Consider the following 72089-nt stretch of genomic DNA (forward strand, 5'->3'; position numbering starts at 1 on the left):
AACTCAATCAAATCATATCGACAAGTTTCATTACAACCTTGTCAACTCATCAGCTCTATCACAATCAAATCTCCCTCAATCATACTATCCAATCAATCTCAATCATATCTTTCAAAAGTAATTTAAATGCACATTATAGATACATATAGACATAAATCATTTCCTCCATCCATTTGATTAGTCTTTGAGACTCATCACAACTTCAAGGCTTTAAATCGACACTTCAAAATAAGCAACATTTTAAAGAAAATAACATCCTTTATCATAATCTACATAGTTAAGAAGATCAATAAAGTATATTTAACAACTCATCTTTATCAACTCATACTCACACAAAGGCTCTTTTAGGAACTTCTTAGCTCAACAACATCAACACATATAGAATCAAATAAATAGGGGACAAAACTCATTCAAACATAAACCATACCAAGAAACTCCATATTCATGGACATCTAACCTCGAAGCAAGAGTAGGGCACATGGGTGGACTCAACCCATATTTTGAGTAGCCTTACATACCTCAGTGAAGACTTGAAGAAAACCTTATGGTTGGGTCTTCAATGGAGAACTCGAATCTTGAAGCTCTTGGAACAATTCTTGTTGGAAATAGAGAAGAAGAAGAAGAAGAAGAAGAAGAAGAAGAAGAGAGAGAGAAAGATTTCTAGGGATTTTCTAGAGAGAGAGAGTGGGGCTGCAAATTGTGATCCCAAAATGCCCAAGGATGATACATATATAATTTGGGTGAATTCCCAAATTGCCCCTTCTCAAAAGTTCTGAAAATAGGCTAAAACGCTCCTAGCGCGATAGTGGCACATCGCGCCATTTCAACGCCAGGTTGATTTTGCCTAAAAACCTACACATCGGTTAGTGGCGCACAGCGCCAAGGACAAAAATACTGAGGCACATTCTTGGCGCGATAGTGGCGCGTCGCGCCCTTACAGCGCCAAGGCCAAATCTTTCTGGGTTCTGGAAATTGGCTTGAAAACCCTGCACACCAGGGGCCAAACTACTGAGGCTTGTTCCTGGCGTGATAGTGGTGTATCGTGCCACTGCGGCGCCAAGCCCAGATTTCCAGTAGTTGAACCCCAGGACTGAAATTCCTGCTGTGCTAGTTCATCTTAGGATTGTCATATCTTTTGACTTCGAACTCCAAAAATTACATTTTTGGTGGCATTGGAAAGAAGACTCGAGGACGTTTGATTTGATGGGTCGTGGGCCACCTAGATTGTCATGACCCACTTTTCATCAGGTCATGATGGCACCTACTATAACCCTCTAGTAGGTAAGCCAACCCGTCAACCCAGAACTTCAAGTAATGTGTTTGAAGGCAAAAACTCTATAAGAGCATTGAATTATAAAAGTAAACAGAATGAATAAGCGGAAGTAAACCAAAACATGTTTTAAATAACTAAAGATCCCTCCCAGAACCTGGAAGTCACAAGTACAGAGATGCTACAAAATAAAATATGAGTACAAGTCCCAAAAGTGGACCAAAAAGATATAAAACAACTGGCTAGTCTCAGAAGGCAAAAGACGGGCCATCTATTCTGAAGGAGACAGAAGTGATCCAAAAACGCCAAGTTATCACCCTAGTCTCCGAATCTGACTACAACAAGATCGATCTATTCGTGACAGTAGCTGGTGCTCGGTCCTGCATCACAAAAGTAGATGTAGAGTGTAGTATGAGTACCAAGACAACAGGTACCCAGTAGGCATCATAGGCCGACTGAGCAGAAAAGGTGAAAACAATATGAAAAAGAGGAATAAGCCTAAATAGGAATCAACATAAGCATCTAAAGTGAAAAGAGTACTATCTACGAGAGCTACAGCTAACTATACCCAACTGGGCCCCCATAAGCCCAGCCGGGACACTCGTACGCAAGTTAAATAAAAACCCGAACGAACCCCCATAAGTTCGCCGAGTACACAGAATAGCTATAACTACCAAGGCTAGGAACCAAGAATATGCGATGTTAGGAACCGAAGTACTCTATCATTTCCAAAACCCAGAATCTCCAAGAGTCAATCGATCTAGGGGGGTGACTTAGGGGTCGAGGACGGGACTGGGACCCAGATGCTCGCCCAAATATTCAAAGTGGACAAGGCCGGGACTGGGTACCCGGATGCTTGCCATAATACATAAGTGCGGGACTGGATACCCGGATGCTCGTCGTAATACATCGGTGCGGTCGAGGCCGGGACTGTATACCCGGATGCTCACCATAATACATCGGTATGATCGAGGCCAGGACTGGATACCCGGATGCTCGTCATACTAGCAAGTCGGCGGAGGCCGGGACTGAGTACCCGGATGCTCCCCGATAATTCAGAACGGAGGCCGGGACTGGGTACCCGGATGCTCATAGATAATTTATCCCATGGTTTCGAATATATCCTTTCCAACTAATCAACAACAGTACCGAGAATTTCCTCCACAATGTGTCAACTGATATGCCGCCAAAACTTGAACCGGAGCCGAAGCCAAACGATCATGAATTCTAGTATTGCCAACGCATCTCAAAAGTTATGACTATACCGAGTTATGGGTGGGAGTGTTATTAAGAGCAAGGGTATCGCCTAGCTAAGGCCAACTACTAGGCACTAGCCCGCTACACCATTCTACAGGGATCTAAGTCCACCGGAGCGACGCCGGGCATATAAAGCAAGTTTACATCCTATACTAAGGCCAACATACTCCACAGTATCAACAACATGCTCATTCAACTCTCCTTATAATACTAACAAATAACGATAAGATACACATGCTTCTAAATACCTGAAAAACCTAATAACAAGCCTAAAGCATGATTTCTAACACCTATACTAAGGCCAACATACTCCACAGTATCAACAACATGCTCATTCAACTCTCCTTATAATACTAACAAATAACGATAAGATACACATGCTTCTAAATACCTGAAAAACCTGATAACAAGCCTAAAGCATGATTTCTAACACCTATACTAAGGCCAACATACTCCACAGTATCAACAACATGCTCATTCAACTCTCCTTATAATACTAACAAATAACGATAAGATACACATGCTTCTAAATACCTGAAAAACCTGATAACAAGGCTAAAGCATGATTTCTAACACCTATACTAAGGCCAACATACTCCACAGTATCAACAACATGCTCATTCAACTCTCCTTATAATACTAACAAATAACGACAAGATACACATGCTTCTAAATACCCGAAAAACCCGATAACAAGCCTAAAACATGATTTCTAACACCTGAGATATACAATTAAACTACCCAACCAAAATCCCAACTATTTCAACATGCTTTCACACATTCCAACTCAATCTAAAGAAACGTAAACCGTAGCCTACCTGTAGGCCAAACACGCGGGCTCCAAATCACTGTGCTGGAGCTTTTCCCTTTCGAACGGCCTCGGAACGCTACCAAGCTGTCAAAAATAGAACCACAACATCGATACGGTCGTTTCGACACTAATTTCATAATTTTTGTAAATGGACCAATTTTTGGGTCGAAAATGGGAATTGTGGGACACACATACGAAATTCCGGATTTGACCCCCAAAACAGGTTCTAAACGTCACCCCAAGCACACAAATCAGATTTATAACATAATTCGGGGTGGAAAATTACGTAAGATGATCAAAAATCAATTCCCACATTTTTAAACTAAGAAAACGATATAAGGCAGCCTCTTTACACGTTGATTTATCAAAAACGAAAATCTGTCAATCAAAACAAATTATACCATGACGTTCCTTGCGAAAAACCCCACAATCTAGCCTCAAGAATCACTCAAAACAGAGTTATATTGACCAAGATACACTCTTTCAAAATTTAATAAAATTTCATTCCGAAAATCATTAAATCTGCAGCTAAAAATTAATTTATTACCTCGAACGACGTGCCAAAAATAGATTCTGAAACTTCCACGATGTTCTCCTTAAATTTCCACTCAAGATAGCCTCTGGAATCACCCAAATCGGATTTATATTGGTCAAGAAATAACTTGTCAAAGTTCTTCAAAAATCCATTTTGGAAATGGACACTGCTGCAAATAATATCACGATTCTTACCTGAATCGAATGCTCCAAATCAGTTTCCAAGCTCCCCAATGCGTTCTCCACGAAAAATCTCACAATTTTGCCTTTTGAATCACCCAATTTGGAGCTATATAACTCAAGATAAAGGATTTTAAAGTTGAGTGAAAACCCAAAAATGTTTATTTTGTTTCTGCATCAGCTTTTTGCTGCAATAGGTGATTTTGGAAAATTTCAAAATCTCCGACGGGGTGCTCGGGATTCGTTTGGAATCCGATAAAAATAAACCAAATATGCTACCCCACTAAATTTGACATTCCGGACTCAATGGCGCATTCAGAATTTCCATACGAGATCATTTTAATAAAAAGTGGGTCCCACACCTAAGAGTCATTTTAAGTCATATTCTACAACGGGCCTCGATATTAGTCCGGAAGCCTCAAAAAAGCGAACGAAGGGTCGTTCTAGACTAAAATCAACATTTCGGAACTAACCGCGCTGTCAGAATTTTTATTCGAGCGCATTTTCCAAGAATGTTGACCAAAGGTAACTATAGGCTAAGTTTCAAAGTCAAAAGCGCCAAATAGCCCCAAACTCGTATCGATTAACTCGATAGTCATTCCAACAGTGCTACTAGCATAATTTGGTCATTCTGGAGCTGATGGAACCATCAGAATTTGAATTCGAGATTTCGTTGGCCCAAAACTCAAAAAGTCGCAACTAAACTAACTTAGGCCTTTAAAATACCAAAATGGACTCGGGACCTCTAAAAATTCAACCAATACTTCTTCTAGACCAAAAACCATCTCTTGAATCCAACGGAGTTGTCGGAATTCCATTCCGAGCATCGGAACTCCAAAAGTTGACCAAAGTCAAACCTTGGCTTAAAGTTCCTCAAATTATCAACTCAAGGCCTCAAATCTTCGTTACAGCTCCAAAATTGATTCCGTAAAGTCTCCTAAGCCTATTTCAACATTTCGGAACTGCTGGAATCGACAGAATTCCATTCTAAGACTCGTAGCTTCAATTGACCCCAAATACCACTTTTTAACACTTAAAGCTTATGAAACTCATAATTTCCAAACACTTAACTTTTCATAGGATTTTCTAAAAATCAACACCCGGTAACAATTAGAAATGACTCGGGGCATCTAAAGGGAGGGGTAAAATGGTCATTTTACAAAAATTCCAAAAATGACCTTGAGGGTCATTACATAGATTTTCGTCTTTCAAAAGATAGAGTCATTAGAAGTCGATCCTTTATACGAACTCATCCTAAAACTTAGCCACGATGAATCCTTTTGGACTTAGCTTGGTCCTAGGGGTCCTCTATGACCCCACATCACCTCCAACACTCTTCAATTAATTAGAGACTCACCTTAACTCATGCATACGCTCCTCAATACTCGAGTTCGACCCTAACCATATACAAGAAGGGTACAAATCTTAGGGAAAATTTTGAGGGGTGTTACAATACTATTCTACAAGGTTTAGCATGCAAAATTCAAAAAAAGGATTTCTTCCTTTTAAACATGGAATTACTTTATCGAAGGATCAATCACCTAAAATGACCAATGAGATAGAGAGGATGAAGACAGTCCCTTATGCTTCTATAGTAGGGAGTCTTATGTATGTTATGTTGTGCACTAGACTAGATAACTTCTTTTCTATTGGCATGGTTAGTAGATTTCAATCTAATCCTGGATAAGAACTTTAGATGGCAGTTAAGCCGTAATACCCCCCAAAATTCTTCACTAGGATTCGAACCCTTCTTCGTAGATGTGTAGGATCGAACACGACTATTGTGAAGTATATGCATGAGTTAGGATGAGTTCCCAAGTAATTGAAGAGCGTTAGAGGTGATGTGGGGTCATAAAGGATCCCTAGAATCAAGCTAAGCCCAAAGAATTCGTCTTGGCTAAGTTTTAGAATAAGTTCGTATAAGGGGTCCACTTCTAATGACCATATCTTATGATATATGATGATCTGGGTGGCCCATAACCTATTAAATTAAAGGTCTTCGGGTCTTCTTTCCAACGCTGCCAATATTGTAATTTTTGGAGTTCGGAGTTAAAAGTTATAACTATCCTAAGACGGACTAGTACTATAGGAATTTCAAGCCTGGGTGACAACTACTAGAAACCTAGGCTTGGCGCCTCAGCAGCGCGACGTGCCACTATCATGCCAGGAACAAGCCTTAGTAGTTTGGTCCCTGGCGCAGTGCGCTATTAGGAGATGTGCAAGGTTTTTAAGCCTATTTTCCAGAACCTAGAAAATATGGGCTTGGCGCTGTAATGTCGCGACGCGCCACTATAGTGCCACAAAATAGCCTCAGTAGTTTGGCCCTTGGCGCGAGTGCCACTATCAGATGTGCAAGCTTTAAGCCTAAATTCGACTTGGCACCATAGTGGCGCGATGCGCCACTATCGCGCCAAGAGTGTTTTAGCCATTTTTCTAGATTTTTGAAGAAAGGGCAATTTGGGTATTTTCCAAATTATATATACACAAGCCTTGAACATTTTTGGATCATTATTTTTAGTCCCTCTCTCTCTCTAAAAGCCCTAGAAATTTCCCTCTCTTCTTTTTCTTCTCTATTTCCAAAAAGGATTGCTTCAAGAACTTCAAGATTCAAACTTTCCATTAAAGACCCAACATCAAGGTTCTCTTCAAGTCTTCACTAAGGTATGTAAGGCTATTCAAAACATGGGTTGAGTCCACCCATGTGCCCTACATCTTCGTTGAAATTGATTGTTCATAAGAATGAAGTTTATTGATAGAGTTAGATCTAAATAGGTTCTTTTCATCTATTACTCTAATTGCTATTATGTTGATGTTGTGGAGTCAAGAAAGTGATGTGCTATATATTGGTATGAGTTGATTGAGATGAGAGGTTGAACATATATTGTTAATTTCTTAACTATGTTGATTATGATAAAGACATATCAATTTTCTTACATATGTTGCTTATTCTTGAATTGTTGATTTAAAGCCTTGGGGTTATGTTGAGTCCCAAAAGATTTGTTAAATGAATAGAGGAACGATTGGATAGGTTTGTATGTTGTTATATATGCATATTTAATATACTCTTGAAAGATATGATTGGGATTTATCGGATAGTATGATTGGAAGAGGTTTGATTGTGATGGAGTTGATGAGTTGACAAGGTTGTAAATGAGACTTGTTGATATGATTTGATTAAGTTGATTGGATGGAGTTTTATGAGCATTGAGTCTTGGGAGGAGTATCGAGCACCGAATTGGGTGAGAGTAAGTAATAACTCGAATGCAATAACTACATAGCCAAACATAGGAGGGGATTGAACCGTTAAAGTCGGATGTTTCCCCAAATTTATTGTCTAGACATTATAGGACTTAGTTGGATTGGATCTATGATTAGTTGATTCATTCATACCCTAGCAAAGTATGAACGGACGCGGCAATAATGTCGGTTTATTATACTGTCACTGGCTTATAAGTGATGGTTGTCGGATAAGAAAAACTTCCATATAGGTCTTGATAGTACTCTGAGTTAGATTGAGCTGAATGGTATGTGATTGGTCCTGTCTAAACCATATTCTTGTTTAGACTTAGGACACTTGATTGAGTTGTTCTCCTTTCTGAGTTGAGTTTCCGAATTGGTTTGATTCTTTCTGATATTGTTTCATTCGACCATTTTACATACTCGTACATTCCATATATTGATGCCATTTGGCCTACATCGTTTCACGATGCAGAGACAGGTACTAGAGATCATCAACCGATGCACCATTAAAGATCTCCCCACCTCCCGCTGGTTGGTGAGTCCTCCTAGTCTCCGGAGGATGCCGAGATTATCTTCATATCATTATTTTGTCTTTTTTATATGGATTCTTGGTAGCCATGGGCTTGTCATTGGCACATTCTAGATTGTTGATAGAGGCTTCATAGACAAGAGTGTGGGAATAATGAGTAGTTTGTTTGACTAGTTTTATTCTAGCTGATTATTGGTTTGATAATTGTTTGGACTTTAGCCCTATATTATGGATAGTATCCCTATAATTGAGTCTTACGTCGATAGAATATAAATGAATGAAAGTGTGACTAGACCAGGTGGTTCGCTTGAAGGCCAAAAATGGCTTTCGAATACTGGCCACGCCTAGGGTACCCTCCCAAGGTGTGATAAACATGGTATGAGAGCATAGAGTTTAAGAGTCCTAGGGAGTCTATGAAGTCGTGTCTAGTAGAGTATTTCTCATGGGTGTGTTGTGCACCATACTTATAATCAGGAGGCTATAAGGCATTAAAAATTATCTCACTTCTTTCATACTCTAAATTCATGCAATAGAGTTAAACTCTATAAAACTTTCTTTCTAATTCGTGCGTTTATATGTTACAGATAATGCCTCCTAAGCGTACTGCTAGCCAGAGGAATGCTGATAACATAGAGATACCACAATCAGAGGTACGCCCATCGAGGGCTAGGGGCCGATCTACGAGGTATGCGGAGGCACCTCAAATGCCTACTACTCCGCCTGCACCAACTTCGGAAGCAGACTTTAGAGGAGCAATTTTCATGCTCACTCAACTAGTGGCTGCCCAAAATGGTAACCAGAGTTCTAGTTCCCAAGAGTTGCCTGCTTCCACCAGAATTAGAGACTTTCTAAGAATGAATCCGCCGGCATTCACGAGGTCTAAGGTTGATGAAGACCCCCAAAATTTTATTGATGAGATATAGAATGAAAGCTATGCATGCTACGGAGGTCGAGGGGGTTGAGTTGGTGTCTTATCAACTCAAAGATATGGCAAACATTTGGTATAACCAATGGGAATAAGGTAGAGGTGAGGATGCTGAACCTGCTATGTAGGATGAATTTTAGAGAGCCTTTATTGACCATTTCTTTCCTAGAGAATTGAGGGAAGCAAATGTGGAAGAGTTTGTGAATCTGAAACAAGAAAGTATGAACGTTAAGGAGTATAATTTAAAGTTCATCCAGCTGTCCAGATATGCTCCAAAGATGATCCCAGATATGAGATAGAAGATGAGGAAATTTGTCTCCGATTTGGGAAGACATGTGAAGAAGGAGTGCAAAGCGGCATTGTTAACCTCTGACATAGATATTTCAAGATTAATAGTGTATGCTCAACAGGTGGAGGATGAGAAAAGGAAAGACAGAGAGGAGCATTTGAGCAAGAAGGCAAAATCAGCGAGGCATGAGAATGAACAGAGGCAAAATAAGGGCAATAGGTCCTTTTTCCAGAAGAGACCTTCTAACTATGCCTCATCTACTGCCAGTGTACCTATGCTAAAGAACAGGTATGATCGGCAGGGACAGAGTTGCCAGAATTTCAGACCCCAAGGTTTTCAATCCAAGGCTAGCGTGGGTCAAGGTTCGCAAGGGAAGCCACCATGTGGCAAGTGCGGTAAGCTCCACTTGGGGGAGTGCAGAGCGGGAAGGGTTGGTTGTTATAAATACGGGCAAATAGACTATTTTCAGAAGGAGTGTCCAATATAGGGAACAGAGCCCACTATTCTACCACCTCAACACCAGCTAGAGGTAATCAGAGGGGCACTACTTCAGGTATGAGCAGAGGTACAAACCTTCTATATGCCATAGGTAGTCACCAAGATCAGAAAGACTCCCCAAACGTCGTGACGGGTATGATTCGAGTCTTTTCTCTTGACTGTTATATTTTGATAGATCTGGGTACCATATTATCTTTTGTGACTCCTTATGTTGCAAGTAAATTTAATAGAATTATTGAATATCTTCGTGAGCCTTTCTACCTAGCTACTCCTATTGGTGATTTTGTCTTAGCTGAGAAAGTCTATAGACGTTGCACTGTGTCAATCCATCATAGGGATACCTTGGCTGACTTAGTAGAGTTGGACATGGTTGACTTTGATGTGATCCTTGGCATGGACTGACTTTATGTCTGTTATGCCTCTATTGATTGTAGGACTCAGACTGTCAAGTTCAAATTCCTGAATGAGGCTGTCATAGAGTGAAAGGGTAGTCATGTCGTGCCTAAGGGTAAGTTTATTTCCTACCTTAGGGCCAGGAAGCTAATCTCAAAAGGGTGTATTTATCACATTGTCTGAGTGAAAAATGATAGTGTTTGGTTTGGCTTGTTTAATTGATTGGTACGTAATCCTTGAGCTTCATACGTGGGATTTTTTTTGCAAAGGAAAGTGAAGAGAAAGGGTGGTAGCTATTCTAGCAAGTCTTATGTTCCCAGTTCAAGTTCGTACTAGTCCTGTACAGAATATAGCTATTGTTCTTAGGCTCACAGAGCTTATTCACCTGCATCCTTAGTGTGGGGGCGGGGTAGGGGCTTCCTCTACCATTACTATCCAAGTCTTCCAGCAAATCCTAGGGTGAGGTTCAATGTGCCTTCATTTCTGTCATTCATCCAGTCTCTTGCAAGTGCTATCAAATCCTCTGTGAGTGAGGATACTCTTTATCTTGGGAGTCCTACAGGAGCAGTATGAATTGTATGGCTGGCACAATTCTTACTACTATAACTACGAACCTAGTCTCTATCCCTCGAATCGATTTCGATTGTCAATGAGTTTTCCGAAGTTTTTCCTAACGACCTACTCGAAATCCCTCCTGATAGGAAGATCGACTTTAGGATTGATATTCTTCCTGATACCCAACCTATCTCAATCCCTACATATAGAATAGCTCCGGATGAGTTGAAAGAATTGAAATAATAGTTGAAGGACTTATTAGATAAGGGATTCATTAGGTCGAGTGTCTCACCATGGGGTGCTCCCATCCTATTCGTGCGAAAGAAAGATAGTTCCATTAGAATGTGTATTGATTACAGGTAGCTGAACAAGGTCACCATGAAGAACAAATACCCTCTCCCCAGGATAGATAATTTATTTGACCAACTTCAGGGTGCCACCTGTTTCTCAAAGATAGACCTAAGATCGGGCTACCATCAGTTGAAGGTGAAGGAGTGTGAAATCCTAAAGACAGTTTTTTGGACCCTTTATGTCTATTTTGAGTTCTTGGTGATATCCTTCGAGTTGACTAATGCTCCCACAGTTTTTATGGATCTCATAAACCGAGTATTTAAACCATATGTTGATATGTTTGTGATTGTATTCATAGATGATATTTTGGTTTACTCCAAGAATGAGGAGGAGCACGCCCATCATCTTAGAATCGTCTTACAAACTTTGAAAGACCAGGTATTGTATGCAAAGTTCTCTAAATGTGAATTTTGGCTTGCGTCAGTGGCTTTTCTAGGCCACATTGTATCTAGAGATGGTATTCGGGTTGATGCTCAGAAGATTGAGGCTGTGAAAAATTGGCCCCGACCCATATCCCGGACAGAGATCAGAAGCTTCTTAGGTTTGGTCGGCTATTATCGAAGGTTTATAGATGGATTCTCATCCATATCATTACCGTTGACCAAGCTGACCCAAAAGAAGGCTAATTTCCAATGGTCCGATGCTTGTGAGGAGAGTTTCCAGAGATTGAAGACCAACCTAACCACTGCCTCTGTTCTAACTTTGCCCGATGGAAAAGAGGGTTTTATGATCTATTGTGATGCATCTAGGATCGGTTTAGGCTGTGTGTTGATGCAGAGGGGGAAGGTGATAGCCTATGCTTCAAGATAGCTTAAGGTTTATGAGAGGAATTACCCAACTCATGACCTTGAGCTGGCCACTGTGGTATTTGCGCTTAAACTTTGGCGCCACTATTTGTATGGAGTGCATGTTGACATGTTCACCGATTATAAGAGTTTATAATATGTCTTCAGCTAAAAGGAACTCAATCTGAGGCAAAGGAGATAGCTCAAGCTACTCAAAGAATATGATATGAGCATACTCTACCATCCAGGTAAAGCTAATGTTGTTGCTGATGCTCTTAGCAGGTTATCTATGGGTAGCACTTCCCATATAGAGGAGGGAAGGAAAGAATTGGCAAAGGAGGTACATAGGTTAGCTCGATTGGGAGTTCGTCTCAAATAGAACAATGAAGGTGGAGTTAATGTTCAGGATGGGTCTGCATCCTCACTTGTGACAAAGGTGAAAGAGAAGCAAGACCAAGATCCCATCCTTCTCCAGTTGAAGGAAGTAGTTCACAAGCAATAGGTGATGGTTTTTATCAAAGGGGAGATGGTGTGTTGAGGTACCAAAATAGATTGTGTGTACCAGATGTCGATGATGTTCGAGAGAGGATTATGGATGAAGCGCATAGTTCCAGATACTCTATTCATCCTGGATCTACAAAGATGTACCATGACTTGAGGGAAGTTTATTGGTGGAGTGGAATGAAGAGAGATATCACGACATTTCTTTCCAAGTGACCGAATTATCAACAGGTTAAAGTTGAGCATCAGAGGCCATGTGGGTTAGCTCAAAATATAGAGATTCCGGAATAAAAGTGGGAAATGATCAACATGGACTTTATTACGGGTTTGCCGAGGTCCCGAAAGCAACATGAATTGATTTGGGTGATTGTGGATAGGATGATAAAATCAGCTCATTTCTTGGCAATTAAGACTACTAACACCGCAGAAGATTATGCAAAATTATACATTTAGGAGATTGTTAGATTGCACGGGGTTCCCTTGTCTATCATCTCAGACCGAGGAGCTAAATTCACTTCCCAATTTTGGAAATCCTTCTAGAAGGGACTGGGTTCAAAGGTGAATCTTAGTACGACCTTTCATCCCCAGACAGATGGCCAAGTAGAGCGTACCATCCAGACGTTAGAGGATATGTTGAGGTCATGCATACTTAACTTCAAAGTAAATTAGGACGATCACTTACCTCTCATAGAGTTTGCATATAATAATAGCTATCATACAAGCATTCAAATGGCTTCTTATGAAGCTTTGTATGGGAGGAGGTGTAGATCACCAATTGGTGGTTTGAAGTTGGTGAAGCTGAGTTGATTGGGCCTGATTTTTTTCACCACGCTATGGAAAAGGTAAGAGTTATTCAAGATAGGCTAAAGATAGCCCAAAGCCGACAAAAATCTTACACTGATGTGAGGAGGAGAGACTTAGAGTTTGAGGTGGATGATTGGGTATACTTGAAAGTGTCACCCATGAAGGGCGTCATGAAGTTTGGAAGGAAGGGAAAGCTTAGTACTCGATACATTGGTCCTTACCAGGTTGTGCGGAGGATAGGGAGTGTCGCTTATAAATTGGAGTTACCCTCGGAGCTAGCCGTCATTCATCCAGATTTTCACATTTCGATGTTGAAAAAATGCTTGGGCGATCCCACATTGGTAGTCCCCATTGATAGTCTTAGAGTTAAGGATAACTTGTCCTATGAAGAGGTTCCGGTCCAAATTCTTGATTGCTAAATTTGCAAATTGAGGAACAAAGAGATTGCTTCAGTCAAAGTCTTGTAGAGGAATCAATTTATTGAGAAAGCCATATGGGAGGCGGAGGAAGATATGAAGTCTAAATATCCATATCTATTCGTGCCTACCTATGAGAATATTGAAGGTAATGCCCATTTTCTTGACTTGAATTTGTTTGTGCATTTTAAGTTTGGATAGTGATTATTTTGAGAATTTGACTTGTTGCATGACTGAATTCTGATTGTGATTTGTACCCCAGTCCATCTTTGGTTTACTCGTCATTCGAGGACATATGATCCCAAGGGGGAGATAATGTAACACTCCCAAAATTCTTCACTAGGATTCGAATCCTTCTTCGTATATGTGTAGGATCGAACCTGACTATTTTGAAGTGTATGCAAGAGTTATGATGAGTTCCCAAGTAATTGAAGAGCGTTAGAGGTGATGTGGGGTCATAAAGGATCCCTAGAACCAAGCTAAGCCCAAAGAATTCGTCTTGGCTAAGTTTTAGAATGAGTTTATATAAGGGGTCGACTTCTAACGACCATATCTTCTGATATATGATGATCTGGGTGTCCCATGACCTATTAAATTAAAGGTCTTCGAGTCTTCTTTCCAACTTTGCCAATATTGTAATTTTTGGAGTTCAGAGTCAAAAGTTATAACTATCCTAAGACGGACTAGTACTGCAGGAATTTCAGGCCTGGGTAACAACTGCTGGAAACCTGGGCTTGGTGCCGCAGTGGCGCAATGCGCCACTATCGCTCCAGGAACAAGCCTCAGTTTTTTGGTCCCTGGCGAGGTGCGCCACTAGGAGATGCGCAGGGTTTTTAAGCCTATTTTCCAAAACCCAGAAAATATGGGCTTGGTGATATAAGGGCGCGATGCGCCACTATAGCGCCATAAAATAGCCTCAGTAGTTTGGCACTTGGCGCGACGCGCCACTATCAGATGTGCAGGCTTTAAGCCTAAATTCAATTGTTGCTGTAGTGGCGTGATGTGCCACTATCACGCTAAGAGTGTTTTAGCCATTTTTCTAGATTTTTGAAGAAAGGGCAATTTGGGTATTTTCCAAATTATATATATACACAAGCCTTGAACACCCCCCAAAATTCTTCACTAGGATTCGAACCCTTCTTCGTATACGTGTAAGATCGAACACAACTATTGTGAAGTGTATGCATGAGTTAGGATGAGTTCTCAAGTAATTGAAGAGCGTTAGAGGTGATGTGGGGTCATAAAGGATCCCTAGAATCAAGCTAAGCCCAAAGAATTCGTCATGGTTAAGTTTTAGAATGGTTAAGGATCCCTATCTTTTGAAAAATGTCAATTTGGGTAGCCCACGACCTATCAAATTAAAGGTCGTCGAGTCTTCTTTCCAATGCCACCAAGAATGTAAATTTTGGAGTTCGGAGTCAAACGATATGACGATCCGAAGACGAAGTAGCACGACAGGGATTTCATTTTGGCCTGGGTTACAACTGCTGGGGAAATGGCCTTGGCGTTGTGAGGGAGCGATGCGCTACTATCGCGCCAGAAACATGCCTCAGTAGTTTGGTCCTTGGTGCAACGCGCCACTAAAAGTGTGCAGGGTTTTTCAGGCCAAATCCGCAGAATTCAGAGCAATGAGCTTGGCGCTGTAAGGGCGCGATGCGCCACTATCGCGCCAGAAATATGCCTCAGTAGTTTGGTCCTTGGTGCGATGCGCCACTAAAAGTTGTGCAGGTTTTGGGCGTAATTGGCCTTGGCGCTGTAAGGGCGCGACGCGCCACTATTGCGCCAAGAGCGTTTTTGCCTAATTTTCAGAATTTGGAGAAAGGGCAATTTGGGAAATTTCCCAAATTTACATATACACAAGCCTTGTGTATTTGGGGTCATTTCTCTTCAGCCCTCCCTCTCTATAAAAGCCCTAGCTTCTCTCTCTTCTCTTCTTCTCCACTTCTAACCAAAAAAAAAGAGTCCAAGAAGCTTCAAGATTAGGGTCCTCCATTGAAGACCCAACCTCAAGGTTTTCTCCAAGTCTTCACTAAGGTATGTAAGGCTATCCAAAACATGGGTTGAGTCTACCCATGTGCCCTATTCTTGTTTTGAGGTTAGATATTCATGAAAATGGAGTTTCTTTGTATGGTACATGTTTGAATGAGTTTTGTTTCCATTTTATTTAATTATTTATGTGCCAATGTTGTTGAGCTAAGAGGTTCCTAAAATGAGCCCTTATGAGAGTATGAGATGATGAAGAAATGAGTGGCTAAATATATTTTATTGATCTTCTTAATTATGTAGATTTGATAAAGTATAATATTTCTTAAAAATGTTGCCTATTATAAGAATGTCGATTTAAAGTTTTGAACATATGATTGAGATTGAGCAAATAATATGCTTGAAAGAGATTTGATTATGATAAAGTTGATGAGTTGACAAGGTTGTAATGAGACTTGTTGAGATGAGTTGATTGAGTTGATTTGATGGAGTTTTATGAGCATTGAGTCTTGGGAGGAGTATCGAGCACCAAATTGGGCAAGAGTATAGTCCATACTCGAACCTAATACCTGTGTTGCCAAACGTAAGGGGGATTGAACCATTAAAGTCGGATGCTTCCCCGAGAGCTTTTGTCCTGACATTATAGGACCTGGTTGGATTGGATCCATGATTGTTCATCGTTCATACCCTGGCAAGGTATGAACGGGCGTGGCAATGACGTCATTTCATTGTACCTTCACTGGCTCATAAGTGTTGGTTGTCGGTTAAGAGAAACTCTCAATTAAGTTTTGATAGCACTCTAAGTCAGATTGAGTTGAATTGTATATGATTGGTCTAGTCTAAATCATATCCTTGTTTAGACTTAGGGCATTTGATTGAGTTGTCATCCCTTTTGAGTTGAGTTCCCGAGTTGATTGATTCTTCATTGATGTTCATTGTATTCGTCCATTTTACATACTCGTACATTCCATGTACTGATGCCATTTGACCTGCATCATCTCATGATGCAGAGAATGGTACTAGAGATCATCAACCGGCGCTCCATTGAAGATCCACTTACACTCCCCGCCAGTCGGTGAGTCCTCCTAGTTCCCGAAGGATATTGGGCCTTCTTGTACAGTTTTTGATTGTCTTTTCCTTATTTAGATTGTCGGTGGCCATGGGCTTGTCATTATCACCTTTTAGACTTGACTAGAGGCTTCATAGACTGGAGTGTAGAAGGTCGAGCGGTCATTTTGAGGAGTTCTATTTTGATTATCTTCTTTGATTGTAAATGTTTGGCCTTCGGCCCTTATGTTATGAGAAGGATTTCTTTAATTGAGTTTCCGCTAAGAGAATATGCTTGAATGAATGAGTGACTGTATCAAGTGGTTCGCTCGGAGGTCAGAAATGGCCTTCGAGTGCTGGTTAGGTCTAGGTACCCTCTCGAGGCGTGACAAACATGGTATCAGAGCCCAGAGTTCAAGTATACTAGGGAGTCTATGAAGCCGTTTCTAGTAGAGTCTTGCTTATGGGTGTGTTGTGCACCACACTTATAAGTAGGAGGCTATAGGACATTAGGAATTGTTTCACTTCTTTCATACTCTGAATTCGTGCGATGGAGTTAAACTCCATGAAACTTTCTTTCTAATTCGTGCGTTTATATGTTACAAATAATGCCTTCTAAACGTACAGCTAGCCAGAGGAATGTTGACAATGCAAGGATGCCACAGTCAGAGGAACGCCCAGCAAGGTCTAGAGTCCGACCCGCGAGATATACGGAGGCACCTCAAGTGCCATCTACCCCACCTGCACCCACATCAGAGGCTGAATTTCGAGGGGCAATTGCAATGCTCACGCAACTAATGGCTGCCTGAAGTGGTAACCAGAGTTTGCCGACTCTCAGCTCTAGTTCCCAAGAGCCATCTGCTGCCACTAGAATTAGAGACTTTCTGAGGATGAATCCACCGGCATTCACGGGTTCTAAGGTCGATGAAGGTCCCTAAAACTTTATCGATGAGATGTGGAAGATTCTAAAAGCTATGCATGCTACAGAAATCGAGGGGGTCAAGATGGTATCTTATCAACTCAAAGATGTGGCAAATATTTGGTATAACCAATGGGAACAAGGTAGGGGCAGAAGTGTTGAACCTGCTAGGTGGGATGAATTTGAGGGAGCTTTTCTTAACCACTTCTTTCCTCGGGAATTGAGGGAAGCGAAGGTAGAGGAATTTGTCAATCTGAAACAAGAAGGTATGTCGGTTAAGGAGTATGGCCTAAAGTTCATCCAGCTGTCCAGGTATGCTCCAAAGATGATTCCTGATGTGAGGTCAAAGATGAGAAAATTCATCTTCGGATTAGGGAGACATGTGAAGAAAGAGTGCAAGGCAGCATTGTTGATCTCGGATATGGATCTTTCCAGATTAATGGTGTATGCTCAACAGGTAGAGAAGGAGAAAAGAAAAGACAAAGAAGAGCACCTGAGAAAAAAGGCAAGATCAGCTGGGCATGAGAATGAGCAGGGGCAACAGGTCCTTCTTCCAGAAGAGGCCTTCCACCTATGCCTCATATACCGCCAGCGCACCGATGCCGCAGGACAGGTATGATCGACAGGGACAAAGTCGCCAGAATTTTAGACCCCAGATTTCTCAATCCCCGGCCAGTGTAAGTCAAGGTTTGAAGGGAAAGCCACCATGCGGTAAGTGTGGTAGGCTTCACTTGGGAGAATGCAGAGCAGGAAGGGTTGGTTGCTATAAATGCGGCCAAATGGGCCATCTTCTGAGAGAGTGTCCAAGATGTGGGAACAGGGCCCAGTACTCTGCCACCACACCACCAGCTAGAGGTAATCAGAGGGGCACTACTCCAGGTACGAATGGAGGTACAAACCGCCTATATGCCATGGGTAATCGCCAAGATCAGGAGAACTCTCCAAACGTCGTGACAGGTATGATTCAAGACTCTTCTTTTGATTATTATGTATTGATGGATCCAGGTGCCACCTTATCTTTTGTGACTCCTTATGTGGATAGCAAATTCAATAAAATTCTTGAACGTCTTCTTGAGCCTTTTAGTGTGGCCACTCCTGTCGGTGATTCTGTCCTAGCTGAGAGAGTCTATAGAGATTGCACCGTGTCAATTCATCACAGGGACACCTTGGCTGACTTGGTTGAGTTAGACATGGTTGATTTCGACGTGATCCTTGGCATGGACTGGCTTTATATCTGTTATGCCTCTATTGATTGTAGAACTCAGATTGTCACGTTCAAATTCTCGAATGAGGCTGTCATAGAGTGGAAGGGTAGTCCTGTTGTGCCTAAGGGTAAGTTTATTTCATACCTTAGGGCCAGGAAGCTAATCTCAAAAGGGTGTATTTATCACCTTGTCCGAGTGAAAGATGACAGCATTGAGTCTCCATCCCTTGAGTCGGTCCCGATTGTCAACGAGTTTCCGGATGTCTTTCCTGAAGATCTGCCTAGAGTCCCTCCTGATAGGGAGATCGACTTCGGTATTGATGTTCTTCCTAATACCCAGCCTATCTCAATTCCTCCATATAGAATGGCTCCTGCGGAGTTGAAGGAGTTGAAGGAGCAACTGAAGGACTTATTAGATAAGGGATTCATTAGGCCGAGTGTCTCAGCATGGGGTGCTCCGGTCCTATTTGTGCGGAAGAAGGATGGGTCTCTCAGAATGTGTATCGACTACAGGCAGTTGAATAAGGTCACCATAAAGAACAAATACCCTCTCCCCAGAATAGATGACTTATTCGATCAACTTCAAGGTGCCAATTGTTTCTCAAAGATAGACTTGAGATCCGGCTACCACCAGTTGAAGGTGAGAGAATATGATGTTCCGAAGACTGCTTTCCGGACTCGTTATGGCTACTCGTTATGGCTACTTTGATAGCTTGGAGTGGTTCCTTCGGTGGAAGCACCAATCACACTTCATTGTGATAACAGTGGTGCAGTGTATAACTCAAAAGAACCACGAAGCCAAAAAGTAGAAAGCACATTGAGAGAAAATATCACTTAATTAGTGATATAATTCAAAAGGGGTGATGTGAGAGTTTTGAAGATTGAGTCAAAAAATAACTTGGCGAATCTGTTTACAAAAGGCTTGCATCAGAAGACTTTTGACAAACATGTGGAAGAAATGGGCGTTAAGGTTGTGAATGCATGATTATAAGTCTAAGTGGAAGATTGTTGGGATATACTATTAATCATGTAGTTAAGTTGTAGTATTTTATTTAATCACTTCTAAAACTAATTTATTTTATCTATTTTTTATAATAAAGTCTTTATTTGAATATATCATTATGTTTATATGTGAGTCCATAGCTTATATAGTAGATGATTTTGTGTATGGAGTTATGTAACTCATACACGGAAGATTAAAATTACCGGTTCATATAATTCATAAATTAAATTTTCACAATTAAAGATGAAGTTGGACAAACATCTTTTTAATTGTAGCACAAGATTAAATATAATTTGATCTTAATTATGAAAATAGTAAATTCCAAATTCTTATGCTAGTACATTTTGTATGTATTTGAATGGACCAAATTGGGATATTTGTTTAGGTTCTAAATTTTAATAAATAATATCTCTAGTCTATTACATGTACTTATACTCTTGGGAAAATGAGGTAAAAAGGATCTTTAAGAGTGGAATGAAGGATAGGGGATTTCTATTTCTTTTTCCTTTTTTTGTTATAAATATTTAATTCGAGGTTAAATATGAAGAGATGGGTTGAATTAGAATATTTAAAAGTTTAGGGTAAAAATTAAAAGATCAAAAACTTTTAATAAAACCCTAAATTCCATTCATTTACTCCAATTTTTTAAACTTTTGTTCTCCATTTCCCTCCTCTCTTCTCTTCTCTTTTCTTTTCTCCATTTTTTAAAACGTTCTTGTTCCTTTTTCCTTCATCTTCTTCTTCCTGAACTTCTTTACCTTTTTTCTTCTCCGTTTTTCCCTTTATTTTCAAACTTTTTATGTTTTCATCCTCTTCTTCTTCGGATGTTGTCATTTCCATTTTTTTCTTCACTCCGATTTGATTGTGAAAATTATAAAAAAAATTGATGAAAAGAGAATAGAAGAGAAGAGAGGATATGTTGTTTATATAAACATAAGTTGTTCAAGCAACCAAGAGATGCTATTTAAACAACCCTAAGTTTTTTAGTTCAAACAACAGAAGTTGTTTAAACTACCAAAAATTATTTAAACAACCAAAAGTTGTTTAGTTCGAACAACTAGAAGATATTTAAACAACTCTAAGTTTTTTAAGTGTTTTTTATGATTCTATAGTTAAAATAATGAGAATATTTTAAATATCAGCTAGTTGTTTGGAGAAATATGAAAATATTTGCTAATTATTTTAGAGATCGAGATATGAAAACATTTGTTTGTTGTTTAGATAAATGTTTAAACATCTGCTAGTTGTTTGGAGGTGATGATGACGTGGAGGAGGAGAGGTTGGGGGAGGATGGGGCTGAGGGGTGGATGAGGGGCGGGGAAAAAAAGAGAGGGGGTATTTTGTCAATTAAAAAAACTTGTGGATTTTTAAAATAGGAGTCATTATCACTAATTAAAAAAGAGTCCCTTTTATTTCATTTTCAAGACTTGTGTCCTGTTTTTTTTATTTACACTCTCAAAAGTCTCTTTTAATTCAATCTTCCTATACTCTTAATCTTGATATAATTATTATGATCTGTGTATTTGATTGTAACACCCCTAAAAACATTGTATATGATGTTCCAATTCTTGATGAAAATGATATTGCTTCTGTATTTTGGGCATAACTTTTAATAGGATGGTCCAAATTAGGTTATTCAAATTTTTGAATAACCCGAACATCATTACCTATAACTTTTGTGAGACCATATTTTATGTTTTGGAGTTAAGAAGGTAAAATAAATTAATTTTTACAAGACATGGTGTTGTGACAATAAAGAAAAATCACATCTCACGGTAGGATGCTCCAAATCGGTTGATTCTTGAAAAAAATTAAAGTAGACTTCTAGAACAATAATTCATATGTAGACACCAAATCTTAATGAGGAAGTTATCTATTTCAAACGCAGCTCCGAAAAAGGATATTATGTTAAAAGAAGGTTCATCACACCAACCATAGAAAGATCCAGATCCATTTGACATCACTCATGACAGCAATAGTCCTCCATTTGATATCACCCATGACATTACAATCTTCATTAAATTTTTAGATTTTTCTTTATAATTATTTTAATTATTATTAGGTCCCTCTTTCACACCTATAAATTCCCACCTGATTTCATCATTTTGTTCATCAAGCTTTCTCAAGCAACTCTTCTCTCTATACACTCCTTTACTCATTCTCAAAATATATTTTTAGTTCTTAGTAGTGTAAAAATTAAAAATATTAATCTGGTGATTCATATACTCCGGGTAGTACACAAAATGCTCTGGCGAGGAGAAAATGCTAGGATTCAAGAGTGTTTATTAAGTCCTTCGATTCTGAGTAACGCTTTGGATTTCAAGTATGTAAGGCTTCAATGAGAGTATTCCTTCCACTCTCATGCCTAAAATATTTTGATTATTTGATAAATTATGTTTATTTTCTTTAAGCTTTACTCTAAGTTATGTAGGTATTTATCCATGGATTCTTCCACCCATGTAATTCAAAACTCTTTCAACTAAATCTCTTGATTTCAAGTAATATTTTCTTATGGGTAATTTTTATTTTTACTTAATAACATTAATCATGGTTAAACTAATTATTATTGGTCTATTTTGATGCAACATGATTTCATATGTATGAATTGATGGTTTGCAAGTAATTTCTCTATTTATCTCTTTAAAGGTTCTTGAAATTCATAGTTGGTTGCTTAAAATATGATTTTTAATTAATGAATTTCAAAGTATTTATGCATATTCATTTATATACATGTTTGCAAGTTGAAATGATTTGAACCTGTCACGCCCCGAGAGGGTACCCTAGACGTAACCGACACTCAGAAACCATTTCTGACTCCCAAGCAAACCACATAGCCTGATCAGACATCCGTTCATATATTCAATCAGCAGAAGACTTAAAATAAAGAGGATAGTTGGTGGGCAACTCAAAACATCAGTCTAACTCAAAGAAGAAAGGCCATTGACCAACAATCAACTCTAATATTTGACATTTAAAATAGTTTGACAAGAATAATTCAAGGAACGAAATACTCAATCGACCCATCACTATCTAGTCTATGAAGCCTCTAACACTACTAGCTAATTGGTGCCAATGACATGTCCATGGCTACCTCAAATCAAAATGAAAGGGGCTAACTTGATACAAGAATGATATAAGCGATGTCCTCCGGATGTAGGGAAGGACTCACCAATACGCTGAGTGTGTATAGATCCTCAATGGTACTTCTATTGACGACCTTTTAAACCTGTCTCTGCATCATGAAATGATACAGGTTCAAATGGACGTCAGTACGTGGAATGTACGAGTATGTAATATGGCAGAATAATACATACCTCAAGGAAGAATAACGTTGGTTCAAATATCTCAAAATCAGAAAGATAAGAGAGACTCAATCAAAGTGTCATAAATCTAAAGTAAGAACACAGTTAGGCAGAGACCAATCATAAACCATCCAATCCAGTCCAATCATGTACGATACAATTCAATTCAATCATATATCATCCGATCCACTCTAATCATATACCGTTAACTCAAATTCAATCACATATTCTCTAATCCATTCCTATTACATATCTAACCAAATCATGTACAATCCAATCACAATTCGTCTAACCCAATCTAATCATATACCATCAACTCAACAATCAATTCAAAGGACCCAACTCAATAAATTTGTAAATTAAATTATGCAATATTTTACAATTCAACTCAAACATCTACAATCACAATCAAGCCAATCATATCAAGCACAATCCATTCAATTGGGAGTTTTTCTAATCGATAACCATAGCCATATGAGCGAGCGATAGTACAACAAGCCGACGTTGTTGCCACATCCGTTCATACTTTTCCAGGGTATGAATGATCAACCAATCATGGATCCAATCCAACCAAGTCCTATAATGTCAGGAAAATAAAATGGGAAACATCCGACTTTAATGGTTCCATCCCCTCTTATGTTTGGCGACGTAGTTTATTGGTTCGAGTATGGACTATACTCTTACCCAATTCGGTGTTCGATAATCCTCTCAAGACTCAATATGCTCATATCTATCAAGTGAGTAAAATACTCAAAATACTCATTTAGTCTCATCGGACTGTTTCTAATTAAGTCATTTAGTCTCATTGGACTCTTTCAAATCAACACATTTAGTCTCATTGGACTCTTTTCAAAACTCAATCAAATCTGGCCTCATTGGACCTTCTTTCAAATCGACTCATCTCAAATCATCAAACTCTTCTCTTTAAAATTTATACAATCTTAACTCAATCTCAAAAATCGATATTTTAAAGTAAAAATATTCAACTCACTTATACTCAAAATACCCATGTTCAAAATAATTAAAAGACTCCTCAAACTCAACTCATGCTTAAACTCTTTTTAAATCATAGATGAAAATAATTACTCTTTAGACTCAAAATAGTATATAAATAGTTTATGCAAAAATGTTTCCAAAATCATTTATTTTCAAACTATTCATAAGACTCAAACCAGATCAAATTAGGTAAATCACATATCACATAATCACATTAGACTCCAATCCATTTCATCAAACAACCTCCTCATCAACATAATCTCTTCATTCACATCATCGTCAAATATCATTATTCACATCATCATCAAACATCATCATCACATCATCATCATCATCATCATCAAACATTATCGTCACATCATTGTCAAATATCATCAACACATCAATCGTCAAACATCTACTCCAAAATGTTTTATTTTAGTCCTATGTTCAATTTATAAAAGAAAAAGGACATTCTTAACTATTCAATTCATTCTTTTCATTCCAATCAATACACATATACACAAAACCATCCATCTCAACCTTAAGACAATTATGACAAAGAAATCTTATCCTGGGTTCATGTGCATGAAACCTGAACCCATACTCCCAACAAAACTCAACTCAAGAATACCGTCAATACCTATAAATCTATATCCAAAGATCCATTTGTAGTCAATAATATGAAAGATAACTATTTAGTAACTCAAGTCATTAAAATCATCAATCAACCAATAGTATCTAAAAATATTCTATAGTTTCGGAAAACTTTCAAGAAAACCTTCCTAGAAGGTTCAACTCTTTCACAACTCCTATCCAACACATCTATGGTCATATGGAAGAACTCAATCCATATTTTAGGTTAGCCTTACAGACTTGGAATTAAAGAACATCCCATCAAAAACCAAAGACATGACTTGAAGATTTTGAATCCTTGAAACTCTTGAAGGCACCCTTTGTTGGAGAAGGATTTAAAGAAGAAGAAGAAGAAGAGAGGGAAAATATTAGGGCTTTTAGAGAGAGAGAGAGGGACTGAAAAATGGTCCCAAAAGCATCCAAGGATAGTGTATATATAATTTGGGGAAATACCCAAATTTCCCTTTCTCAAAAATCTGGAAAACAGGCTAAAAATGCTCCTGGCGCGATAGTGACGCGTCGCGCAACTGCGGCGCCGAGCCAAATTTAGGCTTAAAACCTGCACATCTAATAGTGGTGCATCGCACCAAGGACCAAACTACTGAGGCTATTTTATGACACGATAGTGGCGTATCGCGCCCTTACAGCGCCAAGCCTAAATTTTCTGGGTTCTGGAAAATAGGCTTGAAAACCATGCACATCTCCTAGTGGCGCGTCGCGCCAAGGACCAAACTACTGAGGCTTGTTCCTGGCGCGATAGTGGCGCAACTGCGACGCCAAGCCCAGGTTTCTTACAATCACCGCCCAAGCCTGAAACTCCTGCAATACCCGTCCATCTTAGGATCGTCATATCTCAAACGATATGGTCGTTAGAAGTTGACCCTTATACAAACTCCTTCGACAACTTACCCGAGATGAATTTTTTTGGACTTAGCTTGGTTCTAAGGATCTCTTATGACCCCACATCACCTCTAACACTCTTTAATTACTTAGGAACTCATCCTAACTCATGCACACACTTCACAATAATTAAGTTCGACCATACACGAATACAAGAAAGGTACGAATCTTAGGGAACATTTTTGGGGGGTGTTAAAGAACTCACCTAGTTTTACTATGTTTTCAATGAAGTTTGACTTAAAAACTTTGACTCCAAATGAATGTTTATAAAAGCAATGTCTATGATAAAAAGAGAGTCTTATAAAATAAAAAATGATGAAATGATGGATTCTTTATGCAATAAGGATAATTCTTGCATATTTGAATAACCAAATATTTTAATGAGCTAAACCGAATATGATATTTTTAATTCTCTAGCTATATGCAATGAATATTTTGAAGTATTAAACTATTCTATGGGATTGACTTAGCACTGAATGAGGCATTAAGGTGAGATTCGGTAAGGGAATCCTAGTAGCAACTCCTTGTCTCATTAACTATGTGCCAACATAGGAGCCCTTGTAAGCTTAGGCTAATGGATCCATGAAAGCTCTTAAAGTTAAAGTTACAGAAATGAATGAAGTTGACGGAGTTCTACCCGGAAAGTAGTCTCCCCGCCAATGTAGGGGGTTATGTTGGATTCCATGTAATAGCTCGCATGGTCTTAAATGTCTATCATAGTCATTTTTCCACAAAATGAATGTTTTAAAGGATATTTATATGATTGATTATGCATGCATTGCATTATGTTTCATATTACATAAATATTTTAATGTTTCCTCAAAGTTCATGTATGCTTACATACTTAGTACATTCAAATTACTAACGCATACTATTTTTCCTACATGATATCACCATGTAGAGACTGGTGCTCCTCCTCATTCTCCTCCACGTGACTAGTTGAGATTTTGTTTGAGGACTATTTTTGGTGAGTTCTCATGTTTTGGGAAAAATACTCCTTTATGTTTCTAGTTTATGATATTTGAGATCTTTAGACACTTACTATGATATTTCTTTCTAGTATGATTGAGGGTGAGCTAGGAACTTGTCTTAGCCCCGTTAAATCTAAAAGTTAGAGGTATTGTTGGACATATGCAAGTTGAAGATTTACTATTACGATTTCTGCTTTTTATTTATTGTCATTACCTATGAAAGGCTAAAAGAATGCTTAGAGGCTTGTTTGAGGTACTTTCGGTCTAGGCATTAGGCTTGGGTCGTGACATTGATTTATTATTTTAATCTATCAAAAGGTGATACTCTCTTAATGAGTTAATAAATTTCTACTAGATTGAATAATAACAAATCACATTAGTGAAATAATAATTAGTTGATAGAATCGTGTCTCGATATAGAGATAGAAGACATCCCTTTATGGTTGCTTATAAGTTTTCACATGAAACCCTGCAGGTGGATTTTATCCGACAGGTGAAATAAGTTGAGTATAATAAAGGATTAATTTCGACAATAAATTAAATTTTTCAAAAAAATTGATTTAATTGATTGGTGTCAATAATTTTAACATGGGGGAGAGGGGGGGAGGGGGTAAATAAGATGTAGTGGCAAATTTTAAAATTAAATCGAGGTATGCAATTATAAAATTTTAGTGGAATAACTTATAATTTATTGCAATATGGGTAATTAGTTCATTTAAGAATTATTATCGTAATTGAAAGCCTCAGTTAAATATATTTGCGGTCCCTATTATGCCTGATTAATTAACCAAGTTTGAAAAAGAAGGACCAATTAATTTAATTTATTGATCTTCTTTAAACAATGGAATTTTGATATTCAAATGTTGAGTTAATAACAAAAATGTTTGACCTTAATGGCTAAAAACATTTTTGTATTAATCAATTATATTTGTATTCAAATATTGAGTTAACGAAAAAATATTTGGCCTTAATGGCTCAAAATATTTTTGTAATATTTGAGAATCAAATATTGAGTTAATGAAAAAAGTGTTTTGGCCTTAATGGCTGAAAAACATTTTTCTATTAATCTCAATTTATAATGACAAAAGTGTTTTGGCCTTAATGGCTGAAAAAACATTTTTCTATTAATCTCAATTTATACTCACGTGAATGATCCTATTGATTGCTCATGAAGGCTGAAATTTGTTTAGCTTTTCCTATACATTCTTGAGTTGAAAAACTAGTATAAATAGGTTGGAAATGGCATAAGAAAAATCATTCATTCACAAAGCAATACTAGCCCACACAATTAACTTGGTAGTAGCAATCAGTCAAGAAATAGGAGAAGATCGTAGCTTTGGATCCTTGTCTTCTGGACGATTTTTGTAGAAGCTTCAACAGGTTAGTTGTTCTTTCCAGTTTGTTTAATTTATATTATGTAGTTATAATGCAAGTTTCATGATATTGTGGTATGTTTCTACTGCATATAAATTGTATACTCTAACAACTGCTTCCTGTTAGGAATGTTAAATGTAGATCGTCCCAAGTGGGCCCTTTTATAGTAGGCCCATTGAAGGCAATCTTTGTCTAGGACTCTTGGCCTAAATTGATGGTGTGGGGGGGGCTTGCTATAAAGTTTTTTTTCCCCTTCAATGTTCGATATTCGCATTGGTGTCCGACGAAATTTGGATTAGTGCATTAAAGAATCTATTTTTTGGGGCGATGCTCTCAATAAGATTTTTTTAATTTTTCAGAGATCAAACTTGAGATCAATTAAGAATAAAGGATATCAATCATCCTGCCTCTACCATTTACTGAATATGAAGTGGCTTGAGAATTTCGGGTATATTGGTGCTTTTTGGTCCCCTATCTCCATCAAAAATGTGCATGAATCATCATGAGGACCATTATACTTTTCAAAAGTTGATGATATTGGTCAAATCAATGAATCAAAAATGGTTTCATTCATTATACTGAAGAGAAGCTTAAGCCTTGGGATTTGAGAATCCACATGTGAAAATGATACAAAACGGAGTTAAAATCAAACCCGTTAGTTATTTGTGACGACCTAGCCCTTTGTTACCTAAAAATATATGTGGTAAAGGTATACGAATCTCATTCATCATAAGTTTAGGATCAATACCTTGGTATGTGAGTGCATTAGTTGTGAATTAAGGTCCTGTTATGCTCCTATCTCAAAGTTGAGCCGAAAGTGTCTTTTCCATTTAGTTTCGAACTTGAGTTTAAACTAGGGTCAACTTCAAATGATAATATTTCTTAGTCTATAACGAATTAGGTGGTTCATGACCTATCAAATTAAAGGTCTATGAGTCTTCTTTCCAACTCCACTACGTTTGCCTCATTTGGAGTTTGAAGTAGAAAGGTATGCCCTTTTTACTAAGCACTATCTATGCTGAAGCCACTATGGTGGAAATTAGGCCATTGTGGCGGGACAGCTAGAGCGGGATGGTCCCGCTGTGGCATGACAAATGGAATTTAAAGTCAAAAATAACCTCAGAATGGTTTAGTTCATTCTCACTTCATTCTTAAAAGACCAGAAGCGACTTAGGGCAATTTTCTACTGGTTTCCACTCTAATTTGTGTTAGAGGTAAGTAATTTACGACGTAAACTTGTAATTTAATTTCTAGAACCAACAATTGTTGGTGGGTGATCATTGAGGGAGGGTTTTGCCTTGAAAGTAATGGTAGAAAAACCCTAGTCTTGGTGGAAAATTCATGGGATTGGTCTGGGATTTGGGATTTGCATATAATCTGGAAGTATATAGGCCATTGTTATTGATTTTGTATTATGCTATTATTTTATACCAAAAACAAGCTAAGTTTCATTAAATGAGTCAAGGTTCGCAATCAGACTTCTACAGTAGTTGCTTGGCTCCCAAGCTCAATTGAGTAGTTATAAATTTGTTCCCAATGCATAATGTATAATAGATTGATGGGAGATTTCATGTTTAGGCCTTCGGGCATAGAGTTTGGATGGATGAATATGTTGTTATTCTTGTTTATGGTAGGAATGTACTATGTGGGTTATGATTATGTTGTAACTAGTGATGATAGTCCAGTTCTTGATTGTTAACCTTAATACTTCTTGTTGATATGGTTAATAATCCTTGTAAAGTTAATGTGTAAGGAAATTGTTGGATTAGAGTGAGATACTAGACTTGTGATAATCAAGGGGGGGTCTAGTATGGTGCTATTGATCCATATAAATAGTATTCAACTACTTGTGAACCTTTAGGTACTATTTTATTCAATGTTTGTTCAATTACTCTAGGATATATTTATATGTGTCTTCGTAGTGACAGTTCCATGTGAAATGGTTGAGTAATGCATGTTCATGCAATAAGATGAAATAAAACTAATGAAAGGACTATTTGTGAATAATTACATGCAATGAGCCTGGTTACTTGATTGTGCAATTATGTGAACTATTACTTATGCACTTTGATTATGCATTGTGATTGTGATATTGGATTGGGTGTCGCGTTTCAACACATATATTAAATCAGGTGTCGTATTTCGACAATATATTGGATCGGGTGTCACGTATCAATACATATATTAGATCAGGTGTCGCATTCCGACACATATATAGAATCGGGTGTCACGTTCTAACACATACTAAATATTGGATCGAGTGTAGCGATGACACACTAATAGTTTGGATATGGGTTTCATGAGAGAACCATTATGTAGCTATCATCTGTAAATTGATCTTGACTATATGTATGATGATAGAGAAACTGACTTGATGATAATTGTGCATGCCTATTCTGTGTAATAATTAATATGAAAGGACTGAAGGTCCATGTGTTACCATGTTAATAGTTGTAATTGAGATTTACACGGTAAAACTATATATTTCTCTTAAAATGGTAAATTGGTAATGTACTTCTATATATATATATATTCATGTTCAGATTATGTTATGGTTGCTAGATGCATCCGTATCGTAGGTGTGAGGCCGTAGTAAATAAGCTGAGAGCAGTTGATGTGTGTTTTAATAAGATTAGTGACTTAGAATCAAATATTGATTGTGTCCTGTTGGTATATGTGAAAAAAGGGGATTGGGGGAGAAGTTACAGTTATTGTCTTCGGCCAGGCCGCTCTAGGGGAGGAATCCCGCTGTGGCGAGGCCGTCAGAGTGGGATAGGTCCCGCTACAGTGGGCCAGTAGGGTTATGCGATAAGTCTTAGTTCACATTAATGTTTACCTCTTTCAAGTGAGATGTTAATCATTCTAGGGACAGGTGTTGGTGTGCAAGTTAAAGGTAATAGACTTGTTAGACAGAGTTAGTAGTGGCCCGTAGTTTTGAAACTCCTCTATATGATAGAAGGGTTAGGCCTTGATTTGTATTAGAGTTGGCAATGGACCAACTAGAATAGATGAGATTTAGGCTTGAGTGAATTTACTGAGGTTATCGAGAATAGTAAGAGCTCCGCATAAAGGTTTGGTGGTGTATTTCTTAAGAGCACGTTTTATTCTCATTGATTTCATTATATTATACAGTGTGTATCGGATTGTTCGATGATGACTATCAGTACATGTTGTTTATACTGATACTACTCTTGCTATGCCACTTGGCATAGTTTGGTTGCAGAGTCAGTGATGTTTTTTAGGTGAAGAAAAAGATGATTCTCCAACAGTTTTTACTCTTTCTTCCTTATGGTGGGAGCTGTGTCATTACTTTATTTATATTATGTATCTTTAGAAGCTCTGGTACTTATTTAGACTAGTATCCTTGGGGGTGTTAGTATGTTTCTAGTAATAAAACTTCGAGTTTTAAAATTTTCAATTATGGTGTATTCTTGACTTTTTAGATTGATATTTGACAATAGTTAAACTTTTGTATGTTATTTCTATAAGGTTTCTGTTATCTAGGTGTTAGAGAAGGTGCACGCATGACCCGATGGATTGGGTCGTGACATTGTTATTGTTTATTCCTTAATTTTCCCTGTCGAAAAACGGTTGGAATAATCTCTTACGCCCACTTACAATTTGAAAATGGCTCTACAAGTAGATTTTCTGTATTATGTTGTTACTAGTCTCTTGTGAAAATAGACATGTTATAACTAAAGTAACATTTGTAATGGTTTACCAAATAAATTCTCCAGCCAACTGCTAAAAGTAATCTTTTTCTTCTCTGTTTCTTTCTCCATTTTTTCTGCATTACAGCTAATTCCCTCCTGATCCATGGTAGTTTTCATCAGAAGACAATGGTCATCGTTATTTGACTAGTTTGGTATTGGTCTATAACTATACACTACCCTATCTATTCAATCTGTTTGTTTTACTTTCCTTTTTAGTCTATCTTAATAAAAAAATGTCTTTCTTTTTTTGACATTTGTTTAATTCTAACTTTTCACTTGATATGTTTAAGACCATAAGATTAAATGACATTTTAATGCATTCTACGTATCTTAAATTTAATATCATATGATTCAAAAGGTTTTTTTACTTTCTTAAATTTCATGTCAAGTCAAAATCTGGCAAAGAAATTGAAATCAAAAGAGTACTAGCATTCTTTGAATTATTTTTCTAGTTTGTCATCTTGTGGTCACCATTAATTATCAATTCGTATCAAGTTCAAGATTTTACCCAACTAACTAAACAAGTACAGGTGATTGAGTTGTCACAATCACGACCAATACACACCATCTCCCTCCTCCTTTGTCCAACAAGATGAAGAAATGATAAATTCACATGAAACTCTCCCTTTGGTTGTGATGTCGATTCCAGCTTTAATATCTTGGAACCTTTTTTATATTTACTGAGTATTTGAAGGAACATGATAAAGTTAATATCAATGACACTATTTCCAATTGAGGAAAGCATAAGTTACTTTATCATCACACTCGTTTCTTTTTTAATATTTGTATCATATTAGTTATCAGGCTATATAAGTATCAATTTTACTCTCTTCAATATAGTTATAGCCTATTATTCTTTTTTTTTCATATTCCAATCAATGTAAATTCAATAAATAGTAACAGTAAAATAATCATTATCATTAGGACTATGACCCATATAAGAAGTACTAGATAATCTACCATAAAATAAATAAATAAACAATGAAGATAATGACACTATTCATTTTGGTATTTAAAAATATTATTTTAATTGTATTCCTTGAAAAAACTTGAAAAGATGGGTTATACACTTGTCGAATATGATGAGAAAAATCAGGATGTGAAGGAAAGTAATAAGGCAAACCACAAACAACAACTACTTTATAGCTAATTATTCACGATCTCTTTCTTTACTATATGCGCAGTGTGTACTTGGGTCAGTCGGGTTAAACATGTTTAATACATTTTGAACCATGTTAGAACCTCCTACGAATTCTTCATGTCACGCCCCGGGAGGGTACCCTAGGCGTGGCCAGCACTCGAAGACTATTTCTGACCTCCGAGCGAACCACCTGGTCCAGTCACACGTTCATTCAATCACATTCTCTTAGCGGAAAACTCAATTAAGGATATACTGTTCATAAATTCGGGCCAAAGGCCAAACAATCATCAACTCGATAAGAAATTTTAAAAAGGGCTACTCAAAAGAACAATTCAACATTTCTACACTCCGGTCTATGAAACCTCTATCTACAACCTAGAAGGTGACCATGACAAACCCATGGCTTCCAACAATCAAGACAAAGTAAATGACATCAAAACTATACAAAAAGGGCTTAATATCCTCCGGAAACTAGGAGGACTCACTGCTAGCTGGGAGTGGGTGTGGATCTTCAACGGAGCACCGGTTGATGATCTCTAGTACCTGTCTCTACATCATGAAATGATGCAGGCCAAATGGCGTCAGTACGTGGAATGTACTGGTATGTAAAATGGCCGAATGAAATGACATAAAGGAAACATCAAACCCACTCAAAACTCAACTCAAGAGAAATAACAACTCAATTAAGTGTCCTAGATCTAAACAAGAATATAGTTTAGACGGGACCAATCACATACCATTCAACTCAATCCGACTCAGAGTACTATCAAGACTTATGTGGGAGTTTCTCTTATCCGACAACCATCAGTTATGAGCCAGTGACAGTACAACAAGCCAACGTTGTTGCCGCATCCGTTCATGCTTTGCCAGGGCATGAACGAGTCAACCAATCATGGATCCAATCCAACTAAGTCCTATAATGTCAGGACAAACATTTTGGGGAAACATCCGACTTTAATGGTTCAATCCCCTTACATTTGGCGACGTAGTTATTGGGTTTGAGTATGGAATTTACTCTTACCTAATTCGATGCTCGATACTCCTCCCAAGACTCAATGCGCATAAAACTCTATCCAATTGACTCAATCAAATCATATCGACAAGTTTCATTTAAACCTTGTCAACTCATCCACTCTAGCACAATCAATCATCTCTAAATCATATCTTTCAAGAGAAATTTAAAGGCACATTTATAGCAACATGTAAACATAACTAATCATTTCCTCTATCCATTTAATCAATCTTTGAATCTCATCACAACTCCAAGGCTTTAAATCAACAATTCAAGATAAGCATCATTTTTAAGAAAATAACATCCCTTATCATAATCCACATAGCTAAGAAAATCAATAAAACATATTTATCAACTCGTCTTCATCAACTCATACTCACACAAGGACTCTTTTTGGAAATTCTTTACTAAACCTCATCAACATAGTAAGAATTACTCTAATAGACAACCAAACTCATTTGAACACAACCCTAGCAAGAAATTCCATTTCTATGGGTATTTATCCTCAAAGAAGGTATAGGGCACATGGATGGACTCAACCCGTGTTTTATATAGCCTTACATACCTTAGTGAAGACTTGAAGAAAACATTGTGGTTGGGTCTTTAATGGAGAACTCAAATCTTGAAGCTTTTGGAACACTTCTTGTTGGAAATGGGGAAGAAGAAGAAGAAGAGAGAGAGAGAGAGAGAGACTCCTAGGGCTTTTAGAGAGAGAGGGAGCTGGGAATTGTGATCCCAAAATGACAAAGGGTGATACATATATAATTTGGGTAAATTCCCAAATTGCCCCTCCTCAAAAGTTCTGAAAATAGGCTAAAAATACTCTTGGCACGATAGTGGCGCGTCGCGCCAGTGCAGCGCCAGAATGATTATGCCTAAAAACCTGCACACCTAATAGTGGCGCGCCGCGCTAGGTACCAAACTACTGAGGCATGTTCCTGGTGCGATAGTGGCGCGTCGCGCCCTTACAACGCCAAGGCCATATTTTTTGGTTTTTGGAAATTTGGCCTGAAAAACCATGCACACCTCGTAGTGGCGCACCGCGCCACAGACCAAACTACTGAGGCATGTTCCTGGCGCGATAGTGGCGCATCGCACCACTGCGGCACCAAGCCCAAATTTCCAATAGTTGAACCCCAGGCCTGAAAATCTCTGCTGTGCTAGTTCATCTTAGGATCGACATATTTTTTGATTCTGAACTCCAAAAGTTACACTCTTGGTGGCGTTGGAAAGAAGCCACGACGACCTTTAATTTGATAGATCGTGGGCCACCCAGATTGTCGTCTTTCAAAAGATAGGGTCATTAGAAGTCGACCCCTTATACGAACTCATCTCAAGACTTAGCCATGACGAATCTCTTGGATTTAATTTGGTCCTAGGGGCCCCACATCGCCTCCAACATCCTTAAATTTCTCTGGGACTCATCCTAACTCATGCATACGCCCCTCAATACTCAGGTTCGACCCTATCCGTATACAAGAAGGGTCCGAATCTTAGGGAAAATTTTTGAGGGGTGTTACACTTCAGGTCGAGCATGCACATTTTTTTTAGCCCTAGCGACAACTTCTAAATCAAAAATGGGCACAACTCTTAAAGCATCTGTTGAACCGATATACAAAGGATCATTCTGATCAATTCTGAAAGTCGCCATTGTTCTAATTCCAAGCAATGAAATAATTAACTAGAGGAGATCTAAACTCATTTGCAATTCTTCCCTAAATAGCTAGCATCGGCTGCTCTGATACCATGTGAAACTGTGAGCTTGTAAACTCAACAATTCTTTGATGAACTAAGGAAAAACATAATATAGAAAGAAGAGTGAAGATTTCTATTGATCTTTTGTAATCTTACATTTTCATAATGAAGGTATGGATCAAGGCTTTATAGCGAGCTCATATCCGTTATAACAATCAAGCAACAAACTAACTGATTAGTAACTAACTAATGGAATGAATTGTTGTTGACAACCAATTTTGATCCTCCACAACGCAAATTAACTATCGAGTTTCTTTGAATTTCAAATATTTTTTGAAATAATTAGCTTTTATAAAAAGAAAGATATTTTCATGTTATTCTTAACTATTTTTTTATTATTATTATATAAATTTTAGTATAATGTACATATTTCTATAAACTATATCTTTGATTACTATTTATGTAGTTATTCGAAAATCATCTCAAAAAGATTTTATTTTTAACTAAATATAATGTTAGTTAGGTTAGTTTGATTATAGTTTGCATTTGTGAAAATTTTCATTTTTCTAAAAAAATAAAAATAAAAAATATCTCCAATCTCCCACATCAAAAATTGTATGAAAATTTAAAGTTTTTAGAGCCTATATAAAGACTCATATTCTTATTAAGAAGGGAGAAGAAGTGGGAGGTTTTTTAGCCACCCCAAGTTAGACATTTTCTTAACTTGGCTAGAATTTTGGACTCTTTTCCCCAACCTAAAAGTTGTGAGAATTTCTAGCTTTCAATCTATATTTTTCTTCAAGGAAAATAGGAGATTGAAGTAGAAATTTAGGCTAAGAACAGTGTTCTTATAACGTCGAACCCACGAAAGTTCGAGTCTAAATTTTAAATCTTTTTTTTTTATAGATTGATGTTCCATCAAGCTCTTGGGTGGTAGTGAAGTTGTCTTCCGCTCATAGTCTTCAGTCTTGCTGTCCGAAAAGAGGTAAAATCTTTTCTCAACTTTATTTTATTTAATTATTTCATGTTTTATATTTAGTTGATTCATAGTCTTATTTTTTTAGTTAGTATATATTAAGAATAATTAGATTAAGGATATAAATTTGTTATAGTTAGCATTTGTTAGGATTAATTAGCTAGCATATGTTAGGATTATTTCATGAAAGCACTTAGTGTTGTTCATTATTTTTCCAAATAGTTTTCCTTGACAATATAGATTTTCATGTTTTTAATTTCTTCTTTTAACATGATTTAGATAATAAAAAATATGCTTAAAGTTGTTATTTAATTAGAACTTTCAAGGCATATTTGATTTAATCCTTTCTTTAAAATTAAGCTAGTTAGCATGTTGTTAGTCACTTTTAGGATGACCATCAATTTGATACCTTAAAATATTATGATATATATTCCTTTGTTTAGTTTAAAATGAGTAGATGCTTATGTAATTTTATTTTGATGTATATCATATCAATTCGAGTCTATCTTTGGACTCCATCCTTGCATATAGTTGAGTTTTGAGTTTCCATCATCTTGCTCTGAAAGGAAGGTAATATTCATAATTTGAATATAGATATTGGGTTGTATACAAGAAACAAACAGGTGGTATATAGTGTGTATACAGTTTGATATACAGAAATAATATTATATACAGTGTATATACAGTATGATATACAGTGTATATATAACTGCAATATACAGTGGAATTGCTTAAGGCCCAAAACGTAGATGGACCAACAGCTTAGTCCAGGCGTACAAAAACTAAGTGTTGGGCCATATTTTCATGTATTATTTATTGTTCATTTATATTAATCTGGGTTGTAATAATTGATTTACTTATGTTGTTTATGCTTGCTTAGATATAGTTTAACTTAATCAGATACCCATAAAGATAAGTCATTTCATGTTAATTTACTTTTTAAATGATATTCTTCTTTTATTTAGCCATTTTAATAAACTTTACTTTCTTTTCATATTATTTCCAAAGAAAAACCCATCAGTGGCCCCTCAAAGTTGGCACCAACTTTCACTTAGACATCTTAACCAGAAGATGCTTATTTTAGAAAATCACCTAATGTAAGGGTCTGATGTGTCATGTTGACACTTTTTACACAGCTGGTACCTCGCGTGTTTTTCACCTACCTGAGGCATGTAGAAGCTATTTTTTCATCTGATATGACATCAAACAAGGACTATAACAGTAATATCTCTCCCAGCTATATATTTATACCCTTTTTTCTTCATTTTTTCCTTAATTCTTAGCTTCTTTCTGTGATTTGGGGAAAAGTAGTTTTCTCTCTTGTTCTTGTTCGTAGTTAATTGGGGGCTTCTAAATCCTAGAAAAGCAACCAACAAATGCATAAATAAACTAAGCATAAAAAGATAAAAAAAAACTAAATTTCCACTGATGTGTATTCTTCTTCTTCAGCAAGATAAACCTTCACAGTATCTCTCATATCTTCAACTTCATTACACCCACCAAGGAACTCAATGAGCTTCTTGGGCTCACCATCTGCAAGATCATCGGTAAATGGGATTTCTTTCGGAGTAGAAACATGGGTGAATTTGTTGAGGAGTTTAATAAAACAGCGGTGACAAGTGTACAAGGATTTATTAATGGAAGCAACAACTACAGAGGCTGGATTTTTAGCAGGGGATTTCTTCCGGCTATGGCGGAGATGGATAGGGAGATTCCTCCGATTCTTGATGGACTTTGTTGGAGTTCTCTTGATGATTTTAGACACTATTTCCCTTCTTCTCTGGACAAAAATGCAATCTCTAACACCTGATTTCAACCTTTAAACCTGCAAATTGGCAACATAAACTAATATAACAGTTAGTACTAACTAAAAATTGAATGAAAATCAAGAAAGATTGAACCTTCATATTCTTACCTAGGGTTTTGATCGATGACCTGAAGAAGAGAAATGGAACTGAAGAAGAGAAAAGGCGATGGAGTTGAAATATCAACTTTTAGCCTTTAAATTTGGAGCCAAATATAATGTGTAAAGAATAATGAGTTGGCATGATATAATTGACCAACTAATCCTTGTGGACGAAATTGTAATACACGCTCTTGACTCCAACTTTAGATTATTTAAAAAGTGTCAACATGACACATCAGACCCTTACATTAGGTGTCTAAAATGAATATCTTCTGGTTTAGGTGTATAAGTGAAAGCTGGTGTCAACTTTGAGGGGCCACCGATGGGTTTTGCCTATTTTCAATGTATAAGCTTGATTATTTTTTCAAAAATAGTTTTAAAGCCTTTATTTCCTTTTAAATTAATATTCTCAAAAGTTAGTCAAATAATTTTCAAATCGCTGGATAACTGCGCATTAACGGTCTCTTTGAATGTTTAACACCTTCTCAAAGTAGAAATAAGAATCTCGTACCTTTTTCTCTGAATTTTTAAGACTTAAATCTGTTAGGGTCTTTTAAATTAAGTTTTTCTTAATTTCTTTAAAAAAATTAAGTGGCGACTCCTCTTTTCTAAAATTGATTTTTTCTTTATAAAGTTGAAATTAATTTTAAACCATCTTTTTTCGATATAACAGAAATGACGACTCCGTTGGAGATTTAATTAGGTTCTAACCATTAGATTTGTTTGTTTTACTTGAATAACTATTTGGGATTGTAATAATTAGTAATTTATTTCTCTTTATTTGCATTTTATGTGTTTAAATTTTGAATATTAAATTGTCATTGCATGCATAGCATGTTTTCCGCCACTTGGCCTTTTATTTTCTTACTTAAATGACAGTTATGTGGGTCGCAATGGTTGAATCCAAAATATTCCTACGGGGTACCCTGGCGAAATGAGTTGGCCACTGGATGGTCAACGGTCGCTAACTTCCCCCAGCTTGATTTGTCCACTTGGGTCATTGGTACACTTCAAATTATAGCCCACTCTTAGTCAACCTAGCGTAGATTAAAGCCAAATTCCTGATTTAGCACATTGACCGAAGATGACCCCATACCCAAGGTGTATTGGGCCCATTAGAAAGACCACCTTAAGTCCAAAGCGGCCTACGGCCTAAATGGACGATCATACCTATATGTTTAAATTTGAAGGTTGTATGCGTCGTTTGACAAACCATTGTCCCTCGGAGTTGGGGGTTTATTTTAGTAGTTTAGTCTATTCAAAGAAGGATCTTCATAAGCTGCTACTTCATCCAAAAGGCGTTGGCATTCGTAGATGTCAACAAGTCAAGAATGAAAGATTTTCCACAAAGCCTTAGTTTAGGATTGTACCCCTGCATGAGACTGATTATTTGTAACACCATTTTCCTATTATGTATCCCCATTCAGTTTATTCATAAAACTTGTATAAATATGGTTTTTGGGGCAATGGAATGTTTCAAATGACATTATACATTCTTCAAATCGTTAGGCCTATCCTTGGCACAAGAAGGTCACATATCTATTTAGGATGCGCAATAGCTGTTTATGTGTTATATGATATAAACACATAAGAAGGTCACTCTTTTAGAATTTTTTCTAGAGCCTCATAGGCATAAATATCGAGTCACTATCGACAGTGCATACATATACTCCATGAGTTTTTAGTTTCCCAACAAAATTCAAACTTACTCTCAAATCATAAACCTTGCTCTCTCATCTCCAAAAAAGGGGGTTGATATTTCATTTAAAAAAATCAAGCTGGTCGAACTACGTAGGACCTAAATTCTCCTTTGTGAGATACGTAGGCAGCCTTTCAAGGCTCGATCCTGTCTTTAAAATTTTCAATTTTTTCTCATTCTTTCAAAGAAATTGAGAACTTCTACATTTAAGAAGAATGAGGGTCCAATAGATGAAGCACGAGAAATCTGTGAGTCAACACAAGTCAACATTTCTTATACATCAATCATAAAATTAAAATGGGTCAATTTCTGTCCATTTACTCTTTCTTCACACATGGATTAGTTTGTCTTCAAACAAAGAAACATTCATATGTTTAGTTCTTTGTGTGATATTTACATTAATTATTACAAACATAAACTAATGCTTTGGCTTTTGAGTTATTCTTTTTTTTTCAGGGAGAGATTGATTTATGTCAAAAATCAAATTTGCTTACTTCTCAAAGATCGAGGGTTTAACAAAGTTGATTATTTTTTCTTTTGTAGAGGCTGTTATCAAAAAATATCATGTGATAAATGATTGGATCTTAATTTTGAGAGTTCAACACTTTCTTTCTAACTAAGATGTTTTTCTTTGTATAGAGGAGAGATGACATTATTTCAAGAGGGGGAATCACGACAATTCCAAATCTACTGCAACATTCAACCATAAACTTTAACCCTAATCTTTTTTAATTCTTTATTCTAAGAAAATTCATAACCCTTTATCATATAGATCTTGCAAGGACAAAGAGTTCAGGGGAAATAATAATAACCTTAAATTTCACAAGACACCAATACAAAGCCTGAAAGATAAATCGGAGGTGTCTTTGACTGTGAAGCCTTACTCCTATATCTTGTTACTTATTTTTTATAATGACCCCGCTTTCACACTTTTTTCATATCTTTGCAGGAAAACTATCCCCGATAATAGTCGGGGATGGTTATAATAATGTATGATTCTTGTAAATGATTGAAAGAATTCAAGTCACAAGAGACAATCACCAAAAAGAACACAACAAGTGATTCCTGCAGAAAATTGGAAGAACACACCAATGTATAATCTCTGAGGAATATCTGAAAAATAATATAACGATAGGTGTTCTCACCAATGGTTGACAAGACACGAAACATGTTGGTGCAAATAGGCAAAAGATACTCCCCAACTAAAAATGTCAACGAGCACTACACTTACGAGACGTCACTCTGAGTTTGTCTAAATCTTTAAATTATTTTATATATCATATTTTCAAGAACTACACACACCTGATTCTCATCTCAGTGAGATACGTAGGCAGTCTTTCTTGGATTCGATATTTCCTTTTTCAACCAAAAAAATAATAAAAAAATAGAAAATAAATAAAATAATAAATATGTACATATTTTAAGAGTCATATCTTCTTGATTGGGACGAATACAGTTAGGAGCATGTGAAATATTCGATATGATGAAAAGGATTGGCTTTGTGGTAAACCATAGCTTCTGTTAGTATCTTTTATTTATACTTTTATGGTGCTTGAAAATTCTCTTGTGGGCATTCAAGGTAAGAATAAAACCAATCTCATGGCTTCATGTGCATTATGTGGTGAGCTTTAGATTAAAATTCAATTGCATCGTACTATTGATCTAGAACTTGGCCTGAATGTTTATTGAGACAAAATCCTGAGTAATGTTTGGTTTGAGAAAGGATTGTAGGCCTTTTTTGACCCAATTGTGTCTTTCAAAGTCTACCAAATAACATTAATCCCTATTTCCCCTACTTTGAGCCTAAAACCCTTTCTTTGGACAACCACTTCTTATCCCTTTCCTTTCTGAGTGCTTACATGCACTATCCCTCTCTTGGCCCAACCTCCTCAAGTGCATCGAAGACCTACAAATTATAGAAGAAGATCTAATTTTGTAATTGCCAAATGCAAAAGACGTAAAGACGTAAAGTCTCCAAAGTCAAGAAAGCAAAGACGACTTTCAAAAAAAAACTCCTACAAGGTCGATGTAAAACAAAAAGGAAACTACTCCAACAAAAGAGGAGAAACCTCAAAAGAAAGGGGTGAAAAGAGAAAAATCTCCAAAAATAAAGACTCAAAAAGAAGTCGGAATCTAAGAAGGAGATAACAAAGAAGATCGGGCGCCAAAAGGCGTAACAATCATCAAAAACACAAATTCAGTGTGATGCTCAAGGAGAGATTAAGTCACTTTTATCCCAGATAAATATCCTACCTATCCCTAAGTCTACATTACAAGCCATTAACAAGCCCGACATGATCTCGTTCCAAATATTCTCACATTAGTGGAGACTTACATGCAGGCCAAGCAAATGGTATCACAGTTATGCGTTGAACATTCTTGAGAGTATGAGTGTATTTTACAAAATGTCCTCAAATCAAATACTTCAGATATGTGCTAAATAAGACTTTCTTTATTGTGAGGGCACTTGAAACATGAGGATTGGTATAATTCTAAACCTTTGTTGGAAGCAAGATGAAAAAGATCTTTTCGACACTTAAGTATGTTTGAGGTACTACTTGAAGCTATAGGAATTACCTTGAAGTCAATATCAGTTATAAGAAAGGAAATGAGAAATATTTCTATGCACTCCTAACTGTTGATACCAATTATAGTCAAAATTTGACTATCTTTTTACATTCTTTAAAAAAAATAAAAAATAAAAAATAAAAATATTTGCATTTGTCCGTTGAAATTGGATGGTTTGCTCTAAATAATGTGAAATTAGGCTAATCCCATCGGTGTGAGATGCCTATTTTATTTCATTGGATCGTCCATATCAAATATGTCACGTCCCGAAAGGGTACCCTAGACGTGACCGACACTCGAAGACCATTTCTGGTCCCCAAGCGAACCACTTGATCCAATCACACATCTATTCATATCAATCAATCAACGGAAGGCTTAAAATTAAGAAAATGATTTAGTGGGCAACTAAAATCACAAATCTAACTCAATGAAGAAAGGCCATGGGCCAGCAAATCGATCTTCAATCTATGTCATTAAAATAGTTTGACAACAATAATTCAAGAAATTAAAATACTCAATCGACCAATCACTATCTAGTCTATGAAACCTCTATCACTACTATCTAACTGGTGCCAATGACATGTTCATGACTACCTCAAATCAAAATAAAAAGGGCTAACTGGACGCAAGAATAACATAAGTGGTGTCCTCCAAATGTAGGGGAGGACTCACCAGTACGCTGAGTGTGTATAGATCCTCAATGGTGCTCCTATTGATGATATCTTAAACTTGTCTCTGCATCATGAAATGATGCAGGTCCAAATAGACGTCAGTACATGGAATGTACGAGTATGTAATATGGCAGAATGAAACATACCTCAAGGTAGAATAATACTGGTTCAACTATCTCGAGTCATAAAGATAAGAGAGACTCAATCAAAGTTTCATAAGTCTAAAGTAAGAATACATTTTTAGACAAAGACCAATCATATACCATACAATCCAATCCAATCATGTACAATACAGTTCAATCAAATCATGTACAATACAGTTCAATCAAATCATTTATAATTCAATCCCATCCAATCATGTACAATCCGATCCAATCCAATCATATATCATCTGATCAAATCCAATCATATATCACCTAATCAGATCTAATCATACACAATCCAATCACATATCATCCAGTCCAATCCAATCATATACAATCAACTCAACAATCAACTCAATAATCAAGTCAAAGGAGTCAACTCAATAAATATGCAAATTAGAACTTAGTAATGTGATATAATCCAACTCAATTATCAACAAGCTCAATCAAACCAATCAAATCATGCACAATCCACTCAATTTGGGATTTTCTCTAACCGACAACAATCTCACCACCTATAAGTAGGTGATGCACAACGAGACACGTCGTTACCACGTCCGTCCATACCTTTCTAGGGCATGAACGAATCAACCAATCATGGATTCCATCAATCAGTCAAGTCCTATCATTTCAGGACAATAAAATGGGAAACATCCGACTTTAACGGTCCAATCCCATGGGACTTAGTTTCAAATTAACTTATTTAGTCTCATTGGACTCTTTTCAAAACTCAATTAGTCTGGTCTCATTGGACCTTCTTTCACAATCAACTCATCTCAATCATCAAACTCTTCTCTTTAAATATTTGATACAATCTCAAAATAGGTGTTTTCATGTAAAAATTGTCAACTCGTTTATATTGAAAATAATCATACTTAAAATAATAATTGAGAGACCTTTCAAACTCAAATCATGCTTAAACTCTTTTTAAATCAAAGATGAAAATAATTATTTTTTAAAAAACTCAAAATAGTGTATAAATAGTTTATGCAAAAATGTTCACAAATCATTTATTTAAAACTCCTCCTCAAATAATAATTTATACTCATATGACTTCAAGCAAATCAAATTATGCAAATCACATATCATGTAGTCACATTAGACTACAATCCATTTCACCTCAAATATCATAATCAAACATCATCATTCACATCATCATCAAACATCGTCATTCACATCATTATCAAACACCTTTCTCCAAAATTTTTATTTAATTCTATACTCCATTAATAGAAACAAGAATGACATTCTAGCTCTACCAAGGTTTCATTTCTTTTTGTGCCATCCACATTCATAACTATCTCAATTCATTCTTTTCATTCCAATCAATACATATACACAAAAACCATCAATCTCAACCTCAAGACAATTATGACAAAAGAAATCTCATCTTGGGTTCATGTGAATTAATACATGAATCCATACTCTCAATAAAACTCAACTCAAGAACACCATCAATACATATTAATTTATATACAAAGATCTATTTGTAGTCAATAATATGAAAGATAAATATTTAATAATTCAAGTCATAAAATCATCAATCAATTACTAGTATATAAAAATATTCTAGACTTTAGAAAAAACAATTCAAGAAAACCTTCATAGAAGGTTCAAGTCTTTCACCATCTTCATCCAACACATCTATGGGGCATATGGAATAACTCAATCCATATTTTAGGTTAGCCTTACATACCTTAGAGTAGATTTTGAAGAAACCTTATTGTTGGGTCTTAATGGGAAGCTTGAATCCTTTAGCTTTTGAGGGCAAATCTTGTTGGAGATTTTTTGAAGAGAAGAGGGGATGAAGATTAGGGTTTTTGGGAGGTGAGAAGGCTGAAAAGAATGATCCCAAAACGTTCTATGTTAGGATATATATATATTTAGGGAAAAATTTCCAACTTGCCCCTCTTCAAAATCTAAAACACTAGGCAAAAATCTTGCTGGCGCTATAGTAGCGCGTCATGCCACTGCAGCGCCAAGCCAAAATGGGCTTAAAAATCAGCACACCTAATAATGATGTGTCACACCAAGGACCAAACTACTGAGGTTATTTTCTGGCGCTATAGTAGTGTCGGGCGCCACTGGAGCACCAAGCCTAAATTTTCTGTTGTTAGAGTCTAGGCATGAAATTCCTGCAGTACTAGTCCATAGTAAAAACGTTATAACCTTTGACTCCGAACTCCACAAATTGCAATCTTGGTGGCATTGGAAAGAAGACTCAAATACCTTTAATGTGGTAGGTCATGGGCCACCCAGTTTATTATAGTATAGGAGATATGCTCGTTTAAAGTTGACCCTTAGACTAACTCATCCAAAAACTTAATCGATTGGAATTCTTTAGACTCGGTTTGGTATGAGAGATCCCTTATGAACCCTAGACATATCTAATACCCTTAAAATACTTAGGAATTAATCCTAACTCATATATAAAATTACAAGCCCTTCAGTTCGAGTCTATACATAAAAAGGGCAGCTCGGTGCACTTAAGCTCCCGCTATGCGCAGGGTCCGGGGAAGGTTCGACCACAAGGGTCTATTGTACGCAGCCTTACCTTGCATTTCTGCCAGAGGCTATTTCCAAGGCTGGAACCCGTGACCTTTTGGTCACATGGCAGCAACTTTACCAGTTACTCCAAGGCTCCCCTTCCAGTTCGAGTCTATACATGTGAAGAAATATTTGAGTCTTTATGAAAAACATTATAGGGTGTTACAAAATGGGTGGCATATCTCGTGTTTTTAAGTTGTAAATATTGCAAGTAATACAATTTTTCATATCATTATGCTCATATTATACACGTGTCTACTGATTATCTTGTTTCAGATTTTGCAGCATTCATCTTCTAGAGGATCAGAACTACATTTGACCTGATTCTTGCACTAACAGGATATTTAGGCGCCACAATGGCTCAATCATGTTCTCCATATGATTTTGGTTTCTCCCTTATAATGAAAATCGGGACAGAATTTTTGAGAAGATCTCAAAAATTCACAAGAAGATACTATATCTAGTAAGTCAAGATTGGAGATCATGTTAGTATATGCAACTGGGAAAGAATTTTTGAGAAGATCTCAAAAATTCAACAAAAATATAAAAATTCTTTTTTTCAGCTACTCGAGATTTGTCAAGAGATCTAACTAGAATAGAATTTTTGATGAAAGTCTCAAAATTTCCATCAAGAATTGTCACAAGTTTGAAGTCAACTTCAAATGATCTCTAATATTGCTAGAATAGAGTGAACACAAATTCAAGATGCGAGCCACTGAGGCCTCGTATAAACTTCTATCAAAGACATAAGTCCCAACGAACACAAAAATAAATTAATAAATAATAATAATAATAAGAAGAAGAATAATAATAATAAAATGATAACATGTCAAATCATCCAAGAGGATGACATTGCATATTCATTTGCCAAGAGGGTCATTGCATATTCACTACCAAGAGGGCCATTGCATTTTCATTTTTCAAGAGGGTCATTGCATATTCATTTGCCAAGAGGGACATTGCATTTTCATTTCCTAAGAGGACCATTTCATTTTCATTGCATTACCAAGAGGGTCATGCATCATTCAAATCATCCAAAAGGATGACATTTGCATCATATCATTGCCAAGAGGGTCATTACATTTTCATTTGTCAAGAGGGCCATTTCATTTTCATTGCATTACCAAGAGGGTCATGCATCATTCAAATCATCCAAAAGGATGACATTTGCATCATATCATTGCCAAGAGGGCCATCATTGCCAAGAGGGCCATTGCATTTTCATTTACCAAGAGGGCCATTGCATTTTTATTTGCCAAGAGAGCCATTATCATACCATTTCCAAGAGGGCCATTTCATTATCATATCATTGCCAAGAGGGTCATTATCATATCATTGCCAAGAGGGCCATTTTATTATATTGCATTGCCAAGAGGGTCATGCATCATTCAAATTATCCAAGAGGATGACAGTTGTATATTTATTTGCCGAGAGGGCCATTCTATATTGATCTCCTCAAAGAAAAACATTAGCATTTTCCAGCGTTATAAACGCCTGAAGGGCATACGTAAGACGCATCAAATATCAGAGAATATTTGAAGTGCAACTTGCCAATGGATCATTATCCTACCGATGAAGCAACATATATCCTACCGATGGATCACCTTCATTTGTCCTACTAATGAACATGCAACATATCCTACCAATGGATTTTCATTTGTCCTATCGATAGACACACATTTATATCATACCAATGGATCATCATTCATCCTATTGATGGCCACACATTTATATCCTACCAATGGATTTTCATTTGTCCTATTTATGGACATGCATTTATATCCCATCAAGGGATCTTCATTCATCCTATTGATGGACATGCATTTATATCCTACCAAGAGATCTTCATTCGTCCTACCGATGGTCAGACAATTATTTTGCCAAAATATCCTATCAACGGATCACCTTTATTCATCCTACCAATGGTCTGCATCATATCCTGCCGATGGATCAACTTCATTTGTCCTATCGATGGAAACACATTTACATACTATCAATAGATCTTCATTTGTTCTACTGATGGACATACAGTTATTTTGCCAAATTATCCTATCGGAGGATCACCTTTATTTGTCCTATCAATGGACATGCATCATATCCTGCCGATGGATCAGCTTCATTCGTCCTATCGATGAACACACATTTACATCCTATAAATAGATCTTCATTCGTCCTACCGATGGATAGACAATTATTTTGCCGAAATATCCTACCAATAAATCACCTTTATTCGTCCTACAATAGACATGCATCATATACTGTTGGTGGATCATCTTCATTTGTTCTATCGATTGACACACATATTTACATCCTATCAATGGATCTTCATTCGTCCTACCAATGGACAAACAATTATTTTACCAAAATATCCTACCAATGGATCACATTTATTTGTCCTACAATGGACATGCATCATATCCTGTCGGTGGATCATCTTCATTTGTTCTATTTATGGATACACACATTTATATCTTATCAATGGATCTTTATTCGTCCTACCGATGGACATACAGTTATTTTGCCAAATATCCTACCAATGGATCATAATTATTTGTCCTAAAATGGACATGCATCATATCCTGTCGGTGGATCATCTTCATTTGTTCTATTGATGGACACACACATTTATATCCTATTAATGGATCTTCATTCGTCCTACCGATGGACATACAGTTATTTTGCCGAATATCCTATTAATGGATCACCCTCCTACTAATAGAGCAATATTATCCTTTCAATGGATCAATGGAGATTTTCCACATGCAAAGAGGATGAAAGAAAGTGCGAACAACATCAAAGAGGATGCAGCACAACGTAGAATCTTTTCTTAGCAGTAAAAAGGGACACATTCCAAAGAGGAATATCAAACTCATAGGACACGAGCTGAGGAACACTTCCAACACAGTAAACCACATTCTTATCGGGAGGCGTGTGGTTATTTCATAGTCCAACCATAATTCTAAAATCCGTACCAACCCCTTTATAGAAAGATGATGATGTAGTCGATCAAAATAAGATTTTTTAATTTTCTTTATTCAGGATCTCTTTTATCGATCCTATACAAAGAAAGGGATAGCTATTGACACCCAATTTCGACCCTTCATAACGCAAATTAGCTATCGAGTTTCTTTGAATTTCAAACATTTTTTGAAGTAATTAGCTTTTATAAAAAGAAAGATATTTTCATGTTATTCTTAACTATTTTTATTATTATTTTTATTTTATAAATTTTAGTATAATGTACATATTTCTATAAACTATATCTTTGATTACTATTTATGTAGTTATTCAAAAATCATCTCAAAAAGATTTTATTTTTAACTAAATATAACGTTAGTTAGGTTAGTTTGATTATAGTTTGCATTTGTGAAAATTTTAGTTTTCCTAAAAAAAATAATTTCAATCTCCCACATTGAAAATTGTATGAAAATTTGAAGTATTTAGAGCCTATATAAATGCTCATATTCTTATTAAGAAGGGAGAAAAAGTGGGAGATTCTTTAGCCACCCCAAGTTAAAAAATTTCTTAACTTGGCTAGGATTTTGGACTCTTGTCCCCAGCCTAAAAGTTGTGAAATTTTTTAGCTTTTAATCTATATTTTTCTTCAAGGAAAATAGGAGATTGAAGTAGAAATTTAGGGTAAGAACACTGTTCTTATAACGTCGAACCCACGAAGGTTCGAGTCTAAATTTTTAATCTTTTTTTTATAGATTGGAGTTCCATCAAGCTCTTGGGTGGTAGTGAAGTTGTCTTCCACTCATCGTCTTCAGTCTCGCTGACCAAAAAAAGGTAAAATCTTTTCTCAGCTTTATTTTATTTAATTATTTCATGTTTTATATTTAGTTGATTCATAGTCTTATTTTTTTAGTTAGTATATATTAAGAATAATTAGATTAACGATATAAATTTATTATAGTTAGCATGTGTTAGGATTAATTAGCTAGCATATGTTAGAATTATTTCATGAAAGCACTTAGTTTTGTTCATTATTCTTTCAAATAGTTTTCCTTGACAATATAGATTTTCATGTTTTTAATTTCTTCTTTTAACATGATTTAGATAATAAAAAATATGCTTAAAGTTGTTATTTAATTAGAACTTTCAAGGCCTAATTGATTTAATCCTTTCTTTAAAATTAAGCTAGTTAGCATATTGTTAATCACTTTTAGGATGCCCATCAATTTAATACCTTAACATATTATGATATATTCCTTTGTTTAGTTTAAAATGAGTAGATGCTTATGTAATTTTATTTTGGTGCATATGATATCAATTCGAGTCCATCTTTGGACTCCATCCTTGCATATTGTTGAGTTTTGAGTCTCCCATCATCTTACTCTGAAAGGAAGGTAATATTCATAATTTGAATATTGATATTGGGTTGTATACAAGAAACAAACAGGTGGTATATAGTGTGTATATAATTTGATATATAGAAATAATAATATATACAGTGTATATACAGTCTGATATATAGTATATATATAACTGCAATATACAGTGGAATTGCTTAAGGCCCAAAACTTAGATGGACCAACAGCTTAGTCCAGGCGTACAGAAACTAAGTATCGGGCCATATTTTCATGTATTATTTATTGTTCATTTATATTAATTCGGGTTGTAATAATTGATTTACTTATGTTGTTTATGCTTGCTTAGATATAATTTAACTTAATCAGATACCCATAAAGATAAGTCATTTCATGTTAATTTACTTTTTGAATGATATTCTTCTTTTATTTAGCCATTTTAATAAACTTTACTTTCTTTTCATATTATTTCCAAGGCAAAACTCATCGGTAGCCCCTCAAAGTTGGCACCAACTTTCACTTAGACACCTAAACCAGAAGATGTTCATTTTAGACACCTAATGTAAGGGTCTGATGTGTCATGTTGACACTTTTTACACAACTGATACCTCGCGTGTTTTTCACCTACCTGAGGTGTGTAGAAACTATTTTTTCATCTGATATGGCATCAAACAAGGACTATTATATAGTGTTTCACCTACCTGAGGTGTGTAGAACCTACAGAGAATTGTTGTAGTCGCGGTTGTGGCTGTCGCTTTCTTCTTTCAACTATTCATAGAAATTTAGAATAAAATATAATTTTATATTAAATAAAGAATTTGAAAAGAATAAATATTACATTACATGAAGATTACATAGGATGATTTCTGGAAAAAAAAGAAAGAAAGAATTTATATTATGAAATAAGAAAATAAAAATGAACTAAAAATAATAATATAATATTGAGGAGACGAAAGAAGAATTCATTTTAGAGAGTAAAATAGAGAATTGGGTTGGAGTTAATTATTACCAAAAATAGAGAACTCTATATTTGAAAAGTTAAATAGAGAATAGAGTGGGAGATGCCGTAAGAAATATAAAAATAACACAACTTTTTTGCACTGTTATTTCCCTCATGAAGGAAATGACCAATTTCCACGTTTAAAGCAGAGTCAAAAATCTATAATGATTTGTTTGAATTTCAAATTCGTTCATTAACAAGGATTTATATGGATTTTAACTTTTAAGTTTGTTGAATGAACTTAATTAACCTTTTAGATTAGCATACCAAGGTTAAATTGACAAGAAGCTGACCTTAACAAACAGGACAATTATTTATCTACTTATATATTAATTATAATATGATAAAAGGAAGGTGATGCAACATTTAGATTAAGAAATGAAAAAGATGACGAAGCTCTAGATTATCGTAGATTATGTTGTATATTATATTAGGGTTGATAAGTTAAGCAACAGCTTGCAGACCTTATTAGACGAACAACTAGCTAGGTTGAGTTTTAAATTAAGTTATTATTTATTTAATTTATTTTAAATTTACATTATATTTTTTTTATTTACAAATATAATTTCACTCTAAGTTTCTCATATTACTCTAATAAGACCATTATTAGTCCACACAAATATCACTGACTTGATTAAGACCATAGTTTCAATGGTCTTTTTTTTCTTAAATTTTGCGTCCAACCACTACAACATAAATTGAAATAGAAAAAGTAGCTTGTTTTGAAACGAGGTAAGCTAAGACTTTGAGCTTAATGAGGGAATTTTCTCGTTTTGACATGGTTTTTCTTTCATAGTTTGGTCGTAGCATTACTTGGGGAGTTTTTGTTATTCTATTCTGTTACTATTTAATGTTACTTGCATTTCGATTATCGTATTATTTTATTGTAATGATTGTTTCTTTTTGTTATGCTTTGTCATGCATTCTTTAGCATTTTATCTTGGCTTCTTCGCACCAGTTGATTTACGTTTTTAAACTAATTTGTAATGCTTTTACTTTAGCCGAGAATCTATCGAAAATAATTTTTTGTAATGACCTTGAGGGTCATTTTTGAAAATTTATGTGAAATTACCATTTTACCTCTATCATTAGTGTTTTTGAGTGTTATTTGATCAATTTGTGTAGTTGAATGTGTTAAAATCTTAATGGTTTGTGAATTGGGCAAATTATTGAGTTTTATAGAGTTAAGATGTTAAAAAGTGGTTTTTGGTACCAACCACAGCTACGGGTCTCGGAACGGGATTTTGTCAATTCCATCAGCTCTGAAATGTGAAAATTGGTCTAGGGGAGTTGTCGGAATCAGATTTGAGATTGATATGTGAATTTGAGGTCTCAAGTTAAAAATTTTGGTTTTAAATGAACTAAGTTTGACTTTGGTCAACAAATCGAGTTCTGAGGCTTGAATTGAATTTTTGATAATTTTAATAGTTTCGGAGGGTGATTCTAATGCTAGAAATGGGCTTGTTGTAATTTTTGGAGGTCCCGAGGGTATTTTGGTATTTCAAGTGCCAAAACTAGTTTAGCTGCGACTTAACGGATTCCAAATCAAGGAGACCTCAAATTTGAATTCTGAAGGTTCTATTGAGTCCTGAATACCAAATTTAGCATGAGTGCATATAAGGCTTGGGTATGCGGGATTCCGAATGAATCCTTACGGTCCGATCGGAGACTTGTGAAATATTCCAAAGTTGCTAATATATGTCACTGATTCACTCTTCTCCGCATTCGCAGAGTGACGTGCCGCATTCGCGAAGGGCTTCGAGCCTCTTCTCTACATTCGCGGAGTAAAACATTTCCCTTCTTCGTGTTCGAGGAGTGGTTCCATGTTCGTGAAGGGTCTTTCCAACGAACTCCAAGTTTGCGAATTTAAATGTCTGCATTCGCAGAGAATAAATTTCACCTGTGTCATGACCCAAGCCAAGGGTCCAGACGTGACACGGCGAATGAGACACCCAGAGGTACCTCACCCAAGCCTCTTAGCATTCATTAAGCATTTCATTGACAATGATAAATAAATCAAGTGGAAAAAAGGGATGTAGGGACTAAGGAGCTTCACATTTAATAATATTCAAAGACAGCATAACATATTTTTCTATGTTCAACCATACCTTCTACATTAATGACTTGGCGGGGGCTAAGACATGTCCCTAGCTCACCCTCAAAATAAGTGTCAAGGAATGCCTTAATAAAAGTCTTAATGTTCTGCATAACATAAGCTTAGAATAAAAAGGATGTTGTTCCCAAATAATGGGAACTCACCACAAGAAATCTTCAACCTAATCTGAGCTAGCCACGTGGAGAAGGTCGAGGAGCGACGTCGGTTCCTACATGGTGATATCATGTAGGTAAAATTATGCGTTAGTACTTTGAATGTACTAAGTATGTGAGAATGCAATGAAATATATCATTATACAATAAGGTGAAACAATGGACAATGCTAGAACCTTGTATTTATTTGAAATACCATTTGGAGTTATGAGTTTAGTCAATGAAATATAGAAACCATCATGAATCATAAAAGAAACTTAAATATAATAGAGGTAATCATGAGTCATTATAAGAAACTATAAACTTGCAAAGTACCATGAATCGTAAATAAGAGTACCATAAACCTTTTGAAAGAAATCTTTAGCTTTGTGAGAGCATATACTTTACTTTGTGATAGACATAGTAGACATCATATGATATATCTTAAACATTGGAAGAGGGACCTTGTACCTTTGTGAGAGGACCGTTAACCGACATAAACCATATGATCTATAATGTGGAGTCCCGATGTTACCCCTACATCAGAGAAAAAGGGGAAGACTACTTGCCAAGGTAGACTCCGTCATGCCTAAGTGCATCCACTAAGCTATTGTGTGAAGTGGGTACTCATCCCTAGTTTTTAGACTCGGGTACTCACCTCTAAGACTTGAAATTTTGGGTACTCACCTCTTAGAGATTTGGGTATTCGCCTCTATCTCCTTTGTACCTACGGTGGCACATAGTTTTGGGACATAGGTAGTCACCCCTAGTCCAACTCGATGCTAGGTAAGCTCTCAGCAGAATAACATTTAAATGTCATAATAACATAAGCATTGTATAACTTTAGACATCAAATCATTATCAGTGAAATATCTCATTAAAACCTTTGGTTTATAATATCATCATGGCTTCCATTCCCTATTTACCGTTCTACTAATGAACCTTGATTTATAAGAACATTAGGTCTACAATCAGTGATGCTATTTCGGATACCATGCTAATTGGACCTTCCTTTTTGAAAAAATGTTCAAAAGCATTGACATCTTAAACATTTCATTTGATTCAATGTGAGAATTGTCCTTTCACATTGAAACCTTACTTTGGCTAAGAAGCCCTTTCATCAATCAATCATTTCATAAAGACTCCCCTTCATAAGCATTTACTTCATAACATTCCTTTGGAGTCAAACTTCATTTCAACTTTGCTTTGTCATAAGAACCTAGGTGGGTTCATTTCATAAAGACTTTCAAATACATTTAAAGAGTACTTGTATGCATGAGAGTAATATAAATGCATCAAATCAAACATCTTAAAAACAAACAACCCACCATATACACTTTAAAACTAACTTTCAAACATTCATATAAGAAGCTTGATAAAAATCCATTTCATTTAAATAAAAATCAACATAAGTCAATATAGGTAAATAAACTTCAAATATTCAAGAATCTCACCTACTTCGAACTAACCAACCAGGGATCAACATCATCTCCCATACAAAGCTTTAAATGGCGCCATCTCAATACTTGAGTGGTAACTATTATTATAGGCAAACTCGATGAGCGGTAGATGATCATCCCAATTCCCTTTAAACTCCAACACACAAGCCCTTAACATATCCTCTAGTGTTTGAATTGTCCTTTCGGCTTGTCCATCAGTTTGAGGATGGAATGCGGTGCTCAACTTTACCTTAGTAATGAGGCCCTTTTAAAACGATCTCCAGAAGTGAGAAGTGAATTAGGTACCACGATCCGAAATAATGGACAACGACATACTATGCAACCTCACCAACTCCCGAATATACAACTTGGCATAGTCTTTAGCACTATAGAAAGTCTTAACCAGTAGAAAGTGAGCCAGCTTAGTCATTCTATCAATAATTACCCAAATCGAATCATGATGCCTTCGGGTATGAGGCAAACCCACTACAAAATCCATATTCACATCCTTCCACTTCTAAGTAGGAATTTTGATGTCTTGGGCTAGGCCACCCGGCCTTTAATGTTCGGCCTTCACTTATTGGCAATTCAGACATTCAGACACAAACCTCGCTATGTACTTCTTTATTCCACCCCACCAGTAGAACTCTTTTAAGTCTCGGTACATTTTCGTTGAACTGGGATGAATGGAGTATGAAGAATTGTGGGCCTCCTTCAAAATCAAGCTCCTTATCCCATCCACATTCGGAACACATAATCGACCTTGGTAATATAGCACCCCATCCCCCCCTCTTGGAAAAGACCCTTACCTTCTTTTCCTTCACCAACTTCTTTAATTCAACAAACGTCGGGTCAAGATCTTAAGTTGACTTAACATCCACCACCAAAGAGGATTCAGACCCATTTTGAACAACTATGCCACCCTTATTGGTACCACACAACTTCACCCCTAATCTAGACAACCGGTGAACATCTTTTACCAACTCTCTCTTCCCTTCATCAACATGGGCCACACTCCCCATAGACACTCTACTAAGTGCATCGGCAACTACATTGGCTTTATCCAGATGATAATGCACACTCATATCATAGTCCTTGAGGAGTTTTATCCACCTCCTTTGTCTTATATTAAGGTCCTTTTGGGTGAATACATATTGAAGACTCCTATGATCGGTATACACATCTACATGCACCCCATAGAGGTAATGCCACTAAATCTTCAAAGCAAAAACAACGGCCGCTAATTCAAGATCATGGGTAGGGTAGTTACGTTCATGCACCTTCAATTGCCTAGAAGCATAGGCTATGACCTTACCATTTTGCATTAAGACACAACCCAAACCAATTTTTGAAGTATCATAATAAACCACAAAGCCTTCTAATCCTTCCGGTAGAGTCAAAATAGGAGCGGAGGTAAGTTGATCCTTCAAGGTTTAGAAACTCTTTTCACACTCATTAGTCCATATGAATTTCACTTTCTTTTGGGTTAGCTTCGTCATAGGAGACGAGATGGAAGAAAACCCTTCGACAAACCTTCTATAGTACCCGGCTAGACCCAAGAAGCTTCTAATATCTGAAGGAGACAACGGTTTAGGCCAATTCTTGACTGCCTCCATTTTCTTAGGATCAACCTTGATCCCATCACCGGATAATACGTGACAATGCCACCTCCTTCAACCAAAATTCACACTTACTAAATTTTGCAAATAATTATTTATCCCTCAACTTTTGAAGCACAAATCTTAAGTGATTTTTATGTTCTTCCTCACCACGAGATAAACTAAAACATCATCAATGAAGACTACAACAAAAGTATCAAGGTAGGGATTGAACACTCTATTCATTAGGTTCATAAACGCCGTCGGTGCATTCGTCAACCCAAAACTCATCACTACAAACTCGAAATGACCATACCTTGTTCGGAAAGCCGTTTTGGGGATATCACACTCCCTCACCCGTAGTTGGTGATAGCCGGTTCGAAGGTCGATCTTGGAGAAGTGACTTGCCCCCGTCAATTGATCAAATAAGTCATCTATTCTAGGGAGTAGGTATTTGTTCTTAATGGTCATCTTATTTAATTACCGGTAGTCTATGCACATACAAAGAGACCCATCCTTCTTTCTCACAAATAACAGAGGAGCACTCTATGAGAAAGTACTTGGTCTTATGAACCCCTTTTCTAACAAGTCATTTAATTGTTCTTTCAACTCTTTCAATTTTACTGGGGCTATCCGATATGAAGGAATAGAGATAGGTTGGGTATCGGGGAGGAGATTGATACCAAAATCAACTTCCCTTTCAGGAGGAACACCGGGAAGGTCATTGGGAAAGATATCAGGGAACTCATTGGCTATGAGAACTGACTCAAGAGGAGGACTTTCGGAGTCAATATGTCTAACCCTCACAATATAGTACATACAACCCCTAGAAATCAATTTTTGGGCCTTAATATAAGAAATGAACTTACCGTTCACCACCAAATCACGACCCTCCTATTTAATAACAGACTCATTGGGAAATTGGAACTTGACTCGATGAGTTCTACAATCTATGGAAGCATAAGATTCATGTAACCAATCCATCCCAAGGATGACATCGAAATCTACCATGTCAAGCTCAATGAGGTCACAAGGAATAACTTTATGCAAGATAAACACGGGACAACCCCTATAGACTTGTCTAGCAATAAATGACTCACCCATGGGGGTAGACACCAAATATGGCTCTAATAACATTTCGGGTGACACATCAAACCTATTCGCTAAGAATGGGGTAATAAATGACAAGTTCGCACGGGATCCAATAATGCATATACATCAAAATTAAAGACCTTTAACATATCAGTAACAACATTTGGGGCTACCCCAACTTCTTGCCTCCCTTGCAATGCATAGAAATGGTTGGTGCTTGGCCACCTCCTTGAACTGGTTGTCCATGAGCAACTTGGTCTTGAGGCCTACCACCACCACAACTTTTACAATTCCGAGCGTGATGACCTAATTTGCCGCATTTGAAGCACACATTTGAGCCTGCCAAGCACTCCCCTTTGTGGGTCTTCCCACACTTCCCACATGAGGGAAAAACTTGGGTACCAATGTTATCTCTTGAGATCATTAAGTTAGGATACTTGTCTTTGTTGAATTTGGGAGTGGGGGTATTTGTAGAACCTTGCCTCAAGAATCATTGACTCCCTTGGCCCTTGCTAATGCCATCATGACCGGACTTTTGAGGGTTGAACCCTCCACCATCCACTCTAACCTTTTTGAACCCTCTAGACCTTTCCCTCAACTTCTCTTCATCGATTTGTTCGACATAAGTCATAAACCGGGAGATGTCCATCTCCTTGACCAACATGTCCATTTTGCACTCTTTGGACACCAAGCTTGAGACATCGGAAACAAACTTACTCATCCTTGCTCGGGAGTCGGAGACCATGAAAGGAGCATAGTTGGACAACCTTGTAAATTTGAGGGCATATTCCCTCACACTCATGCTTCCTTGTTGGAGGTTGAAGAACTCTTGGACCTTGGCCTCCCTCAACTCTAATGGAAAGAAATTGTCTAAAAAAGCACCTTTGAACTCTTCCCATTCAATCAGCCTAAATTCCTCACCCCTCTTCACAACCCATTGCTCATGCTACACTCAAGACATACCTTTGAGTTGATAGGCTGCTAGTTCAGATTTTTCATTTGATGGGACACCTAAGATTTCCACAATTCGATACACCTCCTCGATGAACTCCATAGGGTCCTTATCTATTTTAGAACCATTAAAATCTGATGGATTCATCCTTTGAAACTCCTGAATCCTACTGGCCAGATTTTGCACTTGGGGAGGGGGAACACGTTGACACCCTTGGTTGGCCACAGCTTGAGCCAATAATGTGATGACGTTTCAGAACTCGGCATAGGATACCCCTTCCTCATAATATGGGATATTCAGAACTGGAGGAGGTTGGTCCTCATCGTCAACCCTTGCCCTTTGGGGTGGTACCCTTGCCCTTTGAGGTGGTCTTCCACGAGGCAACATCTAAAGAAACACAAAATAGGTTGTTAGTTATAGGAAGGCTTAGGACACTCTGAGGCACGACATGAATTTGAAAGAAGTGAAAAACTTTCCTAAACGCCTCATAGCCTCCTATTAATAATTATGATTCACTTCACAACCATGAACAAGACCCTATTTGACGCGGTATGTTGGACTCCGAGGATCATTTCACATCCTCGTGCTCTGATACCAAGTTTGTCATGACCCAAGCCTAGGGCCTAGATATGACACGACGAATGAGACACCCGAAGGTACCTCACCCAAGCCTACTAGCATTCATTAAGCATTTCATTGATAATGGTAAACAATAATAAGCGAAAATAAAGCATTTTTCTATTTTTGTCCAAACATACCTCTACTAATAGACTTGGCGGGGGCTAAGACATGTCCCTAGCTTACCCTCAATATAAGTGTCACGAAATACTTTAATAAAAGTCTTACTATTCTACATAATAAAAGCTTAGAATAAAAAGGATATTATTCCCAAAACATGGGAACTCACCACAAGCAATCTTCAAACTAATATGAGTTAGCCATGTGGAGGAGATCGAGGAGCGACGTCGGTTCCTACATGGTGATATCATGTAGGCAAAAGTATGTGTTAGTACTTTGAATGTACTAAGTATGCGAGTATGCTTTGAAATGAAGAACATAAGAAAGACATGAGTAAGAAATATGCATAAGTGAATGCATGCATTAGGCATCATTATATGAAACTTTAAAATATTCATTTTTGTAGGAAAGTGACCTTAACCAATATTTAAGACCGTGAGAGCTATTATATGGAATCATACATAACCCTCTACGTTGGCACGGGGAGTCTACTTGCTGGGTAGGACTCCGTCAACTTTAACATTCTATAACCTTAACTTTATTGGCTAATTGTGGATCCACTAACCTAAATAGCCTACAAGGGCTCCTATGTTGGCGCATAGTTAATGCATCATGAGACTTTACTTAAAGACCCCTTAGGTCGAGTCCCCATCTACATGCTACATTTGGTGCTAGGTCAATCCCATGGAATAACATTTAAATATTATAATAACATAAGCATTGTATAACTTTAGACATCAAATCATTTTCAATGGAATAGCTCATTAAATATTTCATTTGATTCAACTATGTGAGAATTATCCTTTAACTTTGAATCCATTCTTTGGCTAAGAAGCCCTTTTTATCAATTAATCATTTCATAAAGACTCCCCTTCGTAAACATTTACTTCATAACATTCGTTGGAGTCAAACTTTATTTAAACTTTATTTTATTATAGGAAACTAGGTGGGTTCATTTCAAAAGAGACCTTCAAATACATTTAAAGAATACTTGTATACATAAGGGTGATGGAAATGCATAAAAATACAAATCTTAAACAACCCACCATATATGCCTTTAACACCTTTTCAAACTTTCATATAGGCATTTTAGAAAATCATCCACTTGATGAAATTAAGAGTCAATATACATCAATATATGTAAAGAAACTTAAGATATATCATAATATATGCATTCTTTTTTTTAAAGTCATTGTGTAAAAGATCATGAAGGTTCATCATTAGAATTGAAATATCAAGTTGAGAAAATAATTAGACTCCATGGGTGGAAGAATATATGGATGAAAACTCACATACCTTGAGGAGTCAACTTTGAAAAACTTGAAAGGAAATGGAGACTTGATCTTCTTGGAGATGGAGAAAGAAGAAGACTTTGAGAGCACTTGGGAGGTTAGAGATTTTTGTTCTTAGAGTGTGAGTGTGAGTGAAAAGAGTGAAGGAGACTTAAAGGCCTCTTTAATAGGTGAAATACACCAACAAAACGACCTCACTTTTGGTTGTAACATAAGAGAAGACTAAAATGCCCTTAAAATCAGGAAAATGGGCTAAAAATCTGCTGGCACTATAGTGGCGCGTCGCGCCACTGCAGCGCCAAGCAAAAATGGGCTTAAAAACCCTGCAACCTAATAATGGCGCATCGCGCCAGAGACCAAACTACTAAGGTTGTTTTATGGCGCTATAGTGGCGCGTCGTTCCACTAGAGCGTCAGGCCTAAAATCCTGTAGTGGTCGCCTAAGCCTGAAATCCTTGTACTACTAGTATGTAGTAAATTGGTCATAACTTTTGATGCCAGACTCCAAAAATTTCAATCTTGGTGGCGTTGGAAATAAGACTCAAAAACCTTTAATTTGGTAGGTTATGGGACCCCCAATTCATAATATTCTATGAGATATAGTCATTTAAGGTTTACCCTTATGTAAACTCATTCGGAAACTTAGTCAATGGAAATTCTTTAAACTTGGCTTGGTGTTAAAGATCCCTTATGACCCCTAAACACATCAAGCACACTTAAAATACTTATGAATTGATCCTAACTCATATATGAAATTAGAAGTCGTCGGGTTCAAGCCTATACACCTATGAAAAATGGTTCAGGTCTTGACATGATAAATTTTCAAGGCGCTATATCATCGCTTGCTTCACTTTTCATGGAAGTGTCTAATTTATCATAATGTGTTAGGGTCTGAAGTAAAGTCCTTTTGACTTCTTCCAAGTAATCATTGATTAGTTCAGTTTTATCACCTTGCTGAACTGAAATTCTTCGAACAATATGTTTGACTGAATTATTAGCCACCAAGTTCTTTTAAGGGTGCTCAGTATATTCTTGGAGCTTTTTTTTAATAGTATCAATGAATTCTTGATCATAAGCCTATTTGGTTTTGGGATCATTCCTTGTTAATTTATCCCAGAAATTATTATAATACACACAATAGAGACATGGTATTTTTTCATCTGGGGTATATCCCACCTTAGGAAGTCATTTATGGATCCATGGTATAGAAAATTCAATGAAGAAATACATCTGGTCAATTTTATCGAGATTGCATACATGATCAGCCAAGTATAATTCTATTAAAAATAGAGAAATCTTTGTCCATCCTTTATAGAAGTTAAGATAGATATACGGTAAAATATTTACCATGGGACTATGAAATGTTCACTATCTTATGAACCAATTGGGGATTGGTCCTTCAAAAACCTTTGAACAAACATTTCTGAACCAGGTGTGTTTATGTTTATTATTGTTGTAATAGAAAACTTTGTGAAAAGCTTGGATATAATCCCAATAAGTAAGATTGATGTTCATGTTATTAACACAAACTTGTCTTTTGTTCATTGTGGAGATTCCCTACTTTTCAACAGATATAATCTGTTTTATAATGACTTTTGAGAAGTTATAAGCATTCTCTTCTATGGTAAAATGTTGGAAGTCAGCACTTCCTATTTTGATCAAGATTGTTTCATAATATGTTCGAGTCTTGTATGACTCACCTGGGAAATATAATCCCCGAACCAAGTATCGCTGGAAAATCTTCCAGGGTTTATCTTGCCTCTGAATATCAGAATTGTTTAAAAGAAATATTATTTCTTTTGTTGGCACTTCTTCATAATTCTTGTTATCGTCTATTTCTTTCGTTATTGTAGAAAAAGTATCTTTTTGCTTCTTTGATTTCAAGTATGCTTTCAGTTATCCATATAATGGACTTTCTTCTAGAATATCTTCCAGATTGATTGAAGAAATATCTTCCTTCTGGGTTGATGAAGAGGTTTCACCGACTCTGGAGTTTATCAAACTCTTGTTACCCATTCTTAGAATAGGAAAATTGCTAGATGATGATGAGTCATATGATGGCCTTGGTGAAGGGGCAGATCTTTCCCTGCCTCTAGCTCGAATAGTATTTTTACTTTTGATTATAGACCACGGTGGGTCTACCATATCTGCAAATATAAATCATTAATGATATTCAGAGAAATCATTTATATCAAAATAGTAGGGACCTTCATCTTCCTCATAGGAATGAATGGAAAAGTGAAACGATTCCATTTTTTCTTTGATAATATTTTCTATGATTTTGTTCAGAATCTTAGTTTGAATATCTTCTCCTAAAGGGATAGCCTTTAAGATTGTTATAAGGGTTTTATCTTTAAAAAAAGCTGTGAAATAATGCATGATTAATTTGTCAAGTATTCTCTAGATAAGAAATTTGGTAAAGAATTATCAATTCCCTTTTTATACTAAATATCAAAGTCGAATGGGGCTAACTGGGCCTGTCATCTAATAAATATTAATTTTGAAGCATCATGCTTAAAATCTTTATCAAACATATATTTCACCGATTGTGCGTCTATTTTAATCAGGAATCGTTGATTATATAAATCATCCTGAAATTTTAAAACACATTTAACTATACATAATATTTCATGGGCTACTATTGCATATTTGTGTTGGGCCTCTGTCTATTTACCTGAATGGAATCTTTTAAGATATTAATGTTTATTGTTGGGATTTACTTTTTTGAGTATCCCTCCATAACCAATATTAGAAGCATCAGTTTCAATGATTTTTGGCCAAGCTAGGTTAGCCAGTGTTAAACAAGATAAGGACTTAACCCATTGTTTAACTGATTTAACGAGTTCTGTTAGACTATCAGTCCAAGAGAGTTTATGATTCTTTTGTAACCTTTCATATAATGGTGATAAATCTCTAGATAAATTTTTGTAAAAAAAGAAATATAATTTAAACTTCCCAAAAATCTTTGAAGCATAGCTCTATCCGTGATTATATCAGGAAATTTTGAAGCAAAATCAATTGACCGTTGAATAGGTGTGATTTTACCTTGACAAATATTATGTCCAAGAAATCTAACTTCCGTTTGAAATAGATTGATTTTGGGTTTAGATATAACCAAACCGTTTTGTATCACAATCCTTTTGAAAATATTAAGATGTTTAATATGAGTTTTAAACATCTTTGAGTAGACTAAAATATCATCAATATAAACAATGATAAAATTCAGATAGGGATTAAAAATATCATTCATTATTTTCTGGAATTCAGATGGGGCATTTTTTAACTCAAAAGACATTACGTTCCATTCATATTGCCCTAAAGGAACATTAAAAGCAGTTCTATTAATATGCTCTTTAAAAATCTGAATTTGTCAATATCCTGATTTTAAGTCAAATTTTGAGAAAATATTGGCATCATATAATCTGGATAATAAATCTCTTTTACTTGGAATAGTATATCTAATCCATTTTAAATATTTGTTTAATAGTTTGTAATTTATTACTAACCTAGGCATACCACGTTCTTTTTCTGCAGAATTATTTACATAAAAGGCAGTGCAAGACCATGATGACTTGGAGGGTTTAATCAAATCCTTTTGTAAAAGATTATCAATTTCTTTTTTACAAAATTCCACTAACTCACTATTTATCTGACAGGGACGAGACTTAGTGGGAATATTATCTTCCCTGAAATTGTCTTCATATGGAAGAGTGACAATATGCCTTTTTCTATTCCAGAAAGCACTAGGATGATCAGCACAAACATCAATTGCTAATTGTTCAGAGATTAATTTAATATTTTCTTGTACCTTAGTAGGTTTCAATGTATCCAGAATATTTAAACTGTAAATTTCCAGTTGTAAAGAATTAACATGCTTTTGTTTCATATCAATTAAAGCATTAATATCTCTTGTAACTAGTTCAGTTATAAATGAAAAGGAGATATCCTTATTTTTATAACTAGCAGTAAATCCTTTGGAATCTATTTTAGAAAAAGAATATATAGTATTAATAAAAGGAGTTCCAAGTATAATTGGAGGATACATTTGATCTTTCACTAATAAGAAGAAATGAGGAATACAGACTTTATTCTGACAGATATATGTATTAGATAGTTTATACTTTATGTTTAAAGTATGACCAGATGCAGATTTAACCGCATGTGTTAGTTTTTCAAAATATCTAGAAGGGATTAGTCATTGAATACAACTAACATCAGCTCCGCTGTCAATCATAGATGTGTTAGTAATAGTAAATTCATTATTAATCAAAATGGTACATTTAATATACCATCTATGCATAGTTACAATCTGTAACATTCCTAAAAATGAATTATGTTTAGGAGTTTCAATAATTTCTTCTATCTTTTCATTTTCATCAAGAACACCTTTTCCTTTATCAGTAGAAGGTGGTGATTCTATATGATAAAGGTTTTCTAATTGATAAATCCGATAATTATGAATAATTTGACTTTGTTTGAGAGATTTAATCTCTTGTTTAAGTTTTTCAATTTCAAATTTTAAATCATTCAAAGAAGTATCTCTTACAGTGGTATTAGTCTTTGTATCAAGATGAGCCAAAACCTCTGTTAGAGACTATGGTTTTGAATCAATATCAATTTTAGATTTAGTTTTATTAGAATGGGAGCTGGATGCAGAAGCCATATTAATGATTTTGCTCCTAGTTTCTTCATCAAAAATTTCTTTCAGTAATTCAATTACATTATCAGAAGTAATAGTGTGCATATTCAAATCTTAAAATTGAGACTGTAGTTTATAAAACTCATCAGTTTTGCAAGAACAGTTAATACCTGTGCAATTAACACCACATTTAGGAGAAGCTTCATTCTCATTATTAGAAAAATCAATAAATGCAACTTCACTTTCAGATTCTTCGATACTTGATTCAGACTTAGAGGAATAATCTGATTCAGAACCCGAAGTGTATAATAAACCATAAACTTTATCATGAATATCTTCAGCAAGGTTTAAACTTTTTAGTTTTTGTAATTTACAATTTGGAGCAATATGCCCATATTGACCACATTCATAGCATTTTATCTTGCTAATATCTCGTTTAGAATAATATTTTGTAAATCTATTAGATTTATGGTGAGTTTTTCTTGCTTCATGTTTTTCTTTACTCTGATGATATTTATAGGGTCTATCTTACCTAGAACGATGGTGTTTTTTGAATTTTTTACTCGATTTTTGAGAAGGTCCTGTGACCGTAAATTGAGTACAAAAATCTCCTAATTGAGACTTTTCTGTTTTACTCTTTGCTTTTAATTGCTGAGCTAGTTTAAGCTCATTGCACATATTTAATCCTTCTTGAGTGCAAGTGCCAATTAATTGGCCATAAGTAAAGACATCATAAGGAATAGAAAAATGAGTTCCTCGTAGAGTTTTTCGAACTCTTTTTGCAAATAAAGGAGGAAGGCCATCTATGAACTTAGTCTTCCAATGAATATTATTACTTTCGGGTAAGTCCATTACTCGACTTAAAAAGTTATCTTTATACCATCTAAATTCACCTAAATGTCTACAACGGAGTCCATTTAGAAGTGTTCTAAGAGTCTCTTTTTGGTTTGTAAATCTACCATTAAATTGTTCTAGTATGGTTAGAACTAAAGTATAAACAACATCTTATCGAACATTTTCGACTGGTCTTTGAGATGTCACTTCTTTAGAGACGACTGCCTCTGTTGTTACTTCTCTTTTTATTGAAGAAGTGATAGACGTATGAGCATCGTTTATTAAACAATTATCCCACCATCCTCGTAATTGTCCTGTAAATCCTGCCACTATCATTTTACAAGTGGTATGGTCATTATTGTGATTTGTAGATTTACAAATAGTAGCATACATTAACATTCTATGTAGAAGAATGGAGACTTGTCTATGAGTTAAGCCGTCAATATTCCATTCATAAATTTGATCACCGCTATAAGATATGTTAGTTTGGATCCAGTCTCTTTCCACTATTTGAATATCTTGAGAAGTAGAGCATGGATAATAATAGGTTAGCATAGAAGGTTTAGTAGCATACCTGCTATTAGATTTGAACTTAGAATTCATTTTAGTGCCTTTAGATCGAAACGGCTTAAGTTCAGAAATATCGTCCTCAATTGGAGGGTTGGCTATCATGCCAATAGGTTTAGCATTTAAGTTTGTCAATTTCTTTTCAAGAAGCGCTTCTAAATCGGTTAATGACTTAGATTTGAAATCCTTTACCTCTATAGGGCGTTGAATATGAGTAGGAGTCTGGAAGATGACCTTATTTTCCGACGTGAAAGCTATATCAGATGGTCGATTTCTATTTAAGGTTTTACTAGCAAGATTAATTACTCAAGTTTAGTATCAAGAGAACTAATGTGTTCACCAATGACTTTAACATAAAGACTCAAATAATTATTTTGAGCAATTAAATTATTAATTTCCTTTATGCTAATTTTTGCAACATCATTTTTAATAAAACTTTGAAAAGCCGAAAAGGTGAGGCCTGTATTATTAGGCAATATAAAGGGTTTTGAGGTGGGTAAATAGCCTTGATAAAATTACCAGTGCTATCTTTAAAAGTTCGTTGTTCTAGAACTTTGACATACAAAGATAAATAGGTGGTTATAAACCATGGGATAAAATACATAATTTGATTATGTAGAGCACAGAATTCATAGAATTCTTGGAAAATATTATTTAAATTATCTTGACTATAAGTTTCAAAAAACTAAGTTTTAAACTTGTTTCATTTATTTTGTTGAAATTTTTTCTGAATATGTTGACGTGCCAGGGATCTTGGAATAAAATCAATTTGATGTGTCATCATAATTCAAAGTTTATTTCTATCAATTCCCTCATTAGGGTCAAAATCCATTTCTGATGCAGTTGGATCTAAATCAGACTATTTACTAGTGGTCTGTACTATATTAGTGACAGGGTTAATTTTAACTCTTTCAACTTATTTTTTACTCAAAGTATCACTTAGACTATGCAAAAATAAAGCTTTATTACGAACTGGACCATATGCAGGTGTTTCAGAAGAAATAGAAGAAATATGTTGAATCTCAGGCAAAGATCTATAGCCAGAAAATGACCGTCTATTATACATAGGGGTTTTATAAATTGAAGTTTTATTATCAGAGAACTGGATGCATATTTTTCCATCTAGATTTTGAGTTATATGAGAATATTCATTGTTGGTCAAGTTGTTGGTAACTTGATTAGGTGCTATAACTGATTCTAAAGTCCATGTGGTTGGAAAATTAATTTCTTCCCACCGAATAGGTCTTCTAGTAGTGACCTTAGATTTAATAAAATTAGTTTCAACTAATATAGTCTGATTAGATGTATCATATAATTTACATTTAGGATTCAAAGTAGATAACAGTTTGAAATAAATTCTATAAGACAGACATATTAACTCAGAACCTGGAACATAGTTATAACCATGTGTTTAATATTTAATGTTAATGCATCTAAAATATTAACATCTGACAAAGATAATTGAAGGTTAGGTTGTGTATTGAAATAAACTGGGTCATACGCTACAGTTGATTCAATATAACCCATTAAAGATTGTCTAAAATTTAAATTTCTAGCATCCCTAAGTGCAGCTAGAAAAGTTTCTGGTAACCCTTTAAGAGTTAAAAGTTTAAAAGCAATTTGAACCATGCATATATGCATAAAATTATATTTAGATCTATAAGATTCAATATCTCATTTATTTAATAAACAAATAGTTTGTTCGTCAGAATTAAGAACTAAAGATTGTTCAGTTGTTTTTATTAACAGTTTAGTTAAAATTTATCAAACCATCCATAGTCATATATGGTTTTAGATCCTGATTGCGATGGTATCAGAGCCTAGGAACTTTTATAATACATAGATTATAAATCTGTAATATTTGGCATAGATATGACTTAATTTTCTATGGATATTGTTATTATTATTGTTATTATTATTGTTGTTATTATTATTATTGTTATTGTTATTGTTATTATTATTATTGTTGTTATTGTTATTATTGTTGTTATTATTATTATTATTATTGTTGTTGTTGTTATTATTATTGTTGTTATTATTGTTGTTATTATTATTGTTATTGTTATTATTATTATTGTTATTATTATTGTTATTGTTATTGTTATTATTATTGTTATTATTATTATTATTATTATTATTATTGTTATTATTATTATTGTTATTATTATTATTGTTATTATTATTGTTATTATTATTATTGTTATTATTATTATTATTATTATTTTTAAACTTGCATTACAAATTGATGAGGAACTCCTTATCCTTTTATTATTGTTGAGTGTGATGTTTCTTTTGAGCTAGTCATGGATATGTCATTGGCACCATCTGATAGTGTTAGAGGCTTCATAGACAGAGTTTGGTGATATAATTGAAGTAGTTCTCCTTTGAAACTACTTCTTCTAAGGATTACTTCTTTTCTTTGTTGTTGATGGCGAGCTGTCACAACCCAACCCCATAGGCCGCAACTGGGGTCCAACCTGGACCCTCTCATGCATATTTATCAACTACACTTAAGTTGAACCGTGTGTGATGTGATACTATATACAAAAACCCCAATAGTTTAAAATTGTTTCATGTACATGTAGCCTCTTTCATTTGTATCATATCATGAAAGGGAACGCGAGCCGACAAGGCTGCTATAACAAAAACATTCACAACATATCGAATAGGCAACATCGAAACTAACTCACAAACAACCCACATATACATATGTCTACAGGCCTCTAAGAATAGTAACAACAACATATGGCGGGACAAGGCCCCCACTGTACCCCTGAATGTACAAATATATACATTAAGTGACCAGCATCAAAATTTAGGCTCCAAAACAGTGAAGCACCTCTGTAGCTGCGGGCATGAAACGCAGCCCCCCGAGAAAAGGGGGGTCAGTACGATATATGTACTGAGTATGTAAAGCATAACACATCGTAACTGAGATCATAACTGAAATAGGGATGCAGGGGATAAGTATAACTATTAACAAATTACTGTACCTGCACCTTAGGACACGTAATCCTATACACCATCATATACTATGCTCGACCCTCTAGTAAACTCGGTGTCATCATCATTACTTCATAATCACATATCATCGTATCATAATGCATTTCATTTTATCATATCATCGTGTACGGTATTATACCATCGTATATGATATCATCTTATCATGTATATCATCGTATTATACCCGGTTCACTGCGGGGCTCAGGGTCACAATGTATTGCTTAAATCTCATATGCATGCCTACATAAAGTATACGGCCCTTTAGTGAGGGATTCGGTGAATTGAGTGGTGTACGTCTATAGAGTACCATCATAATATACATATGTACCCGGGACTCGGTGAATAATCGTATCGTCATAACATATAACATATATCACACCTCACGTACGACATTGTCTCCTCATGCATGGAACTATACACATCCGGCCTGGGATGCGGTGAAAGAAGTAGTAACACTGTGCACGATAACATATCCCGACTTATCGTGGGACTCGAGGAAGGATGGGTTACAATATGTACGAGTAGAGTAGTGAGAAACCATATGCAACTAAGTCATTATCTAAGACTCGATGAAACAGTCAAGTGAACCGTCACCTGAAGACTGGGGGAGTAATTATCCAAGGTATCCCTTTAGATGTCATTAGGGCTTACATCAGTTGGGGCTTCAGGGATCACAGACATGCATCAAAATAATGCCACATAATTTATGCAATCAGAAATATAGTCTATGCAATCAGAAACACAAGTTATCTAGTCAAAGACTCAACTCATGCAATCAACGGCATTTATCAATTCAGAGCCTCTAAGAAGAGGAGCTGGTACCTCTACTTTCTATTCATTATATAGCAGGCTCGAGAATAGTAGTTTGACTACTTTCAGACTCTCAATGTTCAGGAGGGACTACAAGTCACGAGTTACAATCAGAGCTCATAAATGGAATTACCTCTAAACCTATATCATATACAATTTCACTTAAAGTTAAGCCATTCCAAAGGAAAGACGAAATAGGCTTTACATGTACTAGTTTTCATCACATAGAATACTAAAAGGCAATGACTCAGCTATTGCAGAAGTTCTAATATCACGAAGTAAACAAGAGTCTCGACTCATACTCAGGGCTTTACAAATGGATTGAACCCCAAATATCATATACATATCATTTATAGCCTATATCTAAGACATGCCAAAAGAAAGGAAGAATACCTCTACATATACAACAACAACAACAACCCAGTGAAATCCCACATCGTAGGGTCTGGAGAGGGTAAAGTGTACGCAGACCTGACTCCTACCAATGTAGGACGACTGTTTCCGAAAGACCCTCGGCTCAATAGAAGCATAAAAAAGGTCAAACAAGAATATTAAAAGTAGATAAATATATAATGAAATAATCAAAGCACAAAAAGCAGTAAGTATTATCAGATAGTAACATAAATACCATAAATCAAAGTACAAGGGATCATAGTGCATCAATACGCCTACGGATAAGGGGGAGAAATGCCACTATGTGCTAGCCTTCAACCCTAATGTGTGTCCTCCACACCCTCCTATCTAAGGTCATGTCCTCAGTAAGTCGTAAATGCGTCATGTCCTGTCTGATCACCTCTCCCCAGTATTTCTTCGGCCTACCCCTACCTCTTCTGAAACCATCCATGGCCAACCTCTCACATCTCCGCACTGGTGCATCTGGGACTCTCCTCTTCACATGCCCAAACCATCTCAGTCGTATCTCCCGCATCTTGTCTTCCACCGAGGCCACTCCTACCTTGTCTCAAATAGCCTCATTTCTAATCCTGTCGCTCCTAGTATGCCCACACATCTATCTCAACATTCTCATCTCGGCAACTTTCATCTTTTGCACGTGGGAGACCTTAACTGGCCAACACTCTGCCTCGTATAACATAGCTGGTCTAACCACCACTTTATAGAACTTGCCCTTAAGTTGTGGTGGCACCTTCTTGTCATACAACACACCGGAGGTGAGCCTCCATTTCCTCCATCCTGCCCCAATACGATGTGTGACATCCTCGTCGATCTCCCCGTTGCCTTGCATTATAGAACCAAGGTACTTAAAACTACTTTTCTTTTGGATGGCTTGATCCCCGAGCCTAACTTCCGCGCCAACCTCCTGAGGTGTCTCACTGAACTGGCACTCTAGGTACTCTGTCTTGGTCCTACTCAGCTTAAACCCTTTAGACTCTAAGGTGCATCTCCAATCTTCTAACTTAGCATTAACTCCGCTACGAGTCTCATCGATGAGAACTATGTCGTCTGCAAAAAGCATACACCATGGCACCTCACCTTGAATTTGTCGCGTCAATACATCCATCACCAAGGCAAATAGAAACGGACTCAAAGCTGATCCTTGATGCAACCCCATGACCACCGGGAAGTGTTCTGAGTCCCCTCCTACTGTCCTTACCCTGGTTTTGGCACCCTCGTACATGTCCTTGATCAACCTTATGTACGCTACCGGTACACCTTTAGCCTCCAAACATCTCCATAGTATCTCTCGAGGGACTTTATCATAAGCCTTTTCTAAGTCGATGAATACCATATGCAAGTCTCTCTTCCTCTCCCTATATTGCTCCATTAGTTTCCTATAAGATGGATGGCTTCCGTAGTTGAGCGTCCCGGCATAAATCCAAACTGGTTC

This window comes from Solanum dulcamara, chromosome 12 (assembly GCF_947179165.1).
Source record: "Solanum dulcamara chromosome 12, daSolDulc1.2, whole genome shotgun sequence".
Classification (NCBI taxonomy): domain Eukaryota; kingdom Viridiplantae; phylum Streptophyta; class Magnoliopsida; order Solanales; family Solanaceae; genus Solanum; species Solanum dulcamara.